This window comes from Neoarius graeffei, chromosome 19, assembly GCF_027579695.1.
Source record: "Neoarius graeffei isolate fNeoGra1 chromosome 19, fNeoGra1.pri, whole genome shotgun sequence".
NCBI lineage: Eukaryota > Metazoa > Chordata > Actinopteri > Siluriformes > Ariidae > Neoarius > Neoarius graeffei.
This window is the reverse complement of record NC_083587.1, coordinates 19839591-19911679: the sequence shown is the minus strand read 5'-3', so window position 1 is coordinate 19911679 and position 72089 is coordinate 19839591. Positions and strand designations below refer to the sequence as shown.

The 72089-nt window shown below is 43.5% G+C and overlaps 1 long non-coding RNA gene across 1 annotated transcript; it reads right to left on the bottom strand.

Moving 5' to 3' along the window:
* Positions 1 to 66414: 66414 nt before the first annotated feature.
* Positions 66415 to 69528, bottom strand: LOC132867084 (uncharacterized). Its single transcript, XR_009650681.1, has 3 exons — positions 69055 to 69528; positions 66945 to 67000; positions 66415 to 66856 (listed from the first exon to the last, which is right to left on the bottom strand). It is a non-coding gene; the product is annotated as an uncharacterized LOC132867084 (long non-coding RNA).
* Positions 69529 to 72089: the final 2561 nt, after the last annotated feature.

Here is a 72089-nt window from a genome sequence, read left to right as displayed (position 1 = left end):
GACCGTCCTGCCGATAAACACAGCGAATAACACAGACACGGCACGCGCTTAATATGTGGTGGCTTTAGTTGACGATGTGTCTGAATCTTCGCTTCATATATCTTTTTTATTTTCAACTAGCCAGCCGGGCTGGCTAGTGACAGGAATTACTCGCCAAATGACAAATTAAGTCGCCTCGGGCAACCGGACCACCACGAATATCGAGCACTGATTTTGGATATTTGATATGGCGAAATAGGACACAATGGAAAAATCAAGAACACACTGGAAAGATGAGAATAACGGCGGTGGTAAAAGAACAGCGACTGCACCGGCTGAAGGTCGCGCGGGTCTCTGCTGCGGCGCGTGAGCAACGGTACATCACTCCCGCACCGGACAGAGTGGGGGCAGGGCAAAATGACTGGCCATAGATTCTATCAAAAGTTTGATCTAAATTGACCATGGTTGCAAAATATTGGCCAAAAATACTCAAACACTATGAAATATGAAAGTACGATGAAAAAGAGACATTCTGTTGCCTTATACTGCAAGACTAAAACAAAATAAAACTGTCAAAACTCACCTTTTCAGTGATAACGATTGAACAGATCACTCGCGTAACAGAAAGACTGCAAATGGAAGCACGATCAACTTCTAACTGTTAGAGTGGAAAATTCCATTCTACACATGCAAATTGTTAATGTGTATCCTTCCCCGCGCACAAATAACATGCTACGGTAAAAAATAAACCACAACTCATTTTATAGCTCAGAAATTCATACAAGACCAGCTACCATCGTAACATATTCTGTAAGAAACATATTCTATACCTAACTTTCAAGTTAGGTATATTCTATACCTAACCTAACTGCATGTCTTTGAACTGTGGGAGAAACGGGAGAACCCAGAGGAAACCCATGCAGACATGAGGAGAACATGCAAACTCCACACAGAAAGGCCCTCGCCAGCCACTGGGCTCAAACCCAGAACCTTCTTGCTGTGAGGCGACCATGCTAACCACTACACCACCGTGCCACCCGGAATTTTAACAGAATGCAATGTAGTCAACCATTTATCATGTCCCAGATCAAGCCGCCATTTTTTCACAAATTTGCAGAATTTTTGCCAAATTCTGAATAGAGTTTTCACATCAAAAATTTAGTTTTATCTGTATTATTTCTTTCATCATTTTATTTCAAATTAAAACCAACATCACCATTCAAAACCGTATAGTTTATTGATTTAGTATATTTAGTGGGGTACCCCATTCTTGTGTTGTTCCTGGGTGTCAGAAGGGGAGTTGGCCTTGCAGCTTCCTCTTGGCTTTCACTGCACTGCGTCATGCGTCTCTGTTGTGGGGAGCCTTCTTCTCCCAGGCCAGCTTGGTTTTGGATTATCGTCGGTGCTTCGGTAACCAGTCTTTTTCTAGGTAAGGTTGCTGGCCTTACGCAAACCCATTTAACCTCTGGGAGAGGGGTTGGCGGAACTGCTAATTAGTACCTCCCTGGCGTCTTAAGCCCCCCGAAGGTTACAGGTCTCCCATGCACCAGAACCGGGCAGACAAACCAGGTTGGAACAAGCTGCTACACCTCGACAAGGTTACACAGTTCCTTATCCTGGTGGGGTGCAGGCCCCCAGGATCGCAGCAGCCAGGATTGCAGCAGGACGATGTACCAGGCAGGGAGAACCTTCCTTGTGCTCCCTCAACCAACTATTGATAGGAGGTAGTATATTTCCCCACAAGAGGATACACAAGGCCACTTGGAGATCCCCAGACCACGCCACAGAGAACCAGATTGACCATATCTGCATCAGCCGGAAGTTTAGGCAATCATTGCAGGATGTAAAAGTGATGCGAGGGGCTGATGTGCCATCTGACCACCACCTCCTTGCGATGTCAGTCAGACTTAGGTTGAAGAGGCACAAGTCAAACAGAACCACCAAACCCCGCAAAAGATTCAACGTGGGCCTGCTCAAGAGCGTAGATGTCCAGACATCCTTCCAGCTGAACGTATCGAATAGGTTTCAAGCTCTACAAAACCAACTAGAGAGCGAAGACATGGACATTGAGGCACAGTGGCAACACATCAAGGATATTTGGCTGGGCACATGTGAAGAGGTACTTGGCAGGAAGAAAGCAGAACACAAAGAGTGGATCTCTGCCTACACCCTACAGAGACTGGAGGAGAGGAAAGAGAGGAAGGCAGTACTCAACATGAGCCGCACACGATCAGCCAAGGAAAGGGCACAGGAAGAGTACACTGCTGCTGACAAGCAAGTGAAAAAGAGCATCAGAAAGGACAAGAAAGATTACATCGACAGTCTGGCCACAAGGGCAGAGGAAGCAGCAGGACAGGGAAAACTCAGAGAACTATACCAGGTGACAAAACAGCTGGCAGGAAAGTTTCAACAGACAGACAAGCCGATCAAGGATAAACAGGGAAACCCACTCACAACAACTGAGGAGCAACTCAGGAGATGGGCAGAACATTTCAGGGAGCTGTTAAACCGACCGGCCCCTGACGCACCACCAGAGGCAGACCTGCCAATTAACTGTGAGAAACCCACGAAGGCAGAGATCAGGAAAGCGATCAAGTCCCTCAAGAATGGGAAAGCAGCAGGACCAGATGAGGTACCAGCAGAAGCCATCAAGGCTGACATGGAGACGGTGGTCAGCAGGCTGCACAGCCTCTTCAACAAGATCTGGGAAGAAGAACGAGTACCAGCGGAGTGGAAGGAGGATATACTCATCAAGCTTCCGAAGAAAGGAGACCTTGGGGACTGTAGCAACTACAGAGGAATCATGCTCCTCTCAGTACCAGGGAAAGTCCTTAACAGAGTTCTTTTGGAGAGAATGAAGGAGGCAGTAGATGACAGGCTCCAAGACCAGCAGGCAGGTTTTCATAAGAACAGGTCTTGTGTTGACCAGACAGCCACCCTGCGCATCATAGTGGAGCAGTCACTGGAGTGGAACTCCCCCCTCTACATTAACTTTATAGACTTTGAAAAGGCTTTTGACAGTGTGGATAGGGAGACACTATGGAAGCTAATGAGGCACTATGGGGTACCCCAGAAGATCATCTCCATAATCAAGGGAACATACAAGGACATGACATGTAGAGTATCCCATGCAGGACAACTGTCAGACAGTTTTGAAGTAAAGACAGGAGTACGGCAAGGATGTCTACTGTCACCTTTCCTGTTCATCCTGGCAATAGACTGGATCATGAGGACTACCACAGAGGGAAGGAACAACGGAATACAGTGGCTACAGGGGAGACAGCTAGACGATCTGGACTTTGCTGACGACCTAGCACTCCTTTCGTACTACCACAGTCAGATGCAGGACAAAACTATCCGCTTGGACTCAACATCTGCCAGAGTGGGACATAAGATCAACAAGAAGAAAACAGAAGTCCTAAAGGTCAACGACACCACTAACATCCCCATTACAGTAGGTGGAGAGACAATCAAGGAGGTGGAATCCTTTGTGTACCTGGGAAGTGTGATGGACCAACAGGGAGGCACAGAACAGGATGTCACAGCCAGGATTGGCAAGGCAAGAGCAGCCTTTGTCATGCTGAAGAACATCTGGGCCTCCAGGGAAATCCACATGGACACCAAGGTGTGCATCTTTAACTCCAACGTCAAGTCAGTCTTGCTATACGGATCAGAGACATGGAGGATGAACAAGACAACACAACACAAGATACAAACATTCGTCAACAACTGCATCAGATGCATCTTCAACATCAGGTGGCCAGAGAAGGTCAGAAACGAAGAGCTGTGGTGTAGGGCAGGACAGGAACCTGTTGTCAAACAGATCCTGAGAAAGGAATGGGGGTGGATTGGTCATACCCTCAGAAAGTCAGCTGACAGTACCACCAGACAGGCACTGACCTGGAATCCCCGAGGTAAGAGAAGGAGGGGCCGCCCTAGAAACTCCTGGAGGCGAGACATGGAGCGGGAGCTGATTGGGCTGGGGATGCGTTGGGAAGATCTGGAGAGGGAAGCCCAGAACCGAGCTGGATGAAGGAAGATCATCGGTGGCCTATGCTCCGCATGGAGCCAAGGGCCCAAGTAAGTAAGTAAGTGGGGTACCCCCACAGAACCCAGTTTCTGAGACAGACCCTGAGGTGCTGGAAGCAGGAAAAATGGGCAAGCGTAAGGATCTGAGTGACTTTGACAAGGGCCAAATTGTGATGGCTAGATGACTGGGTCTGAGCAGCTCCCAAATGACACATCCTGTGGGGTGTTCCTGGTATGCAGTGGTTAGTACTGAACAAAAGTGTCATTGGAGTTGGCTTTGCCGTCAAGAACACGCTGCTTCGCATGACTGAATACCCCTCAGGTGGTTGTGAGCGCACACTCACCTTGTGCCTGTCTACAACAGCCGGCCCTGTGAAACTTGTGTGTATCTATGCGCCAACCCTGCAAGGTTCTTCTGAAGTCAAAGACCATTTCTATGAACTTTTGGATCGCATAGTACAGCAAGCCCCCTCGACTGAGCACCTCTAGCTCCTCGGAGACTTTAATGCTAGAGTGGGAACTGACCGAGAATCCTGTCCAGCTGTGCTGGGTCACCATGGCATTGGAAAGATGAATGAGAATGGCCAAAGGCTTCTAGAGCTGTGCTGTTACCATGGCCTGTGCATTACGAACACCTTTTTCCAGAACAAGGCTTGCCATAAAGCACCCTGGAGACATCCAAGGCCAGGCCATTGGCATCAACTGGACATGGTCATTACTAGGCACAGCTCTCTCAACAGTGTTCAGAACACAAGAGCGTACCACAGGACTGACTGTGATACCGACCACTCACTCATAGCCTCAAAGATAAAGCTTCGGCCTAAGAAACTCCACCTCTCTAGGAAGAACAGCCAGCCTCGGATTAACACCTGCTATGCTGCCATTCCAGCCAAAAACCAAGAGTTCATGCAACGTCTCGTGGAGTTGCTGCCAAATACCCATGCAGAGAATGCTGCAGACAGGTGGAACTTCCTTCGAAGTGCCATTCATGATGCTGCTGCCCAGACTTATGGCAAGAAAGAACGGATGAATGCAGATTGGTTTGAAGCCAACATTTCGCAACTGGACCCTGTCATCGACGCCAAGACGAAGGCTCACATCAACTACAAGCAAGATCCCAGTCAAAGAAATCTACTGGCATTCAGGGCTGCACGCAAGCAAGCCCAGCAAACTGCTCATCGATGTGCTAATGACTACAGGTGCCAACTGGCAAGCAGCATCCAACAAGCATCTGATACTGGTAACATCAGGGCAATGTATGAAGCAATAAAACAAACAACCAACCAAAGAAGACTGCACCTCTGAAATCCAAGACTGGTGAAACAATCACTGACAAGACCAAGCAGATGAGATAATGGGTTCAGCACTACCTGGACCTCTACACCAGAGATAGATGCCATTGAGCGCCTCGCTGTCTTAGAAGAACTGGACACCGAATCCTCAGCAGAAGAACTTGCCAAAGCCATCGACGCCTTGAAAAGTGGAAAGTCACCAGGAGAGGACGCCATACCACCTGAGATCATCAAATGCGGAAAACAGGCCCTGCTGGAACCACTGTATGAGCTGCTCCTCCTCTGCTGGAGAGAAGGCAAGGTGCCACAACACATGTTAAATGCCAAGATTGTCACTCTGTATAAAAATCAAGTGACCGCAGTGACTGCAATAACTACAGAGCAATTTCACTGCTAAGCATCGTTGGCAAAGTCTTTGCTAGGGTGGTACTCAGCCGACTACAAGTTCTCACCAACCGTATCTACCCTGAGTCCCAATGTGCCTTAAGTGCTCAGAGATCAACGGTGGACATGATCATCTCTGTTCGACAACTCCAAGAGAAGTGCCAGGAACAACAGATGCCACTGTATGTTATATTCATTGATCTCACCAAAGCCTTCGACTTAGTGAGCAGAAGAGATCTTTTCCAACTCCTAAGCAAAACTAACTGCCCCCCACAGTTGCTCAGCATCATTGCCTCCTTTCATGATGACATGCTGGGTGTAGTCAGCTACGATGGAGAGACCTCAGAGCCCTTTGCTATCAAGAGTGGCATCAAGCAAGGATGCGTTTTAGCACCGACTATTTAGTATCTTCTTTTCCCTACTGCTGAACTTTGCATTCAAAAACTCCACAGAAGGCATCCACCTGCATACCAGAAGCGACGGGAAGCTATTCAACTTGGCCAGACTACAAGCAAAGACAAAGGTCCGCACCATCCTCATCAGAGAACTGCTCTTTGCAGATGACGCAGTTCTGATCGCTCACTCTGAAGACGAACTCCAACAGCTGATCGATCAGTTCTCCACTGCCTGCAAGAAATTTAGTCTAACCATCAGCATTAAGAAGACGAAAGTCATGGGTCTGGATGTTCTAACTCCTCCATTCATCAACATTGATGACCAAATGCTCAAGGTCACCAGCAGCTTCACCTACTTGAGCACCACTGTCAGCTGCAACCTGTCACTCGACAACGAGTTGGACAAACGAATCACCAAGACTGCTGGTGTCATGGCCAAGCTCAACAAAATAATATGGAGCAACATCTATCTGATTAGTAACACCAAAGTCAAAGTACACAAGACCTACGTCCTCAGTACTTTTCTTTACGGCAGTGAAACATGGACAATCTACGGCAGGCAAGAAAACTGCCTGGAAAGCGTCCACCTCCACTGTCTTGGCCGTATACTTGGCATCACATGGTGTGACAAGGTCACCAACACCACTGTGCTGAAGCGTGCTGGCTGCCTCAGTATGCATCTCACCCTTTGTCAGAGAAGGCTTTGCTGGATTGGGCATGTGCGCCCTATGCAAGGCGGCCACATTCCCAAAGACCTGCTGTATGGGGAACTTGCATCGGGGCAACGCTCAGTGGGCTGTCCAGTTCTCCGCTTCAAAGATGGATGTAAGTGTGACATGAAGCTGACTGACATCGACCCTGACAGGTGGGAATAGCTGTCTTGCGATAGGAGAAACTGGCGCCATGCAGTCTGCTCTGGAGTCAAGAGGGGAGAAGAGAGCCGCAACCAGCAGCTGAAGAACAAAAGGGAGCGGGCCCTCAACCCACCATCCAACTCCATCTATGTCAACTGTGGAAGGGACTGCCACACAAGAACTGGACTTCTGAGCCATTCTCGACCCTGCTCCCAACTAGACTGATGACCAGCCAAGGCGCTACCATCATTTCTCGAGATGGACGGATGCCACACCATTTATGTTAACTTATTAATCTTAAAATCATTAATATAAAATTTTTTATATATACATATATGTATGTTTACATATTTACATGAATACATTATACCCAACTTTACCACTACCATATATAAGTTTGATTACTATTAATTTATAATGTTCATTATACGAAAAAAATTCTCATAAAAGCATGACATCCTCCTATGCCCAAGAGGGGGGAGGATGAGGAGTCCATTCGGACGGACCAAAGAACACCGACACACAGCAATGGAAACACAACTAAGAGTACGGAATGCTTCTGTGACAAAGTGTGCAAAAACCCACGTGGCCTGAAGATCCACCAGGCCAAGATGCGATGTGTGCAGACGGTACATGTGTTACAGTGCACAAGGAACAACCCTGGTGAGATGCAGGAGGAACTAGGCCTGGAGTCAACCCACAGTGCCCTGAACCTCCAAGTGACACAAGCCCCAAACCCACACAGAACATCAGAACGTCAGGTCAAGTGGCCCCAAGCCAACAAGGAGAAGGAGTGGGTCCAGTTCGACGACAATGCCGAGTCCATCTTGGAAGCAACAGCCAAGGGTGAAGTTGACCGATGCCTCCAGACAATGACCACCATCATCAGCCTAGCAGCTGAGAGATTTGGGCTGGAGGAGAAGAGAGCAACGAAGCTCCGCTACACCATCAGCAACAGAGCGAATAAGATCCACTAGATTCGGCAGGAGCTGAAGAACCTGAGGAGACGGTTCAAGGAGGTAAGGGAAGAGGAGAGGAGACCTCTCACAGAGCTGCATAACATCTTCCGCAAGAAGCTCATGACCTTAAGGAGAGCTGAGTGGCACAGGAGAAGGAGGAAAGAGAGGGCCAGGAAACGAACTGCCTTTATAGCGAACCCATTTGGGTTCACAAAACAGCTGCTTGGGTAGAAGCGTAGCGAGCAGCTCTCATGCTCCAAAACTGAAGTCCACCAGAATCTCAGAGACACGTTCGGTGACGAATCCAGGGAGCAAGATCTAGGCCACTGCCAGTCTTTGATTGATCCACTTGCACCAACTCTGGACTTCAAGGGGAAGGAGCCTAGCTGGAAGGAGATCCAGGAGGTGATCAAGAAGGTTAGAGCAAGCTCAGCCCCAGGACCAAGTGGGGTACCTTATAAGGTATATAAGAACTGCCCGAAGTTACTCCACAGGCTCTGGAGGATCCTTAAAGTGATCTTGAGGAGGGGAAAAGTAGACTGATGACCAGCCAAGGCGCTACCATCATCTCTCGAGATGGATGGATGCCACACCATTTATCTTAAAAACTTATAATTTTAATATTAATACATTTATATATATATATATATATATATATATATATATATATATATATATATATATATATATATAAAACATATTTACATGAATACAATATATTCTATTTTACCACTCCCATATATAAATTTGATTACTATTAATTTGTAATATTTATTATACTAAAATCATGTCATAAATGCATGACATCCTACGATTAAACACTAATACTTTTAACAATAACCAGAAATATAAACCTACATGCTGATTTTTTAAAGTAATTGCTAGAACTGTTTTATTCTAAAATTGTTACTACTATTTAAATACGTTACTATTAAATTAATGATTATTATGTATGAGTTTCGGGATAAAATACTTACCATGGATACTTACTACACATCTACTGATGAAAATGTGGTGATGAATGTGAAGTGTTGAGGGTTATAACTCACTCAAAAATAATAAGAAAATTCTACTTCTGGTCTAGGATTGGGATGGACCTCCTAATGAAAGCTCCTCAAGTTATTCATCAGGAGTCAATCGCTGCCTTCTACGGGGAGGGGCTTCTTCATCATTGTCTTCTTCATCCCTCCTCCTCCTTATCCCGTGGCACTGGACAGGACTCATCATACTGACAACAGGAACCAGGATATAAGGGGACAGGCCCAATGAAGGCAATGGGACAATCAAAGGGGGTGGGCTCCAGATGCAGAACGGGGTTCTCAAAGAGGAAGGGTTCCCTAAGGGGGACAGGGTGCTTAGAGGACATGGGTTCCCAAAGGGGGATGGGGTGTTCAGAGTGGTGTTGGTCCTCAAATGGATATGGTTCCATTTAGGTGTCAGGTTCTTCAATGGGGTACAAATCCTCACAGGGGGAGGGTTCCTCAAAGGGGTCAGAATCCTAGTGGGGTTTGGGGTCCTCAAAGGGGCTGGAATCCAAAGGGGGGTTGGGGCCTGAATGGGGGTCGGGGTCCTCAAAGAGTTCGGGGCCTGAACGGGGGTTGGTTCCCTCAACTGGGACAGGGTCTGGTTCCCAAAAGGGGACAGGTTGAATGAAGGGGATGGGGTCCAGTTCCCTGAAGGGTAGGAGGTCATAACAGGGACTGGGTCCAGTTCCCGAAAGGGGACTGGTCCAATAGTGGGGACAGGGTCCCAAAAGGGGACAGGGCCTGTAAGGGGGATGGGGTCTTTTTTGGGTTCAATAAAGGGAATGGGGTCCAGTTCTCTGAAGGGGGATGGGGTCCTCAATGGGGACGGGGTCTGATTCCCAAAAGGGGACAGGTGCAATAAGGGGGACAACGTCTCAAAAGGGGACAGGTTATGTAAGGGGGATGGGGTCCCTGTAGGGGTCCATAAAGGGGATGGGGTCTGGTTCACTGAAGGGGAGGGAGCCCTCAATGGGGACTGGTTCCCAAAAGGGGACAGGTGCAATAAGGGGGACAACGTCTCAAAAGGGGACAGGTTGTGTAAGGGGGATGGGGTCCCTGTAGGGGTCCATAAAGGGGATGGGGTCTGGTTCACTGAAGGGGAGGGAGCCCTCAATGGGGACTGGTTCCCAAAAGGGGACAGGTGCAATAAGGGGGACAGGGTCCCAAAAGGGGATAGGTTGCATAAGGGGGATGGGGTCCCTGTAGGGGTCCATTAAGGGGGTGGGGTCTGGTTCACTGAAGGGGAGGGGGCCCTCAATGGGGACGGGGTCTGGTTCCCAAAAGGGGACAGGTGCAATAAGGGGGACAACGTCTCAAAAGGGGACAGGTTTTGTAAGGGGGATGGGGTCCCTGTAGGGGTCCAGAAAGGGGATGGGGTCTGGTTCGCTGAAGGGGAAGGAGCCCTCAAGGGGGACGGGGTCTGGTTCCCAAAAGGGGACAGGTGCAATAAGGGGGACAGGGTCCCAAAAGGGGATAGGTTGCATAAGGGGGATGGGGTCCTTGTAGGGGTCCATAAAGGGGAGGGGGTCCGGTTCCCTGTAGGGGAGGGGGTCCTCAAAATCACCTCAAACCCATGCTCATTCTCATCAGGCCTGTGGTCTTCATTCTTGTCTCTCTCCTCTGTGCTGTCGTCAAGCTGACTGATAGGATACGTCCTTCCTGTGTTCATAGAAATGAAGAGACAGTGAGACACATCTGCATGTCTCATTAAATGAAACAGAAACCTTTTTTTCCCCAACAGAGTCTGTTTTGTACAGCAGGAAATCCTCACTCCAAACATCCTTTACACCAGATGCATTTACACAAGTGATGCTACTGCAAACTCAGAAACAAACAATTCGGGAATTTCAGCTTTTTTTCCTTCCTTTTATGAGAAATACATAAAGATGTGCAAAGACAATTCTGTACACAGAATCTGTAATAAACATTCTCTTCAGTTTTCTTCACCTGCTTGTGTGTGTTTTTTTTAAATGATTAAATAGCATGATCGCCTTAATAAAACCATGAAAATATTTTTACACTTGGTTATCACACAGTGGAAATTTTGAAAACTGTTTTAATAAATGTTGCAGTGGAGTTCCTGCGAGCGGAGCCACATAACAATAGAATGTGGATACATTAAGAAACCTTTCGAGTTGTTTTCTGATGGTTTCGGTCCCGTGCGCGCCTGTGAGCATACCAGTGTTAGTAATTACCAGGCATACACACCGCCTAGTGGCCAATATTAGGAATTACCAGACATACACACCCCCTAGTGGCCAGTGTTAGTAATTACCAGTCATACACAACACCTATGCGGCACGGTGGTGTAGTCGTTAGCACTGTCGCCTCACAGCAAGAAGGTCCGGGTTTGAGCCCTGTGGCTGGCGAGGGCCTTTCTGTGCGGAGTTTTTATGTTCTGCCCGTGTCCGCGTGGGTTTCCTCCGGGTGCTCCGGTTTCCCCCACAGTCCAAAGACATGCAGGTTAGGTTAACTGGTGACTCTAAATTGACCGTAGGTGTGAATGTGAGTGTGAATGGTTGTCTATGTCTATGTGTCGGCCCTGTGATGACCTGGCGACTTGTCCAGGGTGTACCCTGCCTTTCGCCCGTAGTCAGCTGGGATAGGCTCCAGCTTGCCTGCGACCCTGTAGAACAGGATAAAGCGGCTACAGATAATGAGATGAGACAATGGTTACGATGTCAGATGATGCAATTCTTGGTCCATCTTGATCGGGAGACTCTACAAGTTTGACCCCAACCAATATTCATCTGTTCATATCCTTGCGTGCCTTTGTCAATCATGGCTACAGAGGGAACATCAAGGAACATGTTATAGGAGTTGTAAAACTAGGCGACAAAATACAAAAAATTCCAACATGCTCGGCTTTTATTCAGGGTGTTGTGGGCCATCCGAGACTTTCTTTCTTTCGCACTACAAGGCCCATTCATTGTTTCCGACTTGCATATTCAGGCCAGATGCTGGAAATTTGTCAGCAGCAACAAAACTGTGTCAAAATCAGGCTGAATTTGTGTAACATGTTCAAATCCAGTTATGGTTCATCTTAGTTTACGGACAAAAACTAAATTTCTCTTCTGAATTAGGTGTTACTGTAAAAATACTTACATACTGTATTAAAATACGCAAAAGTAAAAACCCACCAACCTGTGATTTATTTATGGATCTGCTGTTAAAAAAAAAAAGAAACTGATCTGAGAATTCAAATGTATATTCTCCTGATCTCAGCATAAGACAAAAAAAAAAAGTCGTCATAAAAACTGTAAAGCGTAACCTTTACTATCTCTCCCGTGGTATAATTCTTACTGATACAAAACACTGACACTGGAGACTCCTTCCATAAATGTGACATCAGCATCTTACAGAAAATGTGAACATGTCAACAATGAGACATTTTCTTTTTGAAGTAACATTTTCGAATCCATTTATGATTTGTCTTAGTTTATGGACTAAATTTCTTTTCTGAATTAGGTGTTACTATAAAAATGATAGCATACTGTATTAAAATAAGCAAATAAATAAATAAATAAAAACCCACCAACCTGTGATTTATTTATGGATCTGCTGTTATTAAAAAAAAACTGATCTGAGAATTCAAATGTATATTTGTTGCTGTTAATAATAATAAAATCACAAGTGTGTACTGTATATATACACACAAACATTACAGACACGATTCCATCAAAAATATCTCTTATAAACTTAATAAGCACACTAAAATGTGTCTGATTAGATTTTATTAGGCTCTTTAACATAAAAACATGACCATTTGAGAAATACACAACACATGTTTGTTATAGTAAAAAAAAAAACCAAAATCCTGGCATTTCATAGGTGATGTGCACACGCTAAGAACGTGAAACTTTGATTTACTGTGCTGACACCCTTCCGTTCCAAAGTAACTTTATTCTCATAATGGTGAATAAGTGCACTTGAAGTTTTCTTTTACTGGTACCATTGATCAAGATGCTCACAAGACAAAACTCATATTGCTTTCTTGCTTCATCCCTTCATTTACCTGCCAGCTATCCTAGTCCATGCGGTAACTTCTGGTAGTTAATCATTTTTTATTGTAATATACACGCACAAGACAACAACCACATAACATTGCTGTCGGGATGTGATACTGAAAAAAATTGGGAGAAAAAAAATATCACGGAGTGAAACATTTCAATCCATGATCAATTTAGTCTAGAAGTCAAAGACAGACAGACACTTTGGTTAACGAAGACACTCAGCAGCGTATCTATACAGCGATATAAAATACAAAACATCTCCTAATATCTTAATAATACGTGCAATAGACACAGTCTAATACACTATTTTTGTAGTGAGAGTGTGCGTGTAAAAGTACAAGTGTTTAAAAAAAAACGTTCAATGTTACTACGAGTATAAATATTTGTGAATATTTTGAATCTATATTTATAAATGAATAACGTATACATGCACACAAACAGAATCTGTCCAATGTAACATTGCCTCAGAAAAAGTGCAGTTGCATTCCTTTTGTTTGTCTGCTGCATTGCTTTGGAAGACATCTTTTATGGACACATCGTACGCATAATGTTCTTTACTGGCTCTTCATTGTCTCATCAAAGTGTCTTTTCCCATCCCGATAGAGCATGGACTCTAGAGGAGACAAAAACAGATATTAAAAACATCATTTCAAGTTCTGTGTTAATCCATATAAACAACATCATCATCACAGAAGGCTCTCAGATTCATAATCCAGAAAGAACTCCTATCTTAATTCATACACTACCGTTCAAAAGTTTGGGGTCACTTTGAAATGTCCTTATTTTTATGTCCTTATATTTAAAGAAAAGCACTGTTCTTTTCAATGAAGATCACTTTAAACCAGGGGTCACCAAACTTTTCTCTCTGGGGGCCACATTGTTGTTCCTGACTGTGATGGGGGGCCGGGGTCGGGTCAGCTATATCACATAGAATTGTATGACCCAGACAAATATGACCACCAGCAGGCCTCATTGTGTAGTAGAGATTACTAGCCTGGCACGGCCATCCCCACTACTATATCCCCACTACTATATCCCCACTACTATATCCCCGCTACTATATCCCCCACTACTATACCCCCACTACTATATCCCCACTACTATATCCCCGCTACTATATCCCCACTACTATACCCACACTACTATATCCCCACTACTATATCAACACTACTATATCCCCACTACTATACCCACACTACTATATCCACACTACTATATCCACACTACTATATCCCTGCTACTATATCCCCGCTACTATATCCACGCTACTATATCCACACAACTATATCCACGCTACTATATCCCCGCTACTATATCCACACTACTATATCCACACAACTATATCCACGCTACTATATCCCCGCTACTATATCCCCGCTACTATATCCACACTACTATATCCACACAACTATATCCACGCTACTATATCCCCGCTACTATATCCCCGCTACTATATCCCCACTACTATATCCCCACTACTATACCCACACTACTATATCCACACTACTATATCAACACTACTATATCCCCACTACTATATCCCCACTACTATATCCACACTACTATATCCACACTACTATATCCCCGCTACTATATCCCCGCTACTATATCCCCGCTACTATATCCACGCTACTATATCCACACAACTATATCCACGCTACCATATCCCCGCTACTATATCCACACTACTATATCCACACAACTATATCCACGGTACTATATCCCCGCTACTATATCCCCACTACTATATCCCCACTACTATATCCCCACTACTATATCAACACTACTATATCCCCACTACTATATCCACACTACTATATCCCCGCTACTATATCCCCGCTACTATATCCCTGCTACTATATCCCCGCTACTATATCCACGCTACTATATCCACGCTACTATATCCCCGCTACTATATCCCCGCTACTATATCCCCACTACTATATCCCCACTACTATACCCACACTACTATATCCACACTACTATATCAACACTACTATATCCCCACTACTATATCCCCACTACTATATCCACACTACTATATCCACACTACTATATCCCCGCTACTATATCCCCGCTACTATATCCCCGCTACTATATCCACGCTACTATATCCACACAACTATATCCACGCTACCATATCCCCGCTACTATATCCACACTACTATATCCACACAACTATATCCACGGTACTATATCCCCGCTACTATATCCCCACTACTATATCCCCACTACTATATCCCCACTACTATATCAACACTACTATATCCCCACTACTATATCCACACTACTATATCCCCGCTACTATATCCCCGCTACTATATCCCTGCTACTATATCCCCGCTACTATATCCACGCTACTATATCCACGCTACTATATCCCCGCTACTATATCCCCGCTACTATATCCCCACTACTATATCCCCACTACTATACCCACACTACTATATCCACACTACTATATCAACACTACTATATCCCCACTACTATATCCCCACTACTATATCCACGCTACTATATCCCCGCTACTATATCCCCGCTACTATATCCCCGCTACTATATCCACGCTACTATATCCACACAACTATATCCACGCTACCATATCCCCGCTACTATATCCACACTACTATATCCACACAACTATATCCACGGTACTATATCCCCGCTACTATATCCCCACTACTATATCCCCACTACTATATCCCCACTACTATATCAACACTACTATATCCCCACTACTATATCCACACTACTATATCCCCGCTACTATATCCCCGCTACTATATCCCTGCTACTATATCCCCGCTACTATATCCACGCTACTATATCCACGCTACTATATCCCCGCTACTATATCCCCGCTACTATATCCCCACTACTATATCCCCACTACTATACCCACACTACTATATCCACACTACTATATCAACACTACTATATCCCCACTACTATATCCCCACTACTATATCCACGCTACTATATCCCCGCTACTATATCCCCGCTACTATATCCCCGCTACTATATCCACGCTACTATATCCACACAACTATATCCACGCTACCATATCCCCGCTACTATATCCACACTACTATATCCACACAACTATATCCACGGTACTATATCCCCGCTACTATATCCCCACTACTATATCCCCACTACTATATCAACACTACTATATCCCCACTACTATATCCACACTACTATATCCCCGCTACTATATCCCCGCTACTATATCCCTGCTACTATATCCCCGCTACTATATCCACGCTACTATATCCACACAACTATATCCACGCTACTATATCCCCGCTACTATATCCACACTACTATATCCCCCACTACTATATCCACACTACTATATCCCCCACTACTATATCCACACTACTATATCCCCCACTACTATATCCACACTACTATATCCCCCACTACTATATCCACACTACTATATCCCCACTACTATAGCCACACTACTATATCCACACAACTATATCCACGCTACTATATCCCCGCTACTATATCCACACTACTATATCCACACTACTATATCCCCCACTACTATATCCCCACTACTATCTCCACACTACTATATCCCCCACTACTATATCCACACTACTATATCCACACTACTATATCCCCCACTACTATATCCACACTACTATATCCACACTACTCTATCCCCCACTACTATATCCACACTACTATATCCCCCACTACTATATCCACACTACTATAGCCACACTACTATATCCACACTACTATATCTACACTACTATATCCACACTACTATATCCCCCACTACTATATCCACACTACTATATCCCCCACTACTATATCCACACTACTATATCCACACTACTATATCCCCCACTACTATATCCACACTACTATATCCCCCACTACTATATCCACACTACTATAGCCACACTACTATATCCACACTACTATATCTACACTACTATATCCACACTACTATATCCCCCACTACTATATCAACACTTGATTCCTGGCACATATTTGTTTATCTTTACTAGTGGTTTGCAAAAGTAGTAATTGAGTCTTCACATTTTGTTTTAATTTGAAATACCACAGATATTCCATTTATTTGTTTTCTAATAAAAATAACATCAAAGCTGTCAAGGTAAGAAACATCTGCCTATTTGAGGTGATTGACACTGGCAAAGGTGAGTGGAAAATTATAAATTGTAGGTAGGCCTGTTGATATTATTAATAATATAAATAATAATTGTATGCAGCACTTAATAAAGGTCAAATAAATAGGCCTATAAAATAAATACATTTTAAAAAACAGTGAAATTTTAATAATATGAGCAATAGATCACAGCAGTTGTGCTGTGTCCTGCACGTCATTGCTCTCATCCATGGCCAAAGCAAAAAACTCGAATTCTGACGCTTTCTCATTCAGCTGGTCATACATGTTGTCCCCCAAATCTTCGGTTCGCCTGGTCATAGTAGATGTGGAGAGACTCACCGCGTCGAGCGCATCCTTCTTGTTGGGACACACCTCCTCGGCCACAGCAAGCACGCATACTTTAACAAAGTCCCCATCAGTAAACGGCTTTCCATGGGTAGCTAGTAGGTGAGCTACCTTATAGCCAGCTCGGACAGCAGCCTGGTTGATCTGGGTTTGGCGAAGGAATCCATTCTGTTGTGCAGCCAGTCTGCATTTCATCCTCCGAATCCTGTCTTCTCTTGTTTGCCCTCGCAAACTAACATACTCTTTGTGGCAGGTTTCGTAGTGACGACGCAGATTATATTCTTTGAAAACCGGCACACTTTCTTTACATACAAGACAAACTGCACGGTCCTTACACTCATAGTTCGAATTACGTGGGAGCCAATGGGAGCTGAGCTCCCATTCCCTCAGGCTCCCATGAAAGAAGCAAACTTAATTTTCTGTGGAAGTCTCTCAAATACGTCATATATCACCATAATAAGCTTGAATAGCCTATATCACCATATAAATATAAATAAAACTCATTTCATTTCCGATCACCATGCAGCCATAACTTTGTATTGAACATGTTATTAAACCGCAACATGTACGGCTGTACTTCACCACCACACCACTATGCGCGCAAACTGAAATTTGCAGCCTGCGAAATCGAATGTGAGGTTAAGTCCGAAGAAGACTTGTCCTCTATCTCACAACGATCTTCCTTTGTTTAACAATATATATAATTATATATATATACAATATATATATAATTTGTTTAACTATATATATATATATATATATATATATATATATATATATATATATATGCAACACCGTGTGTGTGTGCGTGCGTGCATGCGCGCGCCTGTGTGTGAAAGCTGTGCACTGCAGTGCGCAAAAGTGCGCTGGTCCAGGAGAGCGAGTATGCATTGCTTTTTTTTTTTTAAATAGAGACCCCCATAGGGTCAAATTTATAATTCGAGCCCTGCTTACACTGAACGAAAAAATAATCGGTGGTCCACTGTTCTTTAAAAACTCTGCACTCTCTGTCAGCTTTTCGCTTACCGCTCGCCATTTTGCTGTCCTGAACACTGACAGTTCTCTGCGCGTGCGCTGCCTGTCACTGCTTGATTGCGAGCATATGACGAAAATTCGGAAAATATGAATAGTTCATTTTATAACTAAATATCAATTTAATTGATAAAATCAACAAAATACAAGATGCAGACATGTTATTATTTGCCAAAAAGCAATTAAAAAAAATAGGCCATGACCACTTTTGGGGATTGCCTCATAGGGCCGGTTCAAGTGATGGGGGGCAGAGGGGCTGGGGGGCCGGTCAAAGGGGGGTGGCGGGCCGGATCTGGCCCGCGGGCCATAGTTTGGTGACCCCTGCTTTAAACTAATCAGAAATCCACTCTATACATTGCTAATGTGGTAAATGACTATTCTAGCTGCAAATGTGTGGTTTTTGGTGCAATATCTCCATAGGTGTATAGAGGCCCATTTCCAGCAACTCTCACTCCAGTGTTCTAATGGTACAATGTGTTTGCTCATTGCCTCAGAAGGCTAATGGATGATTAGAAAACCCTTGTACAATCATGTTAGCACAGCTGAAAACAGTTGAGCTCTTTAGAGAAGCTATAAAACTGACCTTCCTTTGAGCAGATTGAGTTTCTGGAGCATCACATTTGTGGGGTCGATTAAATGCTCAAAATGGCCAGAAAAATGTCTTGACTACATTTTCTGTTCATTTTACAACTTATGGTGGGAAATAAAAGTGTGACTTTTCATGGAAAACACAAAATTGTCTGGGTGACCCCAAACTTTTGAACGGTAGTGTATTGCCGCTTTTCCACTACAAACGCGGCTGAGTCGGGCTGAGCCGTGCCGTGCTGAGTTGGGCTGAGTCGAGCTGAGCGGGGCTGTTGGAGTTGCATTTCGACTACAACCGTGCTGAACCGTGCTGGCTGGAAGTGGGTGGACACATTGGGTGGAGTTAGCGAAAGTGGGTGGATGTCACGTGATGTCGTTAAGCAGCGCAAACAGTGACATCAGTGATCTTTTAAGCAGTAGTCTCATGACCCGAATAGTAAACAATAAACATGGAGTCGTTAGTGTTGCTGGTCTTGGTGCTGTGGCTTGTTGTCAGCGACAACGCCAACAGATACTGGCAAGAGCGTATAGATGAGGCGAGGCGCATAAGGCTTCAGAAAGTCTCGTAATTCGTAATTCTTCTTCTTCCGGGTTTACGGTGTTTACAGATCCCAGCGCGCTCGCGGGGCGTGTGTGGGCATGTGAGGACACTCCTCCTCACCAATCAGTGCACAGGGGAGTGTCTGCTCACGCCCCCAGCCTCACTCGGCTCGCTTTGGCTCGCTTCAGCCCCACTCCAAAACGGTGCGAGTTTTAGGGGCTAAGCAGGGCTGAAGCGAGCCGAGTCGTGCTGTTCTTTGGTAGTCGAAACGCGAGCCGTGTCGGGCTGAAGAGAGCTGAAGTGAGCTGAAAAAGGGTAGTGGAAAAGGGCCATATGTAAGGTTATTCTTGTTATAAGGTTTTGCAGTTGTAAAGTGATGACTTCTTTTCTTGATCTCATTTATTCCATTCATCTTGAATTATTGTTACTACAACACACACACGGAGAGTGAAAAATAAAGACGCGAGATCTAACCTCCATAACTCTGCGGGACCACAGCTAGAACAGGCTTCTCGACTTGGAAGGTGAAGTGAAAGATGTTGGTGGTGTTGTGCTGCCGGGTCAAAGGGTCGAGCACCTCGGTGTGAACTCTGACCTGGACGTGGTGTCCTTCAGTGTAACACACCTGACGATGACAAAAAAACAAAAACACCAGAGTCTAGACACTTGCAGTTGAAAATCAATTAATAATGCAACTGTTAATAATCTTAAGCACTTTTAGATGTGATCGGATTATCGTTTCTACTGTAACAGCTCATTCACAAGGACTAAAACTAAACACACTTAAATGTGCAGCTTCAAAACAAAGAAAAATGTAGTCGTTGCTAAGGTGAAATTTTTTTGTAAGGATGTTTATTATGGGCCAAAACAAAACAAAACTGTAGCTTCCTGCTGCATAATTTTTCTTTTACTGACTTAAAGAGACAGAAAATAGGGATGCTGATGAGTGAACGACTGTTTATATACCTGCTATAACGGCACGGACAGTGTTTATGGAGGACTGCGGGCTTGTTTATGCGGCCATGTTGCCAGGCGAGCTTTGTGTTTGCCAGCAACTGGCAGAAGTGTACGCGAGCGACTGTAAGCCAAATTCAGTAAATATCTACAGATAAACTTGTAGAAGTTACATCTAAAAGAACAATGCCAGAGACCTGTAGTGCTTTTGGATGTAATAACAGACATGAAGATAAGCCTAGTTTAACTTTTCACCGCTTCCTGGCGAACCCAGAAAGACGAGAACAATGGCGAGCGGCAGTTAAACAGGAAGAAAAGCATTCCCATGTGTGTGGAGAACATTTTATACATCAGTTGGTGGGAAAGCTCTGTGCAACATGAAAATGTAGCTCTGGATGCGATATATTTTATGAAACCCCCAATGCTTGGCTCGACTAGCAGCATGTTCGTTATGCACCGGTAATGTAGATTCAGCTAAACACCATAAAATATGCTAGATCTAGGCCCTGGATTGTTTATTACTATTAGAAGGTCATGTTTTAGCTTACCTTTGTCATAATGAGGTATTTTTCTTTATCAGGAATTTCCCATAACATTCCGGCACAAAACCTGCCTTGAAATATTGGTAGGCATCTGTACTTTTGTAAGTCTTTAGCATCTCCAGTGTAGGAATCCCAAAAACTAAATAGTTCAGGATGTCGTAGTGTCCCAAATCTGATAGCTGGTTTACCGAACACTTTTCAAGTGGAATAAAAACATTTGTGGGTAAATTACCTCTACCTTAATTTAATTTTTTTTTTATCTAATGTAAACTCAAGCACAGCGAAATTCCTCTTCTGCATTTACTGTAATCCATCTGAAGTGGTGAACACGCATACATGGGGGGGGCAGAATAAATAATAAATACGTGTGTGTAAATTATATGGATCTGTGATGCCTGCATGTTTCAGTTTTTGGATGTAACGCAATCTGCTGGTATAATATAGATTTTTAAAAAAAAAATCATTTCAGAGAGATTGTACTGACTGCAGTCGTTCTGATTTTCATTAACAACTGTCGCGACTGTTTCTTCGTTTGCCTGGCAATAGAATGGACGCTGCGTGGTAAACAAAAATCTGTGATGTCACTGAAAGGCCCCTATAGAGCTCCACACCTTTAAACATAAATATAACCTGTTAGTGTTGGCAAACTTCTGTGGTACAAGAGAAATAAAGCACTTCAGGACGTGCTGCAATTTCAAATTAATCAAGTTTGAAATGGTAATAGTAACTCCACTTCATCTAACCACCCTGTCATTCATTATTTTCCTACAATACCTATAGTATAGGAGTGGTTTGCTTTTTTTATTCTACCTGTGAGGACAGCAGTAGCAGGGAGCCGATCTCCACCGGCTTGCGGAACACGATGTCATCCACTGCCACCAGGACCGGCCGACAACCACTGTGATAAATACAGCCATAGAAACGTCATCAGTAAACACAACACCGATCACTGAGTAAAAGTATGTGAAAAGATCAAAGCAGAGCTGAACCCTACACGAATGTACAGGCATTGGCCCAGCCCAGCTCATACGCCTTTCTCATCAGGAAACCACCAAATATCCGATTGAAGATGTTCCTCTCCTGGATTGCAGACACACAAACACACTAAAATTTCATCCCCCCCAAAAAAGTTACATTTTCATTCACATGGGTGGCTTCTGGCTGACCTGTGGATGGCAAATCACCAAGCCTTTTAACATCGCGTCCTCCATCCATACAGAGTTGGGGGGAAGGATTCTACCCCGGAATCTAACAGTTCTATACAGGAGAGGAAAAAAAAAAGTCACTCTCATTTTAGTATAAATATGGAGGTGATCATCCATATTGAATGAATGATATAATGATGAATGAATAATATATTGGACTTTTGTCCCCATCAGCGGGGGGGGGGGACCTGCAGGTTGGGATGTCTGTAAACCAATCAGGATGCTCTTTATCTAGCATGCGCTACATGAACAGGCACACACGCAGCCTCCCTCGTGCATATTCCGTCATCTGTGCGATGCAGACATTAATGTTTCACGTGCACGCTCTTGCTCGCTTGCTCTAGATTCCGGGAGATATTCTTCAATTTGCGGATATCAGGGAGCCATTATCAATATGTGGGAGACTCCCAGAACTTCCGGGAGACTTGGGATGTCTGTTATATGCATGAGCAGTAGTGAAAAAACCGACAGCCTGACTGTCCTGCCGATGGAAACCCACGCAGACATGGGGAGAACATGCAAACTCCACACAGAAAGGCCCTCGCCAGCCACTGGGCTCGAACCCAGAACCTTCTAGCTGTGAGGCGACCATGCTAACCACTACACCACCGTGCCACCCGGAATTTTACGGGAATGCGATGTAGTCAACCATTTATCATGTCCCAGATCAAGCCGCCATTTTTTCACAAATTTGCAGAATTTTTGCCAAATTCTGAATAGAGTATTCACATCAAAGATTTAGTTTTATCTGTATTATTTCTTTCATCATTCTATTTCAAATTAAAACCAACATCACCATTCAAAACCGTATAGTTTATTGATTTAGTATATTTAGTGGGGTACAGTACCCAGTTTCTGAGACAGACCCTGAGGTGCTGGAAGCAAGAAAAATGGGCAAGCGTAAGGATCTGAGTGACTTTGACAAGGGCCAAATTGTGATGGCTAGATGACTGGGTCTGAGCAGCTCCCAAATGACACATCCTGTGGGGTGTTCCTGGTATGCAGTGGTTAGTACTGAACAAAAGTGGTCCAAGGAAGGACAACCGGCGACAGGGTCATGGGTGTCGAAGGCTCATTGATTCACATTGGGCATGAAGGTTAGCCCATATGGTCCAATCCCACAGAAGAGTTCCTGGAGCACAAACTGCTGAAAAAGTGAATGCTGATAGCTTTCTGATCCTTACGCTTGCCCATTTTTCCTGTTTCCAACATGTCAAATTCAGGAACCAACTGTTCACTTGCTGCCTAATACATCCCACCCCTTGACAGGTGCCACTGTAATGAGATAACCAATGTTGTATATATTACATGTATCACCACTCTTTCAATTCACCTGTCTTTTCCAACATGGCAGGTATGTTAAAAGTATACTTTATTCATTCATTATGTTACAATCATAATAAACAATCATGAAATCTTTTATTTTTGTTGTTTAGATTGAACAATGCAAGGAGCTTCACTTTTAGAAGTAAATGAGATTTCAAACTGGATTCCAGACTTTAGATGCAAGAAAAAAAAAAGCTTTCCTGCTGTCATTTACTTCATGTATGTGATTCTTATGTATTTCATGTTCCTGAAGGACATAAAGGACGATGCACTGTTGGAACCTGCCTGTGCTTGTGTATTCATGGAACATCATGACAATTAATAAATTAATCATTACGTTACCGTCATGTTTGTACATGTGCATGCCTTAAAAAAAAGTATACAGATACATACTCGTACTATACAACAATACATGTATGCAAGGATATTAGTTCATTCTTTTTTACTTTCTATAGAAGAAAAGCTTTGAGAAATATTTCTTTACATTGAAATAAAGGAAATTTCAAAAAATATTATGCCACACAATTCAGTGCAAAATACAGTCCTCTGTTCACCCTCAGTTTCCTGGCAGATGTGTCCATCTGGGGGAAAGTTGGTGATGGTTTAGGTGAGTGTGATACGTTCGTGGATTATATAAAGGCTCTGGGTCACTGGGAATGTCTCATATAGAAGTAAGAAGCATTAAATGATAAACTATTAGAATTATTTAATTATAAATAGGTGGGAATTATAAGCCATAGGATATAGAGGTAGTACGCAGACATGCACAAGCTCATGGTATTAGTGAAGTCTCATTGGACCAGAAAACAAAAATGCAGTGACAGATGAACATATAAGACAGAAAAATGACTCATATTATTCTAATTATTAACTACTTGCCACTTTATTTATTTCTTTATTTACTTACATATTATCCAACACTGCTTCGATGGATGCTTGGTTCAACCGTGTCCACTGTATAACAATCACCAGTCAAATGTAGACCTTGCTGTAGAGTCTGAATTAAAAAATAAATAAATAAAATAAATAAATAAAAATACCCAGACAAGACCATATGTCTGGAATACATGGTGGAACAAGCTACATGACTGGTGGTGAATACCTGAGAACTGGTGAGGTCTGTGATCAAATCAATAGTAATATAAGACCAAGGTCTGTTCAGTATAGGTCATGGTTCCAAAACACCTGAGCGTAGCCATCATGGAAACTTAATCTGAGCACAAACTGGGCAGGCAGGATTTAACAATCTGTGTAACATCCTTTTTACATTAAACTGATATGCAGACGTTGTACTGAGGAGATGTGACCAAAAAGGGAGCAGAAGAGGGTGTATTATCGAGGTTGTACAGTGTATGTAGTATTGAAATATTTTAGAAATGCACCTCATAGCAAATATTTATGGGATTCATTTAGATCAATTAATCACAAAGTACGTAATTCATTAGATTAGTAGTTTTTTAATCTCTTGACAGCCCAAATAACAACGTATTGAAAAGACAGTGAAAAGAGCACGACTAATTTAAACTTTCCTCTGAATTACTGCCTTATTTTGGCAATATAGAATGAAAGGAATTAACCTTTTTATGCATGGTGCTCATTACAGTGGACAGATATTCAAATATTATTTAGTTGATGTGTGAGATGATGAGGGTCTGGAGGAGAAGTGTTTGTGTGTGAAATTCCTGCAATAGTCCTTTACACTGTAGGCATGGCAACAGTCACCTCTAGAGTTAGATCAGGTGTGTGTGTGTGTGTGTGTATTATGATATGGTTTTTGAAAACCCCCCATAAAGCTAAGATTGTAACAGTTACAGGAACACTCTGTAACACACGTCATGCTACTGTGATGGTGCAGTCTGGCTAACATTACCTTCTTTCCAATGCTCACAGAAAAAAAATCCCAGACAGAACAAAAAGAAATCAAAACTCCCATTTTTATGTCTGTGTACAAGTTTCTTTTCCATTGAGCTGTGTGAGTTAAAGGTAAATTTAGTTTACAATAGGTCTAAGTAACATGTTTTGAATACATTTAGTGTTACTCTAGTACTTTGCTAGTTTCTAATTCATGTTTATTTAGAAAAAAAATACTTTTCCCGGTTTGGCCAGTATTTTACAGTAAAATGGCTGTAGTTATCGAAAAATTATGATCTACAGGGAACAGAAATATCATGGTTTTATTCAGTACATGTCTGGCAATCACAGCCGCCTGCATTCTACCATAAAATACACTGTACAATTATCTTTAATGTGTAGTAATAACACATATTTAGTGATAATCAAACAGTTTGCTATTAATTTGTTCATGTAAAAGGTTTGGCTGTTAATTTTACAGTAAAAGTCTGGCCTTTGAATTCAGTCGTATAACAAAGAAAATCTGAATGTGTAAAACATTTTGATAAATTGGGAAAGTTGTAAAAAGGAAATGGAAACTGGTTATTTCAATCATCCTGAACTCAGTTTCTTCCTCATGGTGCATTTGATTGTAAGTTTTACCTGTAAACTAACAAACTGGCCAATTTGCCGCTGTTTCTTTGCTTCTTGATGAAATTGTTGCATTGAAATCCATCCATCCATTATCTGTAGCCGATTATCCTGTGCAGGGTCGCAGGCAAGCTGGAGCCTATCCTAGCTGACTATGAGTGAGAGGCGGGGTACACCCTGGACAAGTCGCCAGGTCATCACAGGGCTGACACACAGAGACAAACAACCATTCACACTCACATTCACACCTACGGTCAATTTAGAGCCACCAATTAGCCTAACCTGCATGTCTTTGGACTGCGGGGGAAACCGGAGAACCTGGAGGAAACCCATGCGGACACGGGGAGAGCATGCAAACTCCACACAGAAAGGCCCTCGTCAGCCGCTGGGCTCGAACCCATGGCCTTCTTGCTGTGAGGCGACAGTGCTAACCACTACACCACCATGCTGCCCCTAATTTTAAACTAACTTATCTTAAATAAATAAGTTCTTATGCACAGTGCCTGTGTGTGCTCTGGTGCTGCAGTTGTGCGAGTGTGCTGTGCTTGTCATTCCCACATCCAGCTGCAGCCACCATCTAGCTCCATGAGCAAAAAGAGGGGCCGAGTGCGTAAGACCTCTCCTGATGGTTCTACGGCTGCCACATCAAGACTCTCACAGTGCCTCCTTGTTGGCACACCACGGGTGACGCTGAACTGTGAGGGATCTAGGAGAGGGTAACTCTGACCACAAACCTCCGCTGCCTTGTGGCTACACCCTAAAGAAGAAAGGCTTCGGGAGTCAACCCTTGGAAAAATCTAGAGCTGGAGTCCCTCAGGCAGTCCAACATCAACGACGATGTTCTTCCGGCAACTCCTGCAGTCAAGCTGGCTCCAAACGTAATGCCCGGCATTCCCACGGACACAGTCGGTTCGACTGAGAGGGGGGGCCCTGTTGACTGGGCAGCACTAGGTATCCATACAACTTGCCCAGGCCTGCACCCTGGAGAGGTCACTCCAGTTTCACCTCTAGGAGAGAGCACAACATGGAAGACAGCAGTTACGGGTTATAAGACCCCGCTTGATTGGTGAAGAGTTGGATGCCACAGGTTGTCTTCATCGATGGAAGGAATCATTGCGTTCCACTGTTCAGCTACTGCCCAACTCAAACCAGGCAGCCCCCGGTCAGTAAGGTGCTGACCCTACCATGGTCTGTCTCCTCTAGTAGGTGCCTGGGGCTCAGAACATCTTTGCTCAACAGGGAGATTGTCAAACCTGCACCAAGACACTACCACAGAAACACAGCGAAGACTCCAGCTCTTCGAATTGCAAGCTGGAACATGCGCACCATGCGCACTGGCCTGTCAGACAACCTCCAAAAAAATCAATGACATTCGCAAGACAGCAGTAATTGACAAGGAGTTGCACAGGTTGGACAATGACATAGCAGCTCTGCAAGAAACACGTCTTCCAGAGAGTGGATCACTGAAAGAAGAACACTACATGTTTTTTCTGTCAGGGAAAAAGTACAGAAGACCCTTGAGAACATGGAGTTGGCTTTGCCGTCAAGAACACGCTGCTTCGCATGATTGAATACCCCTCAGGTGGTTGTGAGCGCACACTCACCTTGCGCCTGTCTACAACAGCCGGCCCTGTGAACCTTGTGTGTATCTATGCGCCAACCCTGCAAGGTTCTTCTGAAGTCAAAGACCATTTCTACGAACTTTTGGATCGCATAGTACAGCAAGCCCCCTCGACTGAGCACCTCTATCTCCTCTGAGACTTTAATGCTAGAGTGGGAGCTGACCGAGAATCCTGTCCAACTGTGCTGGGTCACCATGGCATTGGAAAGATGAATGAGAATGGCCAAAGGCTTCTAGAGCTGTGCTGTTACCATGGCCTGTGCATTACGAACACCTTTTTCCAGAACAAGGCTTGCCATAAAGCATCCTGGAGACATCCAAGGTCAGGCCATTGGCATCAACTGGACATGGTCATTACTAGGCACAGCTCTCTCAACAGTGTACAGAACACCAGAGCGTACCACAGGATTGGCTGTGATACCGAACACTCACTCATAGCCTCAAAGATAAAGCTTCGGCCTAAGAAACTCCACCGCTCTAGGAAGAACTGCCAGCCTCGGATTAACACCTGCTATGCTGCCATTCCAGCCAAAAACCAAGAGTTCATGCAATGTCTCGTGGAGCTGCTGCCAAATACCCATGCAGAGAATGCTGCAGACAGGTGGAACTTCCTCTGAAGTGCCATTCATGATGCTGCTGTCCAGACTTATGGCAAGAAAGAACAGATGAATGCAGATTGGTTTGAAGCCAACATTTCGCAACTGGACCCTGTCATCGACGCCAAGAGGAAGGCTCACATCAACTACAAGCAAGATCCCAGTCAGAGAAATCTACTGGCATTCAGGGCTGCACGCAAGCAAGCCCAGCAAACTGCTCATCGACATGCTAATGACTACGGGTGCCAACTGGCAAGCAGCATCCATCAAGAATCTGATACTGGTAACATCAGGGCAATGTATGAAGCAATCAAACAAACAACCAAAGAAGACTGCAACTCTGAAATCCATGACTGGTGAAACAATCATTGACAAGACCAAGCAGATGAGATAATGGGTTCAGCGCTACCTGGACCTCTACACCAGAGAGAACAGCTATAGATGCCATTGAGCGCCTCGCTGTCTTAGAAGAACTGGACACTGAATCCTCAGTAGAAGAACTTGCCAAAGCCATCGACGCCTTGAAAAGTGGAAAGTCACCAGGAGAGGACGCCATACCACCTGAGATCATCAAATGCGGAAAACAGGCCCTGCTGGAACCACTGTATGAGCTGCTCCTCCTCTGCTGGAGAGAAGGCAAGGTGCCACAACACATGTGAAATGCCAAGATTGTCACTCTGTATAAAAATGAAGTGACCGCAGTGACTGCAATAACTACAGAGCAATTTCACTGCTAAGCATCGTTGGCAAAGTCTTTGCTAGGGTGGTACTCAGCCGAATACAAGTTCTCACCAACTGTATCTACCCTGAGTCCCAATGCGCCTTAAGTGCTCAGAGATCAACGGTGGACACGATCATCTCTGTTCGACAACTCCAAGAGAAGTGCCAGGAACAACAGATGCCACTGTATGTTGTATTCATTGATCTCACCAAAGCCTTCGACTTAGTGAGCAGAAGAGATCTTTTCCAACTCCTAAGCAAAACTGGCTGCCCCCCACAGTTGCTCAGCATCATTGCCTCCTTTCATGATGACATGCTGGGTGTAGTCAGCTACGATGGAGAGACCTCAGAGCCCTTTGCTATCAAGAGTGGCATCAAACAAGGATGGGTTTTAGCACCGACTCTGTTTAGTATCTTCTTTTCCCTACTGCTGAACTTTGCATTCAAAAACTCCACAGAAAGCATCCACCTGCATACCAGAAGCGATGGGAAGCTATTCAACTTGGCCAGACTACAAGCAAAGACAAAGGGCCGCACCATCCTCATCAGAGAACTGCTCTTTGCAGATGACGCAGTTCTGATCGCTCACTCTGAAGATGACCTCCAACAGCTGATCGATCAGTTCTCCACTGCCTGCAAGAAATTTGGTCTAACCATCAGCATTAAGAAGACGAAAGTCATGGGTCTGGATGTTCTAACTCCTCCATTCATCAACATTGATGACCAAATGCTCAAGGTCACCAGCAGCTTCACCTACTTGAGCACCACTGTCAGCTGCAACCTGTCACTCGACAACGAGTTGGACAAATGAATCACCAAGACTGCTGGTGTCATGGCCAAGCTCAACAAGATAATATGGAGCAACAACTATCTAACTAGTAACACCAAAGTCAAAGTACACAAGACCTACGTCCTCAGTACTTTTCTTTACGGCAGTGAAACATGGACAATCTACGGCAGGCAAGAAAACTGTCTGGAAAGCGTCCACCTCCACTGTCTTGGACTTGGCATCACATGGTGTGACAAGGTCACAAACACCACTGTGCTGAAGCGTGCTGACTGCCTCAGTATGCATCTCACCCTTTGTCAGAGAAGGCTTTGCTGGATTGGACATGTGCGCCCTATGCAAGACGGCCACATTCCCAAAGACCTGCTGTATGGGGAACTTGCGTCGGGGCAACGCTCAGTGGGCTGTCCAGTTCTCTGCTTCAAAGATGGATGTAAGTGTGACATGAAGCTGACTGACATCGACCCTGACAGGTGGGAACAGCTGTCTTGTGGTAGGAGAAACTGGCACCATGCAGTCTGCTCTGGAGTCAAGAGGGGAGAAGAGAGCCGCAACCAGCAGCTGAAGGACAAAAGGGGAAGTCAAAAGCAGAGGCAACGGGAGCGGGCCCTCAACCCACCATCCAACTCCATCTATGTCAACTGTGGAAGGGACTGCCACGCAAGAACTGGATTTCTGAGCCATTCTCGACCCTGCTCCCAACTAGACTGATGACCAGCCAAGGCACTACCATCATTTCTCGAGATGGACGGATGCCACACCATTTATGTTAAAAACTTATTAATCTTAAAATCATTAATATAAACATTTTTAATATATACATATATGTATGTTTACATATTTACATTAATACATTATACCCTACTTTACCACTACCGGATATAAGTTTGATTACTATTAATTTATAATGTTCATTATACGAAAAAATTCTCATAAAAGCATGACATCCTCCTATCCCCAAGAGGGGGGAGGATGAGGAGCCCATTCGGACGGACCAAAGAACACCGACACACAGCAATGGAAACACAACTAAGAGTACAGAATGCTTCTGTGGCAAAGTGTACAAAAACCCACGTGGCCTGAAGATCCACCAGGCCAAGATGCAATGTGTGCAGACAGTACATGTGTTACAGTGCACAAGGAACAACCCTGGTGAGATGCAGGAGGAACTAGGCCCGGAGTCAACCCACAGTGCCCTGAACCTCCAAGTGACACAAGCCCCAAACCCACACAGAACATCAGAACGTCATCGGGTCAAGTGGCCCCAAGCCAACAAGGAGGAGTGGCTCCAGTTCGACGACGATGCCGAGTCCATCTTGGAAGCAACAGCCAAGGGTGAAGTTGACTGATGCCTCCAGACAATGACCACCATCATCATCAGCCTAGCAACTGAGAGATTTGGGCTGGAGGAGAAGAGAGCAACGAAGCTCCGCTACACCATCAGCAACAGAGCGAATATGATCCACTAGATTCGGCAGGAGCTGAAGAACCTGAGGAGATGGTTCAAGGAGGTAAGGGAAGAGGAGAGGAGACCTCTCACAGAGCTGCGTAACATCTTCCGCAAGAAGCTCATGACCTTAAGGAGAGCTGAGTGGCACAGGAGAAAGAGGAAAGAGAGGGCCAGGAAACGAACTGCCTTTATAGTGAACTGATTTGGGTTCACAAAACAGCTGCTTGGGTAGAAGTGTAGCGAACAGCTCTCATGCTCCAAAACTGAAGTCCACCAGTATCTCAGAGACACGTTCGGTGACGAATCCAGGGAGCAAGATCTAGGCCACTGCCAGTCTTTGATTGATCCACCTGCACCAACTCTGGACTTCAATGGGAAGGAGCCTAGCTGGACGGAGATCCAGGAGGCGATCAAGAAGGTTAGAGCAAGCTCAGCCCCAGGACCAAGTGGGGTACCTTATAAGGTATATAAGAACTGCCTGAAGTTACTCCACAGGCTCTGGAGGATCCTTAAAGTGATCTTGAGGAGGGGAAAAGTAGACTGATGACCAGCCAAGGCACTACCATCATCTCTCGAGATGGACGGATGCCACACCATTTATCTTAAAAACTTATAATTTTAATATTAATAAGTTTAAAATATATATATTTTACATATTTACATGAATGCAATATATTCTACTTTACCACTCCCATATATAAATTTGGTTACTATTAATTTATAATATTTATTATACTAAAACCATGTCATAAATACATGACATCCTACGATTAAACACTAATACTTTTAACAATAACCAGAAATATAAACCTACATGCTGATTTTTAAAAGTAATTGCCAGAACTGCTTTATTCTAAAATTGTTACTACTACTTAAATACGTTACTATTAAATTAATGATTATTATGTATGAGTCTCGGGATAAAATACTTACCACAGATACTTACTACACATCTACTGATGAAAATGTGGTGATGAATGTGAAGTGTTGAGGGTTATAACTCACTCAAAAATAATAAGAAAATTCTACTTCTGGTCTAGGATTGGGATGGGCCTCCTAATGAAAGCTCCTCAAGTTATTCATCAGGAGTCAATCGCTGCCTTCTACGGGGAGGGGCTTCATCATTGTCTTCTTCATCCCTCCTCCTCCTTATCCCGTGGCACTGGACAGGACTCATCATACTGACAACAGGAACCAGCATATAAGGGGACGGGCCCAATGAAGGCAATGGGACAATCAAAGGGGGTGGGCTACAAATGCAGAATGGGGTTCTCAAAGGGGAAGGGTTCCCTAAGGGGGACAGGGTGCTTAGAGGAGATGGGTTCCCAAAGGGGGATGGGGTGTTCAGAGGGGTGTTGGTCCTCAAATGGATATGGTTCCATTTGGGCGTCAGGTTCCTTAATGGGGTACAAATCCTCACAGGGGGAGGGTTCCTCAAAGGGGTCAGAATCCTAATGGGGTTTGGGGTCCTCAAAGGGGCTGGAATCCAAAGGGGGGTCGGGGCCGGAATCCAAAGGGGGGTCCGGGCCGGAATCCAAAGGGGGGTCGGGGCCTGAATGAGGGTCGGGGTCCTCAAAGAGTTCGGGGCCTGAACGGGGGTTGGTTCCCTCAACTGGGACAGGGTCTGGTTCCCAAAAGGGGACAGGTTGAATAAAGGGGATGGGGTCCAGTTCCCTGAAGGGTAGGAGGTCATAACAGGGACTGGGTCCAGTTCCCGAAAGGGGACTGGTCCAATAGTGGGGACAGGGTCCCAAAAGGGGACAGGGCCTGTAAGGGGGATGGGGTCTTTTTTGGGTTCAATAAAGGGAATGGGGTCCAGTTCTCTGAAGGAGGAGGAGCTCCTCAATGGGGACGGGGCCTGATTCCCAAAAGGGGACAGGTGCAATAAGGGGGACAAAGTCCCAAAAGGGGACAGGTTGTGTAAGGGGGATGGGGTCCCTGTAGGGGTCCATAAAGGAGATGGGGTCTGGTTCGCTGAAGGGGAGGGAGCCCTCAATGGGGACGGGGTCTTGTTCCCAAAAGGGGACAGGTGCAATAAGGGGGACAAAGTCTCAAAAGGGGACAGGTTGTGTAAGGGGGATGGGGTCCCTGTAGGGGTCCATAAAGGGGATGGGGTCTGGTTCGCTGAAGGGGAGGGAGCCCTCAATGGGGACGGGGTCTGGTTCCCAAAAGGGGGCAGGTGCAATAAGGGGGACAGGGTCCCAAAAGGGGATAGGTTGCATAAGGGGGATGGGGTCCTTGTAGGGGTCCATAAAGGGGACGGGGTCCAGTTCCCTGTAGGGGAGGGGGTCCTCAAAAACACCTCAAACCCATGCTCATTCTCATCAGGCCTGTGGTCTTCATTCTTGTCTCTCTCCTCTGTGCTGTCATCAAGCTGACTGATAGGATACGTCCTTCCTGTGTTCATAGAGATGAAGAGACAATGAGATACATCTGCATGTCTCATTAAATGAAACAGAAACCTTTTTTTTTTTCCAACAGAGTCTGTTTTGTACAGCAGGAAATCCTCACTCCAAACATCCTTTACACCAGATGCATTTACACAAGTGATGCTACTGCAAACTCAGAAACAAACAATTCGGGAATTTCAGCTTTTTTTCCTTCCTTTTATGAGAAATACATAAAGATGTGCAAAGACAGTTCTGTACACAGAATCTGTAATAAACATTCTCTTCAGTTGTCTTCACCTGCTTGTGTTTTTTTAAATGATTAAACAGCATGATCGCCTTAATAAAACCATGAAAATATTTTTACACTTAGTTATCACACAGTGCAAATTTTGAAAACTGTTTTAATAAATGCTGCAGTGGAGTTCCTGCGAGCGGAGCCCCATAACAACAGAATGTGGATACATTAAGAAACCTATCGAGTTGTTTTCTGATGGTTTCAGTCCCGTGCGCGCCTGCGAGCATACCAGTGTTAGTAATTACCAGGCATACACACCACCTAGTGGCCAGTTTTATAGTAATTACCAGGCATACACACCACCGAGTAGCCAATGTTAGTAATTACCAGTCATACACATCACCTAGTAGCCAATGTTAGTAATTACCAGTCATACACACCGCCTAGTGGCCAGTGTTATAGTAATTACCAGTCATACACACCACCTAGTAGCCAATGTTAGTAATTACCAGTCATACACACCACTGAATAGCCAATGTTAGTAATTACCAGACATACACACCGCCTAGTGGCCAGTGTTATAGTAATTACCAGTCATACACACCACCTAGTAGCCAATGTTAGTAATTACCAGTCAAACACACCACCTTAGCGGAGCTCTGGCCCACGCGAGTGATGTCCCATAGGCATAGTGTGGATACATAAAGAAACCCATCGAGTTGTTTTTTTGATGGTTTCGGTCCTGTGTGTGCCTGCCACCACAGGAAACCCAACAACTAGTGAAGGGAGTAGTGAAGTGTGAAGTAGAGTAGTGGTCGGGACAGTATAGTAGTGAATAACTTGTTGCTGTTGTCGCCCGACGTCACCGTGTGTCATGTACTCGCGTGCCTGCCATCACAGGCAACCCAATCATGGCAGGAAAATCTCCATGCACGACGTGCACGCGTCATGCCTGAATTTTTATTTTCAATTATTTCCGATTCTTGATTTAAAAAAACCTGACTCATTTTTCATTTTCATCTCATTATCTCTAGCCGCTTTATCCTGTTCTGCAGGGTTGCAGGCGAGCTGGAGCCTATCCCAGCTGACTACGGGCGAAAGGCGGGGTTCACCCTGGACAAGTCGCCAGGTCATCACAGGGCTGACACATAGACACAGACCAGAGGTGGAAAGTAATGAATTACATTTACTCACATTACTGTAATTAAGTAGATTTTTTGTGTAATTTGTAATTTTTAAGTAGTTTTTGAAATGGGTAATTTTACTTTTACTCAAGTACATTTTGAACCAAGTATTTTACTTCACTACATTCGAAAACCGCGCGTTACTGAGTAAAAAAATTTAATGCGGGGAAAAAAACAATTGGCCTGAACTGAAAGGAAACTGGCGCAGGCGGAATATCCATATTAGCCTACATGTATCGTTGGATGATGGCTGGTGCCGAGGCAGCCGAGCAAGAGATAGAGGAGGTCATGGAGGAGGTTGAGGATTGCCAAGAAGAGAATTCCCATGGAACAGATGCGCCGGACAGCGAGGGAAATCCTTGGCCGTATCTCCGCCAGTACTTTGCATTCAAACGCAAACGAGGCAATAACATAATAATGCAATGCAAAATGTGCCTGCCCTGCCGTACAGAGCTATCAGTCTACAAAACTTCCACATCAAATCTGCGGAAGCATGTGGTGGTAAGTAGATATGTGCATTTACCTGTGTATCCCAAACGTTATATTTATTGTTTGGTTAAAACCTTCCACTGATAAGTAAAATGTGCCTTCATTATCAATTCTTTTGGCCGCCTAGCATCCATACTGATCACTAGCGTTTCAAGTGAAGTAGCCTAAATGAAATGAACCACCTCACATTTACAAATTTGTTTTATCAGAACGACAGTCAGAAATAATACGTAGCAAGAAAATGTCAAACAGATAACAAATAAAACTGAAATACAAATTAGACAAATGAAGGATTAAATACAGAGGGCTATTTGCATTATCTACCGTGAAAAAGTATAGAAAAATTGCCTTATTGAGAGGCTCGGAAAAATTGCACATTACAGGTAGACTCTGTGTATATATACACACACGTACATAAATTATATATATATATATATATATATATATATATATATATATATATATATATATGGGCAATTCCATGTAAATGTCAACCTCACCATGCAAAAATAAAGCAACATGTAATACATCAAAACCACTCCCAGAGATATCACCTAGGCCTGTATTTTACAGATGTGAATAAGTTGAACCAATTTGTAACCAACCTAATGTGTCACTGTCAGTCTTTCTTTCTTATAATGTAAAACCCAAGCTAAAATCAACTTTGATCATGTACAATTCTATATTATTGCCACAAGCCACAGAAATGTATGCTAAAATCCACAAAACAGCAAAACAATAGCCATCCTAAATATTATTTAAGAACTTTGATAGTTTTAGCTGATATTTAGAGTTTTTCAAAGGGTTATGGTGGTTAAATTGCTGATTTTCTAAACATATGCCATGTCTATTTCAGACGCGTCACATCCATAACGGAATTTCGTCACATCCATAACGCTGACTTTTCCTTCCGAAACTCTGCATGAAATACAAAATATTTTAAACAAAGATTTTTTAATATTCACCTTGGACCCCTCTATCAAATGGATATCTCCATTTCGACATTAGGTTTACAATTTCACAGAGTTTGATAAAAATGTACAGTCACCCAAGAAAAGTGATACTTTTTCTGTCACATCCATAACGCATCTTTTATTGGCGTTTTCTGGCATGCCCTAGATGTACTATGGGAATTGTTCTTGTTCTATCACTTCTCCAGTATGGTACAGCCTTAAAATATGCAACACCTGTTTAAATACTGGGAGACAATAAAACATGCACTGGGTCATTTGTTGCCATTTTGAGTTCAAGTGTCACGTCCATAACGCTGGAATTGCTCATATATATATATATATATATATATATATATATATATATATATATATATATATATAAATAGCAGGCGTTTGTCAGTAAAGAAGAAAATGGATGATAGAATTTACAAGTTAGGCCACTTGTACTTGAAAATGTTTTATGGGGTAGTCCAAACAAAGCTTTATACATTATACTGCCTGAAAGGTTATTATGTGGACTAATAGTTCATTAAAAACAATTTGATTTATGACTTGTCCTTTCTTTTTTTACATCAAATAATTGAAAGTAACTAAGTAACTTTTACTCAAAGTACATTTTAAATTGAGTACTTTTTTACTTGAGTACATTTTTAGATGGGTACTTTTACTTGAGTAGAATTTAAGCAAAGTAAAGATACTTTTACTTAATTACAATTTTTCAGTACTTTTTCCACCTCTGACACAGACAACCATTCACGGAGAACATGCAAACTCCACACAGAAAGGCCCTCGCCGGCCACAGGGCTCGAACCCAGACCTTCTTGCTGTGAGGCAACAGTGCTAACCACTACACTACCATGCCACCCATTCTTCATTCCACTTTTTGCATAAAATTCAATAAAATATATATTTCTTTTTTTAAATCATAACGTAAATTGTACATGTTGTAAAAAAAAAGGTGATAACGAAAAAGAAACCCTGGGGTCCTTTGTGACCTCCCCCACTATTACACGCCTTGCTCTTGGAGGGATCTTTGTTGGTCGGCCACTCCTGGGGAGGGTAACAACGGTCTTCAATTTCCTCCATTTGTACACAATCTGTCTGACTGTGGATTAGTGGAGTCCAAACTCTTTAGAGATGGTTTTGTAACCTTTTCCAGCCTGATGAGCATCAACAACGCTTTTTCTGAGGTCCTCAGAAATCTCCTTTGTTCGTGCCATGATACACTTCCACAAACATGTGTTGTGAAGATCAGACTTTGATAAATCCCTGTTCTTTAAATAAAACAGGGTGCCCACTCACACCTGATTGTCATCCCATTGATTGAAAACACCTGACTCTAATTTCACCTTCAAATTAACTGCTAATCCTAGAGGTTCACATACTTTTGCCACTCACAGATATGTAATATTGGATCATTTTCCTCAATAAATAAATTACCAAGTATAATATTTTTGTCCCATTTGTTTAACTGGGTTCTCTACCTACTTTTAGGACTTGTGTGAAAATCTGATATTGTTTTAGGTCATATTTATGCAGAAATATATAGGAAATTCTAAAGGGTTCACAAACTTTCAAGCACCACTGTAATAACTAGAACGGTAAAGAAATAAAACAAGAGGCTGGCTATGACGGAAGAAAATTCTACAACCCAGAAACAGATGGCAATGCCTAAATCTATATATTAACTCTTTCACCTGTTGTAAAACTGTTTATAATCTCAGTTCTGCTCACTTACACACAGTTTTCTTTCCTATTAGTTCTACAGCAGTTTCCTGAACCACCCCAGTCAACAACTCAAAAATAAACTCGGACACATTTCATCTTATTGAAAGCATTTTATCTGTTTTAACTCGGTTATTATTTTCCGCAGGGTCTAGTCACTGTTTTACAGCCCAATAAAAACACAAATAAAACCCTGAACACTGAAAAACAATCATTTATTGACATTAACTATGCTAACTATGCTAACTAGCTGGATAGCTAATCTTAGCTTCGGTCCTCAGAGTAACTATTAACTTTTAATAAACTTTAAGTCAACTATCAGACTTTAATATTAAACTAGAGAACACAAACTAACACTCAGTGAGAGAAATTATTATTATTATTATTATTATTATTATTATTATCTTAAACCTTTAGCCGAGTGGTTTATTTCTGCCCACATTAACATTTCTGAAAACATTCCTGTTTTTCATTTCTGTTCGTTTCCTGTTTGTACTTTAACACATTTAATGACATTTTTCAGCGCTGTCTGTTTTTAACCATCATAAAATTATCTGCAGTGTTTGTATCCGTTATAACTTTAATACTTAAACAGTAATGCGCTAATGCTGACAGCTAGTTAGCTTAGCAACTTGATCCAACTTTTCTGACAGACCGCTAACTTTAGGCTAATTATGGATGTAAACCGATTAGCCAAACAATAAGGAACAGGTCGCTTTGACCAAAACCCCTCTGAACCGCTGTTCACTATATTCCTGAGTGTTTTTCCGCCTGTTTAGTGCTTTTTTGACCTTTTTATTTATTGTAATAACGCGGTGTTTAAACCGAGGAAACTCGGTAACTCACCTTTCCGGGGGTCGGTCAGTCCGCTCCATCCGGTCCGAGGCTCTTCCTCCTGGATCTTCAGCAGGTCTTCTCTCCTCAAGCTCATGGTGAAGGGCGCAGGAATCAATCGCAGGCGGTGCGGGAATAAATCCCGAGGATGTGAGAATAAATCCAAAGGTGTATTCGGTAGTTTTGCAGCAATAATCGCAGAGTCAAAGTTTCGTGTGGAATCCGGAGCTCGTCAGTTCAACGAATGAGCGGTTTTAAAATTAAACAATCCAAAGCGTGGCTGCGTCTTTCCTTATTTGGTGTGAGGGTGGGCGGGGAACTAATTAATATTCATATGAGGAATAAGAGGAAAGTGATGAAGGCTCTTCGTTTCACCGCGTTGCGTCCCGAGAGGGAATGGGTTTTTTCCCTTCAACTCTATCAGTCCGAGTTCGATAATTATTAATTCTATAATTATCTTATGATCATGGGCGTCGCCACCATTGAACGTGAAGAGGGCGTGTTCCCTTCACATTTCATAATTCTTTTTTTGGACCCGCCCACATTTAACATAAAATATGAGTTCACCCAGCGCCGTTTCTATTGCTTCGTGGAAGAATCCATTCCACTTGATCGATAAGAGAAAACACAGAGCACTGAAAATCCACTCCGGGTTTTCCGGGCGCTCCCTACAACAACTCACCGCGCGCGAGCGAAGTGAATCTCAGCGCGAGCACAGAAACGTTGGTGCAGCTGCTCGGAAGTGGAGGAGGTGACGTCAGCCCCATTGCCACCTCACAATGGCGAGCTTTTGCTAAAACCTTATTCTTTCGTTATCTGCCCTCAAAATTAACCCGAGGCCACGTTAAATTAATGTTCAACTCAACAATGAAATAAGCTTAGCCATTGTCCCAGTGGAAATGTTAGTGCAGTCAGCTGGCTAGTCAATGTTAGGAGATGTATCAGCTATCATTTAATTCAAACCCAGTAGGCCTGCCTTACTGTAATGCCAAGAATGAGGTCAAGTCTGCTCTGATGATATTTACTGATTCCTTGTTTTGTCTGGTCTTTGCCAGTTTTCTGGAAAGTAACATGGGAAATGGGGAAGGAAGAGTAGAAAGGAAAGCAATGGAGAGAGATGGATGTTATTCCAGGTGGATTGTGAAGGAAAGGGGGATAAAAGTGATGAAGTGGTAGAAATTGTGGTGGCACCAATGTCAGAAGGAGTTCTATCTATAAATCTATTTGTTATACTAATCTGTAAACGTTACTGTAGTACCACCATTGCATGTAGGTTGACAAAACTGCACTTGTTCATTGTGTGAAGTTCTCTTTTATGTGTCACCATTGTGTGATTTTGTGTTATGAAGTTTGCATGATGCCATGTCATGCCTGTTCGTTGTGTGAAATGATGAATATTCTTATTTTTAAACATACCGTTGAGTGTCACTATTGCTTGGTCCAGTGGCATGTTGGGTTACATCTAAAACTAAATAAAAAAGGAAACAAAATAAAAAGTAAAATGCACCCATAAAGTCATTGTTGGTGATAAATCGTGTTACATTCATCTCATTATCTTAGACGGAGCAGTGGGTTTAAAAACAGGCTGATGAATATATGGACTAGTTGAATGAGGACTTATTGTTGAGTCTCTAAAATAGTCATTGAATTAAGTGACTTTTGTAGGTAAAATTAGGTGTTTAACAACCTGTTAAAGATACACCAGAATGCAGGAAATGGCATCTAATTAATTAAACATTTTCTGGGGGAGGACCCCCGCCAGTGTGTCCCCCCCACATTAAAAATGCTTCTGACACCCCGCCTATGATCAGGTGAAGGAGCACCGAATTTACTGCGATTGGTTTCAAATGCATTTTATTGTGATGAATTGATTATTATCCACGAATCCATGAAAGGTTGGAGGTTTTTTTTTAAAGGAGTAAAATAAAATACATGCACGCAACACAGGTGTGATCAACACTACATTTGTGATCTGTCAGTCTGAATATCTGTGTAGTGACATCCAGTCTTAATAATATTACTTACTGATGTATGGTATTTTATCATAAAATCCAACCATTTTTTAAAGTTAATGTCTTTAATTAATAAATGCATAATGCTCACTCGTTTTTATGTGGCCCATGACATTAATCATTTCCTTTTAATTTGTTTTTATAGATTATCAGAGAAAGGTTCTGATGCGCCTAGATGAAATTGTGCAGAATTATCTGTAGATACTTACCTCTTGCAAATATTTTATGTGTACATACATCACTTAATCTGACCATATAATGGTAAACAAGGATTTCCTAATTTATCATTATATTTGCAGGCTCGCGCTGCTGTGGAGACAACTACTGTACCAACCCACCATTCATCTGATTCAGAAACCAGAGACAGCTGTTTGCTCTTTCACTGCGAGAATTTCTATTATTGAATACTGGTTCACCATTAAATATTTTCTAGAGCCAGAACAAAAATAATGGTTGGCATGTGTGTAAATATTGCAGTCAGTCTCTGTAGGTTTTTATGCCATTTTAGTGTAATGTAATATCTGACCAGCGGCCATCATAAACGTGCAGAATAATATCTTTAAGTTCCTTTGCATATTCATGATTACATTTGATTCAGGTAATGCATGTATTAATCTTCTATTTCATCCTGTGAAACTACAACACATGACCTGTTATGATTGTCAATTGTACTAGTACATACAGTTTTATATATATATATATATATATATATATATATATATATATATATATATATATATATATATATATATATATATATATATTTCACATTTCTAACCTAACCTGGCTGATGCAGCTATTTTTTTTGGTTGAAATAAATGCACCAACTATGCAAAATATTGTTGCTTCTTCCATGTTTTCTGCATAATATTACTCGGGTTTTAGTAGAAAGGATGTGAAAATGTAAGGTGGTGAGAACGTGCCCATATGAGTGTGAAAGTATCCATAGTATAGTGGGAAGGTAGTGGGAAGGTGCCCATAAGGTGGTGGGTACGTCATTTCTCTACGTAACTTTATGACGTTGTAAAAACGTTGCTGGTAGTCCAGACTTTTACATAGTATCTATGTAAAAACACTACATAACATCTACCAAACCATTACGTTGTAAGTACGGAGTTACTACGTAAATTGTTACCTGGGTTTATAGCACAATACAACATGAGGTAATAATTTATTTACTGATTTTGTATTTAAATCTGTTTTATTGAAAGAAGTATCTTAGCACAAAGACATTCATACAAATATACTCAGTTTTTAAGATTAAAGACAACAAACAAATGTAACAACAACAAGAGACACACACACCCCTATTCTCCTCCCTCCTCCCCCAGGACCTCCTGAACCATGGCAACATTGAGGCAGTCAGATCATACCATGAATTAACTCAACCATTTACTGATTTTGATCCAATCCTATAATTATCCTATGATCAGGAGAAGGAGCACAGAATTTAATTTCAAATACTTATAATTTCATTTTCACCCAGACTTCATGCAGATGAGGATATTTTGTTAAAGATGTTCTTTTCACACTTTCATAATATTCCATAAACGTAATAATTTTACAACAAATGTTTTAATGAGTCTGATTTTTGACTTTGACTTTTGAATTACGAACACACCAAAGATCAATGCATCATAATAGATAGATAGATAGATAGATAGATAGATAGATAGATAGATAGATAGATAGATAGATAGATAGATAGATAGATAGATAGATATTAACATCAAATAAAATGCAATTTTAACACACTATGTCTCTCGGCTGCCCTGGGAACGCCTCGGTGTTCTTCCCGAGGAGCTGGCCGAGGTGTCTGGGGAAAGGGAAGTTTGGGCTTCCATGCTCAGACTGCTGCCTCCGCGACCCGGCCCCGGATAAGCGGAAGAAGACGAGATGAGTAAACACTTGGAAAGGAATTGATTTATGAGACCTTTTCTAGTTATCTGCCCAAAGATTTATTCCCTTTTAGACACTTTACTTCAAATCAATTTCTTTAAGCGTCAGGTAGAAAAACATCCTGTACTGATGGCTTCACCAGGGGGAAATGGAGGAACTGTCCTTCAACTGCTTCACTATATCTTCTTCTTTTGGCTGCTCCCGATTAGGGGTCGCCACAACGGATCTTTCGTCTCCATTGCTCCCTGTCTTCCGCATCCTTCTCTACCACACCTGCCACTTTCATGTCCTCTCTCACCACAGCCATGTATCTCCTCTTTGGCCTTCCTCGTTTTCGTTTGCCTGGCAGCTCCATCCTCAACATTCCCCTTCCCACATGCTCTGCATCTCTTCTCAGGATGTGCCCATACCATCTCAGTCTCATCTCTCTTAGCTTAATTCCCAAGCTCTCCACATGTGCTGTCCCTCTGATGTGCTCATTCCTTATCCTGTCCAACCTCCCATCGCAAACCTTAACATCCTCAACTCCGCCACCTCCAACTTTGCCTCCTGTCTCTTCGTTAAGGGTACGGTCTCCAATCCATACATCACAGCTGGTCTCACTATTGTCTTATACATCTTACCTTTCACTTTTGCTGGGACTTTCCTCTCACAAATTACTCCTGAAATCCTTCTCCAACTGCTCCACCCTGCCTGCACTCTCTTTCTCACCTCACTATCGCAGCCCCCATTTTCCTGCACAGTTGACCTCAAGTACTTGAATTCACCAACTTTCTTTATGCCTACTCCTTGCATCTTCACTACACTCTCATCCCCATTCTCATTGATGCACATGTATTCTGTTTTGCTATTGCTCACCTTCGTTCCTCTTCGTTCCAATGCATACCTCCATCTCTCCAAACCCAGCTCAACCTCCTTTCTACTTTCACCACTAGGGTGCATCAGTTGCCCCCTAAAAATGGAAAGTTCCTCCGATCATGATGCATTTTTGTTTTTATGTTCCTTTTGGTAAGAAAACACACTGGGTGAAATATTTTGACAAAATTCAAAAGTTTAATGGTGGCACCAGGAGCTCAAAGTTATGGAAAAAGCTGCTATTTTATGACTTTTATGACAAAATTTCGATCACTTTTCATGAAACATTATGGCACCTTATAGAGTATACCAAATATCTTAGATACACATTTTTAGTACGTATTCTAAATATATTATCAAGCACCATTTTAGTTTTAGCTGTTCATTGAATCATTGTTCAACTACTTTTATACAATACAAATGTATTATGAATCACATTAATGCTTCTCAGTCCCTTGCAAAGGTTCTTAACATGATCTCTGGCTCACAAGAAATCAATAAATGGAGTCCAACACTGTGATTCAAACCTTACACGAAAACATAAAATAAGCGGTTTTTTGGCAAAAAATGAACCTCATGGTGCCACCATTAGACTTTTGAATATGGTCAAAAAATTTTACAGGATGTCTTTATTGGTGAAAAGGAACACCCAAACAAAAATGCATCAGATTTTATGAAAGTGAGGGCAACTGATGCACCCTATTCAGCACATATCACAATATCATCCGCAAACATCATGTTCCATGGTGACTGCTTCACTATATGGTGAGACATAATACAGACAGACAATAGTAGTGTTTAAACACTAGAAGAGAACTTCTGTACTGACTCATAGATCAAACATGCACTGTTCCAGATCCACACACCAGAATAAAACTGATATGAATGAGCTCAGCAGAGTGAAGTCTCTTTCAGCTGGAGAGGAACTTTCCCTTCCTTCATCCTTCATCTGTCTTTGACCTATGACTCTTCATTTCTGGACAGAGAAAGAGGAAAAGAGATTATCCAAACCTGACATACAGAACAGTTTAATACATAATTATAATGATGATGACGGATGGACGGATGATGGCTAGCAGGAAGGTGGTTATCTTATAGTTCTCATAAATCAGGATTAGTCTGAGTCTCTTACGGAAACATTGCAGAACTTCACGTTCTCTGTGCTCACCTCTTTCCCAGGTGATTTTCCCTTCCATATGTCCTCCAAACACACACATATCTGTGAACCCAAACTGGATATCTGGTCTTTGGCCTCCTAAAAATCATTAAACATTAAAAAAGAGATCAAATTCAAACAATCCTTCAACAAGGTTCTCTGGATGATCAACATTCCAGAATCCTAAGCATGGCTCCAGGTCTTTTGTTTGTTTGTTTGTTTGTTTGTTTGTTTGTTTGTTTGTTTGTTTGTTTGTTTGTTTGTTTGGTTGGTTGGTTGGTTGGTTTTGTTTTTTAACAAAAGTTCACGCTGTAGGGATACATCTGAACATCTCTGCTTTAGGGATCCCCTTAGAGTAACAAACTAAAGAACGCTTAAGGTTGCTAGATGAAAATGTTTCCCCCTTAAAAGGATACGGTTGAGATTTGGTCTTTGGCAGCCTAAGAAAAAAGAAGGAACTGAGTAAGGGATAAAAAAAGAAGCTTTATTTATTAAAGACCAATGTGTCATGTGTACTGTCCATTTAATGTTCTGAGACATCCATGAAACAAGCTAGTTCCTGTTATTACTTATGTTACAAAGCAGATATAAACACACGTTCCCTCACTAGACTCTTTTTTATGCTACCAAGAGACCATAAAAGTGTAAAGTTCTCGGTCCTGAAGGCTGTCTCATGTCAGACTTGCCGTGGCCAGAGAGGCAGCATGCTGCAGGTAGAAGATGGAGGAGCTCAGAGTCATCAATCCAATGGGGAAGATGTTTTACTCTGCCACCTAAAAGCAACACAGAGAAAAACAAACACCACCACATTTCATTTCACTGATACAGGAAATAATGACTAACTATAAATAAAAAATAATAATGATCAAAGTATAAATCACAGTTTCACACATACCTTTAGCAAGGTCAAGTCTGAGGATTGCAGGAAACCCCACAGCACTGACACTTGGGTAGAACTTGGACGGAGGATTAATCAGAAACGCATAAGTGTCTGAAACAATCAACAAAAACACTGTGAAAATATTGCACATAGTAAATATACTTAAATATGAAATGTATTTATAAAATATTTCTTTGCGCACTGATTAAAGCTTTTCACCTCTCACAGTGTGTACAGATGTATTAATACCAGGCTCTATGGTCTTATAATAATCCTGAAAGATGAAAAGATGTAAAGATGAAATGATTTATTAATTAAAATAAATTGGCACATCAGGACTACATTTCTGACAGGTGCAGTAAACAGAATACCTCAGAATGCTTCAGCTTTATCCAGGACGCTAGGGTGTAATTTTGGGTAGGGACGCTAGGGACGTGTCCCTACCAATATTCAGCCGCTACTGTGTAATCACGATCAATAAAACCGATGTCCTAACCTGAGCAATGATTATATGGCACACAAAGGGTTAAATGTATGACACTGCTAATAATCCCCCCTCTAACGTAGATATCATTCTCTGATTAGCTACCTGTTTCTCGCTAACTTACATGGTTGGCTATCCCAGCTGTCACGCCATCTGCTGTAAAAGCAGCACACTTCCCACAGCAGCCGTGACTACCTGCCCATCAACCCCCCGTATCTCACACGTACACACCTGACCTACCCCACGCACCCCCCACTCTCCGTCAGCCTACAAATTGAGCTGGACTTCGATGTCCATGCATGCTTGCCCTACGACTTGCATGCTGACTTGAGTATCATGGATGACGGCCCCCCTTCCAAGAAACGAGACACTCGTTCATTCTTCTTCAAAGTCAAGAATGTAAGTGCAGGGTTTCCGTGGAGCTTTAAAGGACCCATGGCATGGTGGTTTGTTGATGCTTTAAACGGGCTTGTGGAGGTTTCCGGATGTTATATCCGCAGCCTTTCTCGAAATGAACCCTCGGCACGTAGATATAGCCTCCTGGGAGAAAGCCCCATTTCAGCCCTTTTCCCAGTGCGTCATTTTGCTAATGAGAAGCATGGAGGCGGGGAAGGGTAGAGGGTGGGGGCAGGCCATGGGGGGAGGGGGAGGGGCTTGACCAAACTGCGCACACACATACTCGCTGCTATCAGCGCCTGTAGCCATGCTGCTAAGACAAAACCCCGTTCTCCCTCAGACTCCTTTCGTAAACTCAACGTGACACAGAGAACAGAGAGTGAGAGTGTTCGGAGTGGTAGTTTACGAACGTATAATACCCTAGGCTTGAACACGCACTCCATAACCAAAGAGGATAGAAGCAGCAACTACAGCAACATATCGCTTATCCAACAGAAGACATGCATTGCGGAGCAATAGTCAAACATAAGCTCATAAGTTACAGTCAATTTCCAGACTAAACTCAGTTTAACAGAGCATGCTGCATGCTTTTTGGTTTTGTAGCGCAGAGTACCTGGCTAACTGCAGGAAGTGGTTAGCTGCACAGCTAATGTAGCCATTGCAAGGCTAACGCACCTATTTTAAAACACGGCAAAACGACTTAACAGTTATACACTTACTTGTTCGGTGTTTGTGGCTGATGCGGCAGGGATGCTTGGTACAGACCCAGGCTTCAGTGACAGTTGATGTGCAAAACCTGCCCTGTACTGTCCCAAATTGTGGAAACATTCATCAGGAAAATGCTTCCGACAAACATACACCGTCTTAGGTAGACTCGACGGCGTATTATTGGAGTAAATAAAATTAAGCCACTGCGTCTTCAGGGGCTCTCCCATCGGCAGTAAAAACAGACTCCTTTCTGTGTTGTCACATCCATGTACAGAGCAATTTCCATGTTTCGCTTGCTTAGGTGGTGCCATGTTGTTGTGTTCTCTATGGTCTCCTCACTACAAAATTGAAGTGACGTATCTATGGTGGCAACTTTTGACCTGGGCGGGCAATCCATACAGTGGGTGGGAATCCGGGGGGGGGGGGGGGGGGGGGGCGTGGGGATCATCTCCCTTGCTGACGTAGTAAAGGGAAGAGCCTATCAACGCGCCATTTTGATGCGCCATTCTCAAATGTTGACAAAGGGTGGGCATAGTTTGGTTTACACATTATGACATTTCTAGCCACTGGGGTGACTTAAGAAGGTCAGAGGAACTCATTTTAATGTTAAAAAAACTCAGAAAGTGAAAATTTCATGCCATGGGACCTTTAAAAACAACAAAATCCTTTTGATATATGGAAACCCTTCATAAAAGTATTGCTGCGGCTCCTTAGGCAGGTTTAGCAACGTGACAGGACGCATCAGAGCTAGGCTACTGCATAGCTGCAGAGAAAAGGAATGCTGGAGCAATGTAACTTGGTGTTAGATAATATCTTTGATGAATGAATGTTAAATTTATAGACCTAATGGTTTTACAGAATGTAAGTAGTCAGATGAAGGCTACTGCATGGCCATGCAGATGTGCGACTTGCATTTCAGAATCAACAGCGTGACAGCCACTGAGTCTGCTGCTGAGTCTGCTGCGTTCACCGTTTTACAGAGACCTCTTTCTACTACTAGTAGGCTAGGCTAGATACAACAAATCCATGGTCCTTTACTGCCACCTACAGACGAATATTGGTAACTGCAGCATGAACATAAAAGAAGTCACAAGCACATCTGCAGTGAAAATCATAACACACGTTACGAACACAGAAACAGGCAACAAAAAGACATAATATGGAAAATGGAGGGGCAACAAAAAGAAAAAAATGGGGAGTATACTACAAATGCAATACTAATGTAATCATAATCATGCTATAAGCAGTGACAATGGTTGACAGTCTTGGGATTGAGCCCATCCAGATTCCTCACCAAAGAAAACCACCAAAAAGATACTCTAGTGAAGTGAGCCAGCACACTCCCAAGTCAGCTGAGGAGCATTATAGAACAGAGTTCTATAAAATGTTAGATACTGTACATGTTCAGTTTGAGGAGAGGTTTAATCAACCAGCTCTAGATGTCTTGCAGAAACTGGAGGAACCTCTCCTTACTGGAGACGTGAACAGCATTGCTGACCAGTACCCAGAGCTTAACAGGGATGCATTAAAGGTATAATTACTGTAGCCATGTTCAGGTCCAAGTACACTTACAAGTCCAGTGCTGAAGTAGCTGACATAATGAGAGGTTTGAGGGTTGAAGTGAGAGGTTTGCTTGATCAAGTTGAGTCCCTTGTCAGGCTGCTTTTAGTCATCCCAATTTCATCATCTGAAGCTGAAAGAAGTTTCAGTGCTCTTAGGAGACTGAAAACATGGCTAAGAACCACCATGACGCAAGTAAGGCTGAACAATCTTGCTGTGTGCCATGTCCATCAGGGAAAACTGGACAATACTGACCTGACAGAAATCTGCCAGCAGTTTGTCTCTGTTACAGACAGGCGTAGGCATGTGTTTGGTTCTTTCAAATAGGAGCAACCAGTGTAAACTAATTTGCTTGTGTTTATGTTTGAGTATCAGTAACCAACACATTTACATTTCATTTATGTGTACTTACATGTTACATGTTGTAGTTATGTGTTTCAATGTTCTTGATGTATGTTAATTGACAGTATGTTGCACTTTTGCAGCCCTTAACATCCTGCATGAGTAAAGCTGAGAACTCTGAAGTTGCCTCCTTGACTTTCATTACATGATGTTACATTACATTTAGCTGATGCTTTTATCCAAAGCAAGTTACTGTTACTATTTTGGTACAGGGTATTGGTTACAGTCCCTGGAGCAATGTTGGGTGAGGTGCCTTGCTCAAGGGCACTTCAGCCATGGATGGAGATGTAGGGAGAGGTAAGGGTGGGATTTGAACCTGCAACCCTGGGATCCAAAGACCCAAAAAGAAAAAAATACACCTTTCGGAAGCTCTGCCTTGGATCACTTTTGTGTCCCCACCAATGTCAAAATCAAAGTTACTCCCTTGCCAGGACGTATGATGTCTTTTCCTGGAAAAAGGGAAAAAAGATAAGAATCGATATTTAAAAAAAAAAACAACTCCAGCATACCTGAACATGTTGCAAGAAAATCGTACTTAGATCCAATATTTATGTTTTATAATTATCATTTTCACTTTCTTTAGTGAAATTCAAAATATATCCAGCAGGTGTCAGTGTTGTGATAATAATTTATCTATTAATACAATTTTAATGGGGCGGCACGGTGGTGTAGTGGTTAGCGCATGTTCTCCGCATGTTGCATGTTCTCCCCGTGTCTGCGTGGGTTTCCTCCGGGTGCTCCGGTTTCCCCCACAGTCCAAAGACATGCAGGTTAGGTTAACTGGTGACTCTAAATTGACCGTAGGTGTGAATGTGAGTGTGAATGGTTGTCTGTGTCTATGTGTCAGCCCTGTGATGACCTGGCGACTTGTCCAGGGTGTACCCCGCCTTTCGCCCGTACACAGCAAAATCCCCAGTGTTGAATTAACACCCAGAGTGTTGATTTAACACCCTACTGTGTTTATATATGTCCAATTGGACACAAATTAACTCCGAAAGTGTTAATTCAACACAGGAATTTTGCTACGTTCACACTGCAAGGCTTAATGCTCAATTCCGATTTTTTTTGTGAAATCCGATTTTTTTGTGAGGTCGTTCACATTAACAAATATATGCGACTTGTATGTGATCTTCAGTATGAACGAAAAGCGACCTAAAAGTGTTCCGCATGCGCATTGCAGGATACGACGACGTCACACGCAGTGAGCATGGCCAGTGTTTACGGAAGTAAAACCGCCCGGTTGCGGTATGACCCATCCAATCTAGCTTGAATAGCTGCATCCCCCCAAATGGAAATCAGCTCCCTAACCTCTGCATCCTTCCATTGAGAAGATTCAGAACCTTCACAGCCCGAAGCGTCCCTCGCATTGATGTCATGCGCAGGGGCGCAGATACGTTTTTTGAACTGGGGGGGACAAAAAACTGGGGGGGGGACAAAGCTGCCAGCAAACCAACCCCAACCCCGATATGCCTGTCAAACTTGTTGTGGGTTACCATAGCAACCAAGCTCGAGCTCGCAACCTGTGCAGCCTGCGCAGCTCAACCAACCGAATATCAGTCTTTGTTTTGTTTTATGTGAGTTGTTGCAACTATGTATATGTAAGGCAGTGTATTTGTCTCTCCACTAGATGTCGCTGCAAGACCATATTTAAGTTACCGTTGCTATTTTAGAATTGCCTTTTGTCCCTCTGGTAACACCGTAGGGTTGGTAGCGTGTGTGTAATGCGCCATTTTTTCTTTAGTTCATGTTATCAACCCTACAGGTACGCCATGTTATTTTTCTGCTCTTGTAAATTACAAAATATCTTAAATGTGATCTCTTTTGAGTTAGTTTTTATCAACTATTTTCAGTACTGTAATGCTACGCTTTTGGAAGTTGAGCAATTTTTGAAGCTAGCACTCTTATTTTTGTATTAAAATGGGTATTGCGACTGAGCGCGCAACGTGGTGGAATGTACTAGCCTATTGTAAAATGTTTACTGGTGTGATATCAATCTGAGTTCATGTTATCAACCCTACAGCGATGTTGTGGAATGCAACTTAATAAAACAGCCACTATCCCGAACCCTTCTGTCTGTATCTTCGCCTTTCTACTGGCTGCGCCCCCCCCCCCCGTCAGCCGTCCATATACAACCAAACACAACGCAGAGTAGTGGTGTGTGGAGGTGCAAGGAAGCCAGCAGGAGTGTGAGAGAAGGGGTTACATCTATGGTGCCGTGACCCGGATGGTGGTGTTGCATTACTGAAGAGGAAATTGTATGACCAGGCTGGTATTAAATATTGAACTGTGAAACGTTTATCTGAGTGAATGGACATTTACAGGTTATTTTCTGATCTTGATTTCTATATCATATATACAGACTGTTATGAATAGAAATTGCTTTGCTGTTGCGATTTAAGTATTTTTCCATGGTTCCAGTTGAATTTTGAACTGTTTAAGTGGTATTACTGAAGATTTGTAGGATAGGAAGGATTTTTTTTTTTTTTTTTTTTTTTTGATTTATTGAAGTTTGTGTATTGAGCAAACTGATATTAAGTGAAATTTTAAGTTGAACGGTGAAGTGAACTGGCAGAATATTTTAGTTGAACAGTTTTTTTTGTTTTTTTTTTGTTAAATTTTATTGATTTTTTTTTTTTTTCCCTTTCTTTTCGTAGTATTGACATAGGTCGTCCCTGTATCATTTAAACACACATTGATAGTGTTGGAACACCCATACATACCTTGCTCATTTGTATATACACTATATTACTACACCATCATTTCATTTGCTTTCTGCTCATAGTACTGATATAGATCATCTCTGTATCACTTGAACATACATTGATATTGTTGGCACACTCATACACACCTTGCTCATTTATATACACACTATATTAATACAACATCATTTCAGTTGCTTTCTGCTCATAGTACTGATATAGATCATCTCTGTATCACTTGAACATACATTGATATTGTTGGCACACTCATACACACCTTGCTCATTTATATACACACTATATTAATACAACATCATTTCATTTGCTTCCGCCCATAGTACTGATATAGATCATCTCTGTATCATTTGAACATACATTGATAGTGTTGGCACACTCATACACACCTTGCTCATTTGCATACACGCTATATTCCTACAACATCATTTCATTTGCTTTCCACACATTACATATAGCAAGATGACACAGAATTACACTGATTTTGTACTTGAGTTGCAGTCCCCCTCCACTGTAACGCCCGGGCTCTTATCTACTGCTGGGCATGTAGCTGCTAATGGGCTGCCGCCCTTAGAACGACACTATCCCCCGCCCCACATGCTTTCACCTTATGAGGATCAGTATGTCACCACAGCCCATCCATCCAGGCTGTCAGGCTCAAGGGCTTCAGGACAGATATCCCCACTCTGCCTTGACATTAGCCTTGTCAATACAGCAGGCAGCCCAGCAGTGGGATTGGCTGGGGCTACTGCACCCAACCCAAGCGGACATGGCCCCACAGGCCATCTGCAACCTACCACTCCCAGTGCTTTGATACCAGCAGCTCTTCATCAGCCCCCTAAGGCCTACCCGGCGGCTACCCCATATGCACCTCAGTCAGTTGGACCAAGCCCTCAGGTGTTTCTAAACTACCCACACTCCGCCCCTGCAAACTATGTGCCCGATCCACGTTTTCAAACACCGCTACCAGTTAGCATAACAAACCAGCCTGCGGTCACTGGGCACACCCCTCAAGTACGTTTCACTGGAATCACCGATCATAGTGCTCTGAGTTTAGGCCATAGTGAATCCTCGCCCCTACCCACTCCCCATGAAAGCGCTCCCAACACAACCCCCTACAGCTCCCATGCCACACACACTAACACAACCCCCTACAGCTCCCATGCCACACACACTAACACAACCCCCTACAGCTCCCATGCACTGCACATGGCTGCTGATAGCCACCTTGATCCCACTGCATTACCCAATGTGTATACTTACCCACGTATGCCGCAGTCAAAGATCCCTGTTCCGGCCATGGCCAGCAAAATCCCTCCAGTGTCAGCCTATGGTGGTTTCGTGCAAACGCATCAAGTGAAAAATGTCCCAGTCTTTACTGGAAACCCTGACTGCAAAATTCTAGTGGAGGACTGGGTGCGTGATATGCAATACCTCCTGGATGCGATAGAGCTCCCCATGCACTTGCGTTTTTCCACTGTGGTGCGGCACCTGAGCGGTGAAGCTCGAAAGTTAATCCTAAACCTGCCTACCCATACCCAGACCCCAGAGAAAGCATTCGAGGAGCTGAGAGCAGAGTATGGCGACACGCGAGGTTCCCTAGACCCGCTGGCTGACTTCTATGAACGGAGCCAAAACCCAAGTGAGTCCGCCTGCTCCTATGCCATAGCGCTGGAGTCAAAATTACGGGATGTGGAAGAGAAGCAGAGGGGGGGAAGGCCTTTCCCCGACCGAGACAGCAAACTCACCCGACAGTTCATGAGAGGCCTTGTTGATGAAGAGGTGTATGTGAGGATAGCACCCATGACACCCCGGCTTTTGAGCTTCCGAGAGCTGCAGACTGAGCTCCGCAACCTGGCAAGAGAAACTAAGAAGCTCCAGCCCCAGAACAGAGCAAGGAAAACGTTTACACAAGTACACGTAATGTCTGACGACAGCATAAATGTGAAATCTGAGATGACCAACCCCCGTTCTGAAATAGCTGAGTTGACCGAGATGGTAAAGAGGCTAGCCTTTAATCAACAAGAACAAATGGCCAAATTGTCTCACCTGGAGCAAAGAATAGCTTCGCCGCCCCCGGCCTCCCTACCGGCAGTCCAGCCAGCACAGATGAGGGCAGCCCCGAATACAAGCTTCACCTGTTATCGGTGTGGTAAGCCTGGTCACACCGCCCGGGTTTGTAGAGCAGTGCTCTCCCCTCTCAGCCCAGTTGGGGCTCCCCAGCCCATCACTCCTGCTGAGGGGCCCACACCGCAGTCACCTCAGCCTTTAAATGCTTAAGGCCCATGGTAGCCGGGGCAACCATGGGCATCCAGCAAGGGCCCCACCTGCCCAAAAGAAATGATAGCACTGGAGAGGAGGGAACCCCCATAGTCGGACCCAGGAATGAAGGAGAAGTTGAAGTGAATGGCATTCAGTGCAGGGCTCTCATTGACTCTGGCTCCCAGATAACCAGTATTACACACAGCTACTGGCGGGATCACCCTGTCTTACAGGGGCAACAGTTAAAACCATCAAAGATACCAATAGAAGGTGCAGGTGGCCAGGCCGTGCCCTACCATGGCGTTGTGCATATTGACTTGAAAGTCCTTGGGAAAGAGCATAAATCTGTGCCTACTTTCGTTGTTCCTGACTCCGACTACCGTTCTTCAGTCCCCCTTCTGGTGGGCACAAATGTCATTCGGGCCTCCCGTAGCTACCTCCAAGCATCCTATGGCCAGCAGTTCCTACACGTGGTGAAGGAAAAGCACCCAGAGTGGTACACGGCATTGCAGAAGGTGGGGAGCACCGATCAAAGTGGAATGCATGACATAGTAGGCCCTGCTGTATACCCTGGTCGTAAAATACGTATCCCTGCAGGGAAAGAGAGGGATTTGAGATGTAAGATTAAAGCCGGCCCTCAGAGAAAGACCTACACCGCCCTGATCGAAAGCCAGGCCTCGGTGCGGCTTCCCCAGGACCTCTTGGTTGCCAAGGTTCTTGCCGATGTACAGAGAGGGTATGCTCCAGTCAGGGTGATGAACCTCTCCCAGCGTGCCATCACTATTAAGCCATACACCCACCTGGCCAATGCAGTCCTGGTACACAGCGTGGTGGAACGGCCTGAGAACAAGCAGGGAAATGTTAAGAATACAGAGGCGTCCCTCAGTCTGGGTCAAGTTGGGGCGAGTTGTGGGGTGGACCTGAGTGAAGCGGCGGTGGAGGATGAAGATCAGCGGGCCTGCCTTGAAGAACTGCTGGGCAAGAATGCAGATGTTTTCTCCCAACATTCCCTGGACTATGGTCACACAACAACCATACAGCATGAGATTCCATTGGTGGACTCAAGGCCTTTCAGGCTGCCCTACCGTAGAATACCCCCATCCCAGTGGCAAGATGTGCGGCAGATGTTAACTGAGATGCAGGCGGCCGGGGTCATACGCCCTAGTAAGAGCCCTTACGCCTCCCCAGTAGTGGTTGTGACCAAGAAAGATGGGTCGTTAAGGCTATGTATAGACTACAGGAGACTCAATTCATGCAGCACCCGCGACGCGTTTCCCCTACCAAGAATTGAGGAGGCCCTGGAGTCTTTGGGACGAGCTAAGTACTTCTCCACGCTTGACCTTACATCCGGTTACTGGCAGGTGGAGGTTGCGGAACATGACAAGCACAAGACAGCCTTCAGCACTCCCATGGGGCTTTTTGAGGCAAACCGAATGCCATTTGGGCTTCAAAATGCCCCTTCCACCTTCCAAAGACTAATGACCTGCTGCTTTGGTGACTTAGACTTAACACATCTCCTTATTTACTTGGATGATATTATAGTGTTTTCGGCGTCCTTTGATGAGCACTTAGAAAGACTGCAACTGGTCTTTGATCGACTTAGGGAGCATGGCCTGAAGCTTAAGCCCTCGAAGTGCCAGTTTGTTAGGAAGGAAGTGAACTACCTCGGTCACCTGGTGTCGGTAGACGGCATCAGGACAGATCCGGAGAAAATCAGCCGAGTGAAAGATTGGCCGAGGCCAACGGACCGCAAGGAAGTACTCCAGTTCCTAGGGTTCGCGGGCTACTATAGACGCTATGTAAAGTCCTACTCCAGTCTGGCTGCTCCCTTGTACCGCCTCACCTCTGGGGACCCCAGAAAGAAGAAGAGAGGGGCCCAGAAAGGTTCAAGCCTCGAGCCAACCTTTGCGTGGACTGCCGAATGTGAGGAGGCCTTTCAGTCATTAAAAGAGAAGTTGACAAATGCACCGGTGCTGGGTTACCCAGACTACAGTCAACCGTTCGTGCTGCAGACGGATGCATCGATAGATGGTCTTGGTGCTGTGCTTGCACAGATCCAGGGTGGAGTGGAAAGAGTCATTGCGTATGCGAGCAGAGGCTTGACCCCGCCTGAGACAAGGTATCCCGCACACAAGCTCGAATTCCTTGCTCTTAAGTGGGCAGTTACCGATAAGTTCCATGACCACCTCTATGGACGCCAGTTCTCTGTTCTCACAGATAATAATCCCTTGAAGTACGTAATGACCACAGCCAAGCTCGATGCTACCGGTCAGCGATGGGTCTCTCACTTGTCTATGTATGATTTCGACATACAATACCGGAGGGGACAGGATAACTCCAACGCTGATGCCCTCTCGCGTATGTCCCATCAGGAAGTCACAGAGGCCTTGCAGACCTGCCCCCAACTAGTGGCCGACAGTGGACAGAGACACAATGAGGCACAAGTCACCCACGAAGTGGAAGAGCCCTCTGGGGAGGCTGCTGCTGTCTTAGAAGAGCCTGAGAGTCAGCCTGTGGAGTCCAGTGAGCCATATGGAGAGGTGGGGATGGAGGCATTGCCCGCTATGACCACACAGGAGATCCGAGCTTGGCAAAAGGAAGACCCGATCATCGGTCCAGTCCTGCACTTTAAGACCCGTAATCAGAAACCAAGCCGCAGTGAGAGGATGGAAGTGAGTGCAAGTGGGGGTCTTCTCTTAAAAGAGTGGAGGAGATTAGTGGTACGCAATGGTATCATGTACCGCCGAGTCCGAGACTGCCATAGAGGAGAAGTGGAGCAGCTACTACTGCCAGAGAGGTTGCGTGAGGCTGTCAAAACCGCTCTTCATGATGACTCTGGACATTTGGGATTTGAGAGGACGCTCCAGATGATACGAGAGAGATTCTACTGGCCGAGGATGTTCCAAGAGGTGAGAGCCTGGTGCGAACAGTGTGAACGGTGTTGCCTGAGAAAGACCTCTACCACCAATGTCAGAGCTCCCCTGGTCAGCATACACACCAGTGCCCCCATGGAGCTGGTTTGTGTGGACTTTTTGACACTTGAGAAGTCCAAAGGTGGTATGGAAAATGTGCTCATTGTCACTGACCACTTTTCTCGTTACTCCCAGGCCTACCCCACCAAGGATCAAAAGGCAGGCACAGTGGCAAGAGTACTGTGGAAGAACTACTTCTGTCGCTTTGGCTTCCCTGCAAAGTTGCATGCGGACCAGGGGCGCAACTTTGAAAGTGCCGTTGTCAAAGAACTCTGCAAGTGTACGGGCATCACTAAAACCCGCACCACGCCCTACCATCCTCAGGGCAACGGGACGACTGAAAGGTTTAACCGCACCTTAATGAACATGCTTGGGACGCTAGAGCCTCACTTAAAGCCCCGCTGGCATGAATATGTTGACGCCATGACTCATGCGTATAACTGCTCCCGACACGACTCTACGGGCTATAGCCCATACTACCTAATGTTTGGTAGGCATCCGAGACTCCCAGTCGACCTGATTTTCGGGTCCTCAACCATCAAACAGCCCTGTGAGTACAGCGACTATGTCCAGACTCTGCATGACTCTCTGACGCAGGCTTATGCCCTGGCTAACCAAACATCTCAGCATGCTAAAGAGCAACAGAAAAAGTATTATGACCAGAAAGCCAGAAGTGAAGACTTTGGCACAGGGGATAGAGTTTTAGTCAAAATATGTCATGTGGAGGGGAGACAGAAACTGGGAGACCGGTGGGAGTCATGCCCATATGTCGTTGTCAAGAAGCAGCCCAACTTACCTGTCTATGTGGTGCGACCGGAGAATGGAGGTCCTGAGAGGGTGGTTCATCGGAACCTCCTTACCCAGTGCATGTTTCTCCCAGTGGAGCGAATCAGTGGAGTGGTCATGGAGGAGGACAGTGAGACTAATGTTGATGTGGGTGATGAAGAGGATAATGAGAGTGGCATTATGGTAGAAATGGGAGACCCAGCCGCATCCGGAACAGTGGGCGGAGAGGACCACCCCAGTATGGAGCAGAGCAATGTGGAGATACGAGAGGATACCTCAGCGGCCAGTGGGGGAGCTACTTCCACTCAACCGGCCAACACCCCAAGAAGAACACCGAGAAGGAGTCGAAATCCTCCCGTAAAATTCTCAATGGAGTGCCAGGTAGTGGAAACGGAGAGTGAGCAGCAGAAGATAGAGAGGGGAAGAAAGTTGTGGCAAAGGGCCAAAGCAAGGAGAGCGGTTGGACACACCTAGGGCCACTTGGTGCACATGCCTAGATGACCGCTAACAACACACACAAACCTTATACACACACTCTTTTTTTTCATACACTTTATATTACACGCACCACACACATTTGTTTTTGTAGGGTATGCTGTAAATATGTTTCTTCTTGTTGAGTCTGATGGCGGGGACGCCATCACTTAAAGAAGGGGTGGATGTAAGGCAGTGTATTTGTCTCTCCACTAGATGTCGCTGCAAGACCATATTTAAGTTACCGTTGCTATTTTAGAATTGCCTTTTGTCCCTCTGGTAACACCGTAGGGTTGGTAGCGTGTGTGTAATGCGCCATTTTTTCTTTAGTTCATGTTATCAACCCTACAGGTACGCCATGTTATTTTTCTGCTCTTGTAAATTACAAAATATCTTAAATGTGATCTCTTTTGAGTTAGTTTTTATCAACTATTTTCAGTACTGTAATGCTACGCTTTTGGAAGTTGAGCAATTTTTGAAGCTAGCACTCTTATTTTTGTATTAAAATGGGTATTGCGACTGAGCGCGCAACGTGGTGGAATGTACTAGCCTATTGTAAAATGTTTACTGGTGTGATATCAATCTGAGTTCATGTTATCAACCCTACAGCGATGTTGTGGAATGCAACTTAATAAAACAGCCACTATCCCGAACCCTTCTGTCTGTATCTTCGCCTTTCTACTGGCTGCGCCCCCCCCCCCGTCAGCCGTCCATATACAACCAAACACAACGCAGAGTAGTGGTGTGTGGAGGTGCAAGGAAGCCAGCAGGAGTGTGAGAGAAGGGGTTACATATACACTGCCGTGCACCTCAATAAACCGAATGGTAATTAGTCTTTTGATTTTTCCGTGAGGTTTGCCTTATGCAAAGAAAGACAGCATAGACGTTTTTTCCTCCCTATAAGTGGGGGGGACCGAACGAAGTGAATTTAAATCTGGGTGGGACGAATTCCACCCGTCCCACCCTCTATCTGCGCCCGTGATTATGCGCCATGTTGTTGTAACTTTTTTTGAGAGACCCACCGCCTACTTCAGCGCAGAATAGTGACATTTGTGGCTTGTTGATGACATGTAAGTCGGATGAATGCGACCTGGCGGTTCAGACTGAAGTCGCATATGAAAAGAGCGGATAGGAATCGGAATTAGGACCACATATCCAAACGGCCTGGGTCGGATTTGAAAAAATCGGATCTGTGTCGTTCATATTGTCAATAAAAGATCGGATACAGGTCACATATGGGCGAAAAGATCGGATTTGAGTGCTGTGTAGTCAGCTGGGATAAGCTCCAGCTCGCCTGCGACCCTGTAGAACAGGATAAAGCGGCTAGAGATAATGAGATGAGATGAGACAATTTTAATGATGTTAATAAATCTAGTAAATGAATAAAATCAGTTCCAGCATTTCAGTTTTAACACTTTATAATTTCTTTCAAATGAAAACCTGAACCGGGAGAGAGAGAGAGAGAAAGAGAGAGAGAGATGCGGCGGTGGCATTTTAGTCCTTTTGTTTGTCCAGCTCTCACAGCTCCTCAGCTGTTCCTTCTACTCAAACACATTGTAGATCATCTTTCAAAGCGTCACCTTTCTTTCTAATACCAATGCCAATGCCATCATGCTCACCATATCACAGATCGCTAACTAGCTGAGTCTCTGCTTTAACTCACTCTTCAAAACTGCTTCGAAGAGTTGCATTGCATTCTGGGACTTTGAGTCCAGTGCAGTGGCGGCTGGTAGTCTTTCAAACAGGGGAGGCTGGTCGGTTACGATATTTACAGATTTTAAAAGAAAAAAGAAAAAACACATCAATTTTGCCCATACTCTTGCCTCTGATCTGGCTGATTGTTGGCAGGGTCACAAACTGTGAAATAACAGGTTCTTTTGGCCCATTAGCCTACTGTCCAATATACATGATGGTGGTGTTGGGGGGGGGGTATATTTTAACATTTTATATTTTAAAATTGTGGCATGTTGTTTAAAAATTGATCATTATTGAAAGCAGCTCTTTGTCAGGAACCTCAGCAGTAACAGCAGAGTGTTCTGGAATAGGCACAAGCACTGACCTTGGGGAGCCAAACATAGAGCTGGGTGCCACACATTTCATTCAATGACACTTTCCCTATATTTTACTTATTTTGACTGAGAAATGTTTTATTGACAATTTTGATAACCCTTCACTTTTAATCCAGGTCTGTAGTGTGAAATGTTCTCGGCTGTGTTTTTGTTTAAAAATGTTTTCCAAATTGGAGCTGTGTTTAATTCATATCCAGAAAAATATATATTCCAATATAATATACTCAGCATAAACATTTTAAATAGATTCTATATTTTTGGTCCATCCATGACATATTACTAAAGTAGCCTATTTACTGTTGTTGATGTGGGTCACTTGCTGTTAGCCAATTCACTTTCTCGTACCAGGAGAGCTGAAAGGAACGAGTATTATTCCCTACACAGTAAAAATCATAGTGTCAATTTTACTCTTTAAGAGTTGAATTTAACTCTCTGTCAGATAACATTTGGTCCCACTCAAAATCAGTGTAAAATTTACTCTGTAGCCAGTGTAAGATTTTTAGAGTTAATTTTACTCTATTTTGTGTCAAAATTAACAATGATCATCACCCTGCAGAGTAGATTTTGTCATTGTGTGCAAGTGGGAATTAACTCTCACTTTTGACACTACCATTTAGACGATTTTACTCTGCATAGTGTTATAACTACTCTATCCAGAGGAAAATAGGTTTACACTGCAATATTGACACTCCATTTTTTACTGTGTACCTTTTTCACCAAGTCAATTTGAGGCGTTGGTCTACCCTGCTCTTTAATTTAAATTTTTTCCTCGAAAGGAAGACTGGCAAATGGCTTCGCCAAAATTAAATCAGCAATCAGCATCTGTGCGCAGCTTTCTTGCTAGCTGACTAGCCCCCTCAAGTTCAAGTTCAGTCACTCAAATAAACGAAATTTCTGGAACTAAGATAGCAAACTTGACAACACTATATTTACACTTTATTTACAATGAAAATATATACAAACTAAAAAAGCTGGTAGAAACCGTATGTAATGAATGAAATCAAAATGTAAGCTGATCTCTTACAGCACTTGCGAATCCGCATGGAACTGAACTGAAATTCACCACTGCCTGTCTATATTTGAAACGAGCTGTCATCTCATTCTCATCTCATTATCTCTAGCCGCTTTATCCTTCTACAGGGTCGCAGGCAAGCTGGAGCCTATCCCAGCTGACTACGGGCGAAAGGCGGGGTACACCCTGGACAAGTCGCCAGGTCATCACAGGGCTGACACATAGACACAGACAACCATTCACACTCACATTCACACCTACGGTCAATTTAGAGTCACCAGTTAACCTAACCTGCATGTCTTTGGACTGTGGGGGAAACCGGAGCACCCGGAGGAAACCCACGCGGACACGGGGAGAACATGCAAACTCCACACAGAAAGGCCCTCGCCGGCCCCGGGGCTCGAACCCAGGACCTTCTTGCTGTGAGGCGACAGCGCTAACCACTACACCACCGTGCCGCCCCACGAGCTGTCAATCAAAGAAAATATCCGTCCGCTTTCATCAATCACCAGTCTCCTCGTGGAAAGCTTTGCCATGTCCCTCCCACTGTGAGGCTCGGAGTCCGTAGGCGGGCGTTGTCGCAGTATTTGTCCAATAACCGTCTTGCATTTTGAGATTGAAAAGTGCATAGCTCCCAAATGCCATTGAAGTCCACTGAGGCTGGGAGTCCGTGGGCGGGCGTTTTCGCAGTATTTGTCTAATAATCGTCTTGCATTTTGATATTGAAAGCGCATAGCTCCCAAATGCCATTGAAGTCCACTGAGGCTGGGCTGCATCGCGCTGTCATGAGGGGGAAAAACTCACGCACACATTAGGCAAACTGGGGAAAGTTATAACGGAATGATTTCGCACTGTAGTTGGGTTGAGCACATATATTTCTATGATTCTGGATCTGAAATAGCAATGTTATAAGGTCAGCTATAACATAAGCCTAGCGCAATTCATCCTACACGATGTTCGTCATTTTTAGAGGAGGCTGAGCCTCCCTCGTTGTCTTAGAGCAATCGCCCGTGGTCCAGCGTCTCCATGATACCCTTCTACACTGGACTTTCCCAAACTGTTGCTACAATGTTGGAATCATACAATTGTATAGAATGTCTTTCTAGGCAGGAGCTTTACTATTTCCCTTCAGTGAAACTATGAGGCAGTTTCATCTGCTGCAAAAATCAAGCTCCATGAAGGCATGGTGGGTTAAGGTTGGAGTAAAGAGTCCTGTACAGAGCCCTGACCTCAACCCCACTGAAGACTTTTGGGATGAACTGGAACACGACTGCACCCCAAGCGTCCTCATCCAATATCAGTGCCAAACTGCACTAATGCTCTTATGGCTGACTGAACAGAAATCCCCAAAGGCATGCCCCAAAATCTAGTGAGAAGCCTTCCAAGAAGAGTGGGAGTCCTCTCTCTGACGTGGCTGAAAGGTGAACTTGTACAGCTCCACCCATGATGCCCTATCATCATTCTCTGTCTAAGTGTCCATAAAAAGCGTATGTCTGTGAGCCTGAACACGGTACACGCCATGACTCTGAGTTTGAAGAGTGTCTGTCTCATGGGAAAGAAGGAGCTGGAACTGGTAGTTCTGTCAAGTAGACAGAAACTTGACTTCAAACCCGAGCTGAGACAAGAGCCAAGAGAAAGGGATTCACCATAAAATGAAGCAAGATATCACCAATAATTTCATATGGTGTAGTTTTCTCTGAAGAGATGTTTATGGAAAGAGTCTCCAGTGTCAGTGCTTTGTAACAGTCAGAAGTAAAACTGTGAATTTTTCAACATAGAAAATTCTTGAGGATGGAAAGCTTTGTGATTTCTTGGTAACATGATGGACAAACGGTGGTGATCAGTGATTGGTTGTCAGTGGACAGTGGTGAACAGTGATTGGTTGGCAGTGGTGATCAGTGATTGCTTGTCAGTGGACAGTGGTGACCAGTTATTAGTTGTCAGTGGACAGTGGTGATCAGTGATTGGTTATCAGTGAACAGTGGTGAGCAGTTATTGCTTGTCAGTGGTGATCGATTGGTTGTCAGTGAAAAGTAGTGATCAGTTATTGGTTGTCAGTGGACAGTGGTGGTCAGTTATTGGTTGTCAGTGAACAGTGGTGATCAGTTATTGGTTGTCAGTGAACAGTGGTGATCAGTGATTGGTTGTCATTGAAAAGTAGTGATCAGTGATTGATTGTCAGTGGACAGTGGTGGTCAGTTATTGGTTGTCAGTGGACAGTGGTGGTCAGTGATTGGTTGTCAGTGGACAGTGGTGGTCAGTGATTTATTGTAAGTGAAAAGTAGTGATCAGTAATAATTGGTTGTCAGTGAAAAGTAGTGATCAGTGATTGGCTGTCAGTGAAAAGTAGTGATCAGTGATTGGTTGGCAGTGGACAGTGGAGGTCAGTTATTGTTTGTCAATGAACAGTGGCGATCAGTGATTGGTTGTCAGTGAACTTTGGTGATCAGTTATTGGTTGTCAGTGAACAGTGGTGATCAGTGATTGGTTGTCAGTGAAAAGTAGTGATCAGTGATTGGTTGTCAGTGAAAAGTAGTGATCAGCGATTGGTTGTCAATGAAAAGTGGTGATCAGTGATTGATTGTCAGTGGACAGTGTTGTTCATTTATTAGTTGTCAGTGAACAGTGGTGATTAGTTGTTGGTTGTCAGAGAAAAGTAGTGGTCATTGATTGGTTGTCAGTGGACAGTGGTGATCAGTGATTGGTTGTCAGTGGACAGTGGTGATCAGTGATTGGTTGTCAGTGAACAGTGGTGATCAGTGATTGGTTGTCAGTGAACAGTGGTGATCAGTGATTGCTCATTGGGGACAAAAAAGTCGCTAGATTCATGTTAGGCTGTTTTGTGAAACAAGGTCACTAAATGGGTCTCAGAAGTCCTTGACATTTTGCAACAAGTCATTAAGAGGGCAAGATTTCTTTATTGTGGGAGTTCATGAGTGCACTGGATTTTCTCCACTCTTACATTCATGCTTGCTAAGACCTCAAAAATAGTGCACTTTGTAGTGGACAAGCTGCAGTTTCTGACACACAGAGTTTGTAGAGGAAACACAACTTAAGTTACAGTACTGACATTACAAACCAGTATAAAATACAACCCTGATTCCAAAAAAGTTGGGACAAAGTACAAATTGCAAATAAAAACGGAATGCAATAATTTACAAATCTCAAAAACTGATATTGTATTCCCAGTAGAACATAGACAACATATCAAATGTTGAAAGTGAGACATTTTGAAATTTCATGCCTAATATTGGCTCATTTGAAATTTCATGACAGCAACACATCTCAAAAAAGTTGGGACAGGGGCAATAAGAGGCTGGAAAAGTTAAAGGTACAAAAAAAGGACAGCTGGAGGACCAAATTGCAACTCATTAGGTCAACTGGCAATAGGTCATTAACATGACTGGGTATAAAAAGAGCATCTTGGAGTGGCAGCGGCTCTCAGAAGTAAAGATGGGAAGAGGATCACCAATCCCCCTAATTCTGCTCTGACAAATAGTGGAGCAATATCAGAAAGGAGTTCGACAGTGTAAAATTGCAAAGAGTTTGAACATATCATCATCTACAGTGCATAATATTATCAAAATATTCAGAGAATTTGGAAGAATCTCTTTGTGTAAGGGTCAAGGCCGGAAAACCATACTGGGTGCCCGTGATCTTCGGGCCCTTAGACGGCACTGCATCACATACAGGCATGCTTCTGTACTGGAAATCACAAAATGGGCTCAGGAATATTTCCAGAGAACATTATCTGTGAACACAATTCACCGTGCCATCTGCCATTGCCAGCTAAATCTCTATAGTTCAAAGAAGAAGCCGTATCTAAACACGATCCAGAAGCGCAGACGTCTTCTCTGGGCCAAGGCTCATTTAAAATGGACTGTGGCAAAGTGGAAAACTGTTCTGTGGTCAGACGAATCAAAATTTGAAGTTCTTTATGGAAATCAGGGACGCCATGTCATTCGGACTAAAGAGGAGAAGGATGACCCAAGTTGTTATCAGCGCTCAGTTCAGAAGCCTGCATCTCTGATGGTATAGGGTTGCATTAGTGCGTGTGGCATGGGCAGCTTACACATCTGGAAAGACACCATCAATGCTGAAAGGTATATCCAGATTCTAGAGCAACATATGCTCCCATCCAGACAACGTCTCTTTCAGGGAAGACCTTGCATTTTTCAACATGACAATGCCAAACCACATACTGCATCAATTACAGCATTATGGCTGCGTAGAAGAAGGGTCCGGGTACTGAACTGGCCAGCCTGCAGTCCAGATCTTTCACCCATAGAAAACATTTGGCGCATCATAAAACGGAAGATACGGCAAAAAAGACCTAAGACAGTTGAGCAACTAGAATCCTACATTAGACAAGAATGGGTTAACATTCCTATCCCTAAACTTGAGCAACTTGTCTCCTCAGTCCCCAGATGTTTACAGAGTGTTGTAAAGAGAAAAGGGGATGTCTCACAGTGGTAAACATGGCCTTGTCCCAACTTTTTTGAGATGTGTTGTCGTCATGAAATTTAAAATCACCTAATTTTTCTCTTTAAATGATACATTTTCTCAGTTTAAACATTTGATATGTCATCTATTTTCTATTTGGAATAAAATATGGAATTTTGAAACTTCCACATCATTGCATTCCGTTTTTATTTACAATTTGTACTTTGTCCCAACTTTTTTTGGAATCGGGGTTGTAATGTATAAAATGCAAAGTATAGTGAAAGATCGCATTTATATGTTTATGTGCATTAATATTCGATCTAGCATGCCCATGAGATCTAAAGCACTGTTAAGTTCAGCTTCAGTCCTGATTATAAATAAGAATAAAGCTCCGAGCTGGAAGTGAACTCTTCAGCATGGGAGATCTTTCCTGTTAGTGCGTATTAACACTGCGGAACAGATTTACAGCCTTATACAGTCTACTGTAAAAAGCTTAAATTTTATATTTGTACAACAAATCACATATACACTACATCACTTTTATAAAGCTGCAGTAAAATGACAATGTGCTCTCTTGCGGCTAATAGAGTGACATGCAGATGGCATTGTATCTCTTGAGTATTCTGGCTGATTCAGACTGGAGACATGAGCTGGGAGAACTCCTGGGGGTCGTGAGCAGAGAGAACCTGCTGCTTATCTACAAAGAGAGGTGGACATGTCAGAAATCAACCAGCAGAGGCTGCTAAAAGAAATCTAGAGAAACAAAAGAAATCTGCTGCCAATACCTTTCTGGAACACTGAAGATTTCCTGGTACCCACAAGCTTCCATTCATTTATATACCTGAGGAAATAAAAACACATTCATGTTCAAATGTAATAGTTTTCGACTGTCGAGTGCAAAAGTTTGCACACTCCAAAGTTTCTGGATAGAAAATGCATCTCTATTTAATTATTTTATTTACAAAACACAATAATTCATGTTCATCCTAAATACTACAGTAATTCAGCTCAAAAGTTTGCATCCCCCAACACAGACATAAATCACATGAACTGTCGAATCTGATTGGTCAGAAGGATTATTTTAATTATACAGTATTATATTAATGTGCTCATTAGAATATATTATCGTTTCTAGAACAACAGCTTACACAGGGACTTGGTAGTGTTTTATTCCTGTGGTGGAGACTTCCTGTAATCTAAGCCTAATAACAACATATAATAAACGATATCTTGAAGTTTTGTGTGAGGATGTTTATTTGGCATTTTTTCCCAAGCTACATTTTTTAATTCACTTCAAAAGAAAGTGAAGGAACAACTGTTTATAGCTGCTATAACATAAATAATAACAGAAACTTTCTACAATTTAATGCAACTATAATCAGATAAAATGTATGTTGTGTCATACATTATCGTTTCTATCGTGACAGTTCTAAGACCAAAACATGTCACTATTTACCAAAGAGGAACTTATAATCATTGATAGAGTGATGTTTTCTGTGAAGAGATATTTATTTAACATTGATGGAAGGAGTCTCCAGTGTCAGAGGTTTGTAAGAGCCAGAGGTTAAAATGTGACTTTTAAATATGAATATAATGTCATTTTTTAATGGATAAAAAATCTTGAGCATTGGAAACTGCTGTAGTATAAGAAGAATAAGGAATAAAACACTTGATACATATGATAACAGAAACTATACATCATCGCTCCAGCCTAGCACTGATTATTTTCCTACAACAGCACATCCTCGAATCCAGAACAAACAGGAGGATAAAAAAAAAATTTCTGGGGGCAAGTGGAAGAAAAATCCATATTTACACCATGTTCATTCATTCACACATCATTTTAAATATATACAAAATATACACACTCACTGGCCACTTTATTAGGAATGCCCATACATCCACCTCCTGTTTGATGCAGTTCTCTAATCAGCCGATCCCTTGACAGCAGCACAACGCATAAACTCATGCAGATACAAATCAAGAGCTTCAGTTAATGTTCACTTCAAACATCAGAATGGGAAAAATTGTGATCTCAAAGTGTGACTTTCACTGTAGCATGGGTGTTAGTGCCAGATGGACTGGTTTGAGTATTTCAGAAACTACTGATCTCCTTCCTGGGGTCTCTAGAGTTTACACAGAATGGTGCGAAAAACAAAAAACATCGAGTGAGCGATAGTTCTGTAGGTGGAAACAAACACCTTGTTGATTAGAGAGGTCAGAGGAAAATGGCCAGATTGGTTCAAGCTGCCAGGAAGGAACTCATAGCAATTTATATAATCACTCTTTACAACCATGGTGAGAAGAAAAGCATCTCAGCATGCAACAGCAGAAGATCACATTAGGTTCCACTCCTGCAGCCAAGAACAGGAATCTTAGAATCAACAAGAAGTTCCTGTTAAAGTGGCCAGTGAGTGTATATATCTGCATTTTACCAGTGTATAAATCATAGGGGGCGGCATGGTGGTGTAGTGGTTAGCGCTGTCCCCTCACAGCAAGAAGGTCCAGGTTCGAGCCCCATGGCCGGCGAGGGCCTTTCTGTGCGGAGTTTCCATGTTCTCCCCGTGTCTGTGTGGGTTTCCTCCAGGTGCTCCGGTTTCCCCCACAGTCCAAAGACATGCAGGTTAGGTTAACTGGTGGCTCTAAATTGACCGTAGGTGTGAATGTGAGTGTGAATGGTTATCTGTGTCTATGTGTCAGCCCTGTGATGACCTGGTGACTTGTCCAGGGTGTACCCCGCCTTTCGCCCGTAGTCAGCTGGGATAGGCTCCAGCTTGCCTGCGACCCTGTAGAACAGGATAAAGTGGCTAGAGATAATGAGATGAGATGAGATAAATCATAGGTTAATTACTTATCAAAGTTGAGTGCATTGGTCCATTCGATCAGCTCATTTACCTCCTGTTCTACGATGGTCCTGGGTCCGAGCTGCTCGACTCCACATGTCATACCAATAGCTGAAATCTCCACCAGCCCTGCTGTGTCTCTGTGCTCAGTATGAGTGTGCAGAGCCCCTTCACCATACAGTACCTGCACACCAGGGAATGTGTATCAACACTATCATAAATGCCGTCGAATGAGTTTGCAGTGGTGGAATTCATTCCTTTTGCAGCTCATGTCTTGAGTGATGGGGTCTCCATGAAGGCAAATCTTTCAAGAGAGACCATACAGAAAACAAAATTTTACACACACACACACACACACACACACACACACACACACACACACACACACAATTAAAGGGGCAGTTGGCATTTCCAGAAGCTTCTAGTGCCTGTGACGTGAAATACGATTTGCAGCTAAAACATTGTACAGCCTTCACATTTTGTCCTGCCTCATGGAATGCCTTTTAGGGAAAAGCAGCTTTGATTCAAATGGTGGTAGAGCTGATTTCCGGGCCAGGAAAAAAAAAATTTTAACAGATGCTTTTGTTTCAAATATTTTTATTAATTTTTCAGAAAAAACAACAGAGGTCCGGTACTGAATAATGGACAGTTGAATATATTCAAAGCATGACCCACTCAAAAAAAAAAGACCCCCCCCCCCCCCCCCCCCCAACCACCCTCACCACCACCCTCAGCCAATCCCAACCCTGAGCGCTGGATTTAGTAGGTCAGGAAGCCCGCTCCTTTTCCAGGAAGGAAAGCAGTGGTCGCCATATCTTTTCAAATTGTTCAGTTCTGTCTTTTATAGAGTATCTGATCCTTTCCAGATGAAGGGTGTCTGTCAGCTCCGTCAGCCATCTCTTCACTGTGGGCACCTCTTTCCCTTTCCAGCACATTAGAATCAGCTTCTTAGCTGTGATCAGACCATATGACAGTAGAAGCTGTTGCGTCACTCTTAAAGATCTCAACATGTCTGAACTACCCAAGATTATTAGGACTGGTTCGGGTTGTATCTGTACTCTGAATATTTTTGAGAATAAACTGAAAATATCAACCCAGAAGCCTTGCAATTTGACACACATGGCAAAGCTGTGCAGCAGATCAGCTTCTGTACATTCACATTTATCACATAGGGGTGAAATTTCAGGAAAAATGTTGTGTAACTTCACTTTTGAATAATGGATTCTATGTAAGACTTTGAATTGGATTAAGCGATGTCTAGCATTTAAAGAGCAGGTATGGACATGTTCTAAAATGGAGTCCCAGGTGTTAGTAGTAATTTGTAGTACTAATTCCTTCTCCCATTCAGATTTAATCTTAGACATATCAGGGTGACGAAGACTTTGCAGTCTGTCATAAAGGATGGATATTACGTGGTCTGAACTTGTGCATAATTTCAAACACCCATCCAATTTATCAGGGGATGCATTTTCAAATCCAGGCAGATGCTCCCTTACATAGTCCCTGATTTGAAAATATCTAAAACGGTGTGTCCAGGGTAGGTCATATTTTTCCCAAAGTTTTTCAAAAGATGCAAAAGTTCCCTCGACATAGAGGTCACCAATATTAACTATACCTAACTCCTTCCAGGCATTAAAAAAGCTGTCCATGTTTGAGGGAGGGAATGATGGGTTAGAGGCAATAGGTAATAAAAAAAGAAACTTTCCTGAGGTTAAAGTGCCTCTCCATTTGTTTCCAGATCCTTATTATATTGTGTATTATTGGGTTGTGTCTGTAACAGCTTTTATCCACTGCCACAGGTGAAAGAATAATTGCACCAATTGAGTAGGGCAGGCAGTCCTCCCTCTCCATCTCCAACCAGTCAGACGACAGAGACGTGTCGTCCAGCCAGAAGGACATGGAGCGAAGGCAGGCCGCCCAGTAGTACGCTGTGAAGTTAGGCAAAGCGAGTCCACCAACCACCTTAGGCTTACATAAATGTTCTTTTTTAATTCTGCGTGACTTGTAGTTCTAGATAAATGTGACCCCTCACCGAATCCAGGGACACATGTCGGCCAAAACGAATCCGAGATAATCGCAAAAGAAGCATTTTTTTTTGAAATTTGTGATTTTTGTTTTTTTCCATCATGTGCAAGTTGAGATCTTGAAGAATGCAATCAGTATTTCAGATAATAGATTGTTTTGTTGGAAAAGCATACATTTTTTGTTGCAAATTGTCTCGGTTTTGTCAGGACTGTAGCCTGCTGGGGGGTGTGGGTAAATTACTGTATGGGCCATTCACATGATGATTTAAGTCTTTTGGTTTTTTTTTCGAGAATCAGCTGTATGATACGGGCTGAGCACATGGCTACTTAGCTGCATACAGGCATGTAATTTCACTATGGAATGAGTTACTAAACAGAGCGCAGAGGAGCTGAAACACCGCGAAGCAAACAGACACACGGTATTTACATCGGAGATAACCATTTCTTGCAAAAAAAACCGCAACCTCGTTTTCCAGACTGAATGGAATACTTGAATGATCGGATGATACACGGACCGTTCTAGGATTACATTCCATCGGAGGCATTGGTGTGTGCGAGGTGCCGTTTCTCTTTCTGATGGGGTAAGTTTATTAATCTAAGGCTGTGTGGTTATTTTTGCATGTAACGGAGAGTGTTGTGGTTTGGTTAAGCCTAGGTCACAACCGGACGTACGATTTTTTGGCCGTGTGATTTTTGGCGTTTCCCAAATCGCTGCGTTTTTTTTTTTTGTTCATGGAGAAAGACGCGCGTCGGCCGTAAGTTTGTCTTGCAACCTGAAAAAAACGTTAGCGCCCGTAGAGTTTGCTTGACATGACAAAGAACCTCTGCGGCCGGTCTGCGGCTCGAAAATCAGCACATCACACGTGTGCTCTCGTGCGTTTCATGCGCGCTCTCCGTGTGTTTCTTGCGTTTTTTGCGTGTAGACCGGCTGTAGGAGCTCATACGGCCGGTTGTGACCGAGGCTTTACATGAAACTAGCTTTGTGTTAGTTGGTCATCATCGTGCTATCTTTCTTTCTTACGGTGTAATTTTTCAACCACAAAACGTTAAAGTATACTTTAGG